General features: G+C 38.9%; 3 protein-coding genes, 1 long non-coding RNA gene and 1 other non-coding gene across 10 annotated transcripts; 4 read left to right on the top strand and 1 right to left on the bottom strand.

Annotated features, from left to right (window-relative positions):
• Nucleotides 1-14256: 14256 nt before the first annotated feature.
• On the bottom strand, nt 14257-26191 carry LOC122346031. The gene is made up of 3 exons (XR_006251080.1): nt 26054-26191; nt 22080-22109; nt 14257-14335 (listed from the first exon to the last, which is right to left on the bottom strand). It is a non-coding gene; the product is annotated as an uncharacterized LOC122346031 (long non-coding RNA).
• Nucleotides 26192-27531: 1340 nt separating this feature from the next.
• Nucleotides 27532-46311, top strand: LOC122345133 (protein FAM214B). 5 transcript variants are annotated; one of them, XM_043238962.1, is made up of 11 exons: nt 27532-27883; nt 33631-33785; nt 37810-37988; nt 38868-39045; nt 39784-41073; nt 42745-42803; nt 42881-42980; nt 43759-43917; nt 44090-44158; nt 44314-44513; nt 45103-46311. In XM_043238962.1, exons 5-11 carry the CDS (start codon nt 39991-39993, stop codon nt 45254-45256), a joined length of 1824 nt encoding a protein of 607 aa, XP_043094897.1. In that variant the 5' UTR covers nt 27532-27883; nt 33631-33785; nt 37810-37988; nt 38868-39045; nt 39784-39990; the 3' UTR covers nt 45257-46311. The 5 variants fall into 5 exon arrangements, with proteins under 5 accessions (XP_043094897.1, XP_043094894.1, XP_043094899.1 ...); XM_043238959.1 differs by having other exon boundaries at nt 27532-27887; XM_043238960.1 differs by lacking the exon at nt 27532-27883 and adding an exon at nt 33092-33227.
• Nucleotides 46312-47156: 845 nt separating this feature from the next.
• ranbp1 (RAN binding protein 1) lies at nt 47157-51722 on the top strand. Its single transcript, XM_043238965.1, has 6 exons — nt 47157-47313; nt 48480-48616; nt 49915-50072; nt 50149-50277; nt 50800-50862; nt 51095-51722. The coding sequence occupies exons 1-6, from the start codon at nt 47299-47301 to the stop codon at nt 51238-51240; spliced, it is 648 nt and encodes a 215-aa protein (XP_043094900.1). The 5' UTR covers nt 47157-47298; the 3' UTR covers nt 51241-51722.
• Nucleotides 50894-51024, top strand: LOC122346225. The gene has a single exon (XR_006251120.1). It is a non-coding gene; the product is annotated as a small nucleolar RNA SNORA77 (small nucleolar RNA).
• Nucleotides 51723-52819: 1097 nt separating the features above from the next.
• Nucleotides 52820-69619, top strand: golga3 (golgin A3). 2 transcript variants are annotated; one of them, XM_043239633.1, is made up of 24 exons: nt 52820-52882; nt 53949-54238; nt 55246-55389; nt 56540-56652; nt 57575-58281; nt 58371-58482; nt 59516-59822; nt 60006-60208; nt 60789-60926; nt 61167-61328; nt 62835-63203; nt 63305-63382; nt 63484-63747; nt 64091-64185; nt 64456-64672; nt 64853-64996; nt 65729-65926; nt 66029-66145; nt 66255-66394; nt 66564-66696; nt 67312-67434; nt 68054-68218; nt 68320-68474; nt 69152-69619. In XM_043239633.1, exons 2-24 carry the CDS (start codon nt 54097-54099, stop codon nt 69309-69311), a joined length of 4386 nt encoding a protein of 1461 aa, XP_043095568.1. In that variant the 5' UTR covers nt 52820-52882; nt 53949-54096; the 3' UTR covers nt 69312-69619. The 2 variants fall into 2 exon arrangements, with proteins under 2 accessions (XP_043095568.1, XP_043095567.1); XM_043239632.1 differs by having other exon boundaries at nt 55246-55512.
• The last annotated feature ends 2074 nt before the right edge of the window (nt 69620-71693 follow it).

Genomic DNA, 71693 nt, shown 5'->3' with positions numbered 1-71693 from the left:
ACTGAGGGGACCTCAGCTGGCTTATCGTCAGAAGTATTGTTTGATATGAGCGAGTTCAATGACTTCTTAAAGGGGCTAAAAAATCCAGTGTCTTCTGTGGATGTTTGACCGGCAGACTTTTCTTCAGTTTTATTCTCTACTAGCTTGGGAGTAGCCCCTCTGGGCATGGAATCGGGTAATTCGCCAGATGATTCTGTTTCAGGTAAGAGCTCTACAGAGCCACTTCCTGATCCTCCACATGAGAACTGGTGCTCAGTTTGACTCCCAGACCCCTCTAAAGACAAACTTTTGGATTTCTCCATTGTTGGTTCTTTAGACTCTGTGTTTCCCTGAGTTGTATTTGGTTGTGAAGCAGTTTCAGCAGTAGATTTGTCTCCAAAAAGCCTGAAAGGGCTCAATCTTCCTAGCACCGAATCAACGACTGTTTGTGTCTGACTTGGAGTGGAGTCCTGAGTTTGAGAGCCACTTGAATCAGCAATGTTTGTAACATCGGTCTCTGATGTGGCACTAGCTGGTCGACTGACCTCTGGGGACTGAAATGGCAACAGAGACTGCAAAGAGAACTTCTTGTCTGCAATAGTTTCCTGATTAGCAGGTGGTACAACAGCGACAGGAGTTGGACTACTAGATGATTTAGGTATAAAAGAGAACAGTTTTGAAATACCAGACTCTGACTGGGGAGGAACTGGAGATGGAGTTTTTGTTGCCGTTTCTGTTGATTCTGTATTTTCAGCTGCTGGTTTAGCATTTGTGATCGAGTTAAACAAAGAGCTCATGGCATTTTTAACTCCTACAATACCTTGTTCCACAGCATTTTCCTCTTTCATCTCAGCTGGTTTATCCTCAGTTTTCTTTTCTTCACTCTCTGTTTCTGTTTTAGTAACAGATTTTTGCATCGATTCATATTTACTAATTTCCTCCTCTCGTCCAGCCAGGTATTCTGACACAGAGTCAACTAAGTTCTGAAGTTCGTCCATTGTATCATGATACTCTTTATCTGGCTTTTGCAATATTTCAACTGGGTCCCTTGTGCAATCATTCCCCATGTCATTCTGTTGTTCATAATATCCTTGTGACCATTTATTATAAGAGGAAATATTTCTTGTATTACTGTAGTAACTGTCATATTCATATTGCGTATCCTCTTCTACAAATGCCATATCATCTAGCTCTTCTTCTGACCCAAGAGAGAACTGCATTTCATCAGATCCTGCAGACCCATATTCACTTCTTGCTCTCATCCTGGCTTCCTCTTCCTCACAATAAATTGTGTAGTTCTCAAGGGTGTCTTCAAATGAGTTCTTGGCCCACATCCTGGTTTTGTACAACAGCCCCTCTGTATACAATGCTTGGTTTGTCCTGGGAAGTTCCCTAATTGAAGGAATGATGGAAATCTCAGGAGGGGAAATTTCATCCTCGAAGTTGCTAGCTTCTTTATAGACCAAACGGACCTCACTGCTGCTCATGGCTGCTCTCGTGGTGGGATTTTCTAACGTGTCATACTCCTCAGCCTCCTCTGGGGACATTGCATCACACTCTACTGTCTGGTAAAACAGACTCCCTTTGGAGTCAACCGGGCTACTTGCGATTCTATAAATTTCACTCTTAGTGTCATCATCATCTTCCCATGTTTTCTGCTCTGGTTCCAGGTAATCATCCAGTATGTTGTCATTAATTTTATATTTGGTCTCCCAGTCTTCAACTCCCATACCTGAGTCCACTGGAATCATTCTGACATCATCTGTACCACTTGAAAATCTGGTGTGCACAACATAACAGTGCCAAAAGCGTGGATGAGCAAAAGAATGGAAAGGAAGACAAATGAACAAAATCTTAAAATCAAAACATATACATGGATAAAAACTAAGAAAGACAGAAAAATGAGAATGTATGAAAGAACTAAAACATTGAACATTTTTGGAGCTCAACTGACTGCAAAAATATTGTAGATATAATATTTATAGCTCATATCTTGAATATATACATTTCGTCTTATTGCACTGCAAGATTTTTGCACACTGCCCTTATTTTTATTGTAAACTTTAAACAAGAACACAAGTTTGTGCAGAAGTGCAGAAAGACAAAGACACAAAGACAAGTAATTGTATCTTATTTAGGGTTGCCTCAAGTAAATGTAATATTTTAAATAATCTTTAAGAATTAATTATTTAAATAATAAGAGGGCAATGCTATTTTCAAAATTATGTATGCCAAGCTGTACACATATCAAATGTTTAAACATACCTCTGTTCCTTTGCTTCTTTATAATCCAATTCATAGCTCTGGATAGAGTCTGTCCTAGACTCCTTTGACAACACCTGATTCTCTAATCTTCGGCCGATAGGGTACTGATGTACTGAGGAATTGGGTTGAGCTGTGGTGTGGTATCGCGGAGGCCTGCTGTTCGTCTCACTGCGGTAATCGCTGTCCCTGTCATCCACAGCACTGTCATGGTCATCAAAAGCTACAGTACGATGAAATCCAGAAGTGAGTAAAGTGTGGACAGGGAGGACTTAAAACTACCTAAATCTAAAATAAATGCTACCAAAGACAACCATGCTAAGGCAGTGATTGGTATATGCCATACTCCAGCATAAATTATTTGAAACAAAATGTATAATTTAAGAAAACAAAGGTTCTATTACAACACAACATTAAAGCTAAAAGTAATAAATAAAGTTTATTAAAAAAAAATATTCAATTATTTAAAAAAAAAAAAAAAGTAACAGCATCTTTGTAAGATTTAACCTACTAACATTTGGTGTCAAAAATGTTAATGGAGATGTTAATCACCACATTTTTTTAAATTCAAAGCACATGCACAACAAATAAATTCATGAAGCACTAATACATGCATAAAGAAAGGACTGATGAATAACCAAAATGGCAAAGGAGGGAGAAGAGTGGAAAATTTCAGTTTGCATATGCTCTAAACTTCATATTGTTTTATGTACACTATAAGTCATGGTCTTAATTAAGCAGACATTAATGCCTTATTCTACATTCATAGTCCTAACCAATACCTAAACTTAACAAATACCTTACTACCAATTAATAAGTAGCAAATTAAGAATAGTTAATATTTAACAAGTGTTACCTTTTCCTGCAATACTGCAGTTTAACATTCCTGTCCCTTTAATTCAGCTACAAGGTCAAGCCTTGACGTTTCGATCTGCTGTTAGTCATAACTTCTTCGCATTTGCTCTCACGTCTGCATGTGTATGAATGGAGATGAATGAAGTGTAGTATGATTCAGTCGAACATGTCAAATATGTCCAAACACATGAGAATGGTAGCGCATATTAGACAACTTGGTGTCTTACATTCTGACGTATTGCTAATAAATCCTAATTATTTTGCTTAATCTGTTTTCAAATTTGTGCGAATAAAATGTTTCATTATAAGCAGAGCCTTATTTACTCTCTGTGTAAATTAATAAATGGTAATAGAAAGAAAAAAGAAATTAAGTGAAATGATGATTAGTTACACATGAAGTACATACTCTGCTGATCATTCCATCCAAAGTATGTCCAATTGCCTAGTGGTGTGGAGAAAATTAAACAGCAGAAGATAGATATAATGATAACTCTTTACAATAAGGTTCCATTTGATAACATTAAATACCTATATTTGTGAACTAATAATGAAATTTTGATTCTGTTTAGGCCCCACGGACTATCCCAGTTAGCATATTACTGCCCCGTCAGTCATTTACTCTGCACTCTGCATACTTTATCACTGACGAGCAGCACATCTGTTGGTTAATGCATTGACATTAACTAATACAATCTAACTAATACAAGTGTTACTGATGCAGTATATCGTTGCATAACCCACAGAGAGTTTGCATGCATGCAAATCTGCTTTCTTATTTATTTGATACCATAAACCTTTTTCTGTATTTTCTGCTGCGCAACGATATCAATATTTCAGTAAATTACTACACGGTTGGGTAGGTCACCCAAAATTAATATTTATCAATTATTGATTCGCATTCATGTTGTCATAAATCTGCATGAATGCATGGGCCTAGACAGTAAATCTTAGAGGTGTCAGTATTCACATCACCTTCATGAAATGAAAGCAAATATTGATATTATAAATTCTGCATTTTATGTTCCAAACAAAAAAAGAAAGTAGTAAAGGTTTAAGTTAACGTGACGGTAAATGATGACCGAACCTTCATTTGTTGAGTGTACTGTCCTTTTAAGCAAAAGTACATCTTGACACTTGCAGTATTAATACAAGAAACAGAACATAATATTTGAATACCATAATCATCAGGGCTTACAACATCTATAAACTACTGCCATCTACTGGCTAACAGGGCAATCATCACATTATTGAATTTTTTCCCTGAAACAGAATACTTACAGCACTGGGAGGGCACTGGGGGCATCTGTCTTCTCTGTGCTTCATCTTGCAGTGAATACTATAAAAATAAATTAATAAATGCAATATAGAAGGCAAATTAACAAAAGAGTCAAAAGCAGTTTTTTTAATCAAAAGGCTAAAATAAAGATGTATTAAACACGTTTATTTACTTTGCATATTTATTACCCAGGCGAAAATAATAATACACTATTGTCAGCTAGGAATTATGCATAACTAATCAGAAGTAATGTTCATGTGCATCTTCTTTTCTAGCACATCTTGGGTCTGTTGGCAGTATAACTGTAAGGCCCATGCAATAACCCCGTGCTCACAGCAGGAGGCATTAGAAGATCTTTTTTTTTTAACTAAACCACAGAATTCCTTTCTTTGGAGTACCAATGTAATATTGATGAGAGAAAAATACCAAATACTTGTTCCAAATGTACATACATAAATATACATATACACACACAGACACATGTTCCATGAGAAAAAGGTTCAGATATATTATTTTTTTCAGCCAATTGCTGACGATACAGGCTTCTATTTGTTAGTTGTAAAAAAACACAAAAACAAAAAAATATCATAAATTCATATTTCAGATGGGAAACTCACCATAATCCATCTTAAAAATATATATACATTATATATATGTATATTATATATATATATATATATATATATATATATATATATATATATATATATATATATATATATATATAAATATTACTTCTACTGTGCACACATCTCTACTCCATCTAAACACACATAGTCTGTACCTCATCATGTATCCTCATACAGTTGATGCGCTCCAGCTTTTTAGTCCAGTACTGGGCCTCGTCGTCTGGGATATCTGCACAAGCAACCAAATAATACAGAAATAAAAGGGAAGTCTATAGAAATCTTTAGATAAAACTCCAGCTTCTGCTGTGCCAATGCATCTCTCGCTCCTCCCTTCCAGTTTTTCTGGCCACACAGCACTCAATTCTGTATTCACAGTGTTTAATATGGCATGAGACACAGAGGTTACTGCAGCAACATCACAAATACATCAGCACCCTTTCTACATCGTTCACCCTTTCTTCAGTTGTTTTCCATTTACGTTTCCTTGATATCATACAGTGGCCCTTAAAATACTTAAGTCACTTAAAAATGTATGAATTTAGTTTTGTGGCCACTGTAAATGTGGCAGTTAACGGAACTGCTCAGAATCTGTTCTAAGATTGTCTGAATAAAAGTATATCTGTTATAGGTGTATTACCAAAAGGGAGCTCAAAGCGTGTGTCCAGCAGCACTTGATGAGGAGTGGGGTTTTTAGTGCCATATATCTCATCTTCCTTCATCAGAACCTCAGAATCCAGTGAGGTCCATTCTCCAGGCCCCTCCTAAAGAAAGAGAGACAGAGAGACCTTTAAGACGTCATCCCAACTCTGACTCGGAAATACAGTGTAGAGAGAGAGAGCATGAAGGGATTGCAGCAAATACAACACACAAATGTGACCCTGGAGCACAAAACCAATTTTTTGAAACTAAGGTTTACGCTTCATCTGAAAGCAGAATAGATAAGCTTTCCAGTGATGTATGTTTTAAGTACAGGATAGCATTTGGCTGAGATACAACTATTTGAACGTCTGGATTCTGGATTCTGAGTGCACGAAATTGCCTTTAAAGTTGTTCAAATGAAGTTCTTTTATCAGCAGTTTGAACTCCTTCTAGCGGTACCCATTTTCTACAGAGGATCCACTGGCCAAGGACGTAATGCTACATTTCTCCAAATCTGCTGCCATGAAGAAACAAACTCATCTAGATCTTGGACGGCCTATCGGATAAGTAAGCTTTCAGGCCATTTTAATTTGGGGGTGAGCTGTTCCTTTAATTGACCGCCTTTGACAGACACCATGGGGTTCTTCCAGAAGTGTCCAGTTGGAAGCAAATAATTTTCGTCATTCTCACCATTTGCACTGCATTCCCCACCCACCTCAGCTCCAGGCATGACTCAGATGGTCTTAAAGTCTTGTGTGAAACAAGGTGGGAGTGGCACTTTCATGCCTCACCGGATCGACAGCTGAGATGTGTGACTGTCGAGGGCATATTTCTCTTTATTCTTATTGGCTGGTGGAACTCACTTACCTCATCTGATTGGCGGATGGTGTTAAGTGGGACCCATGCTGTTCCTATCAAGGTGTCCCAGATGAGTCCTTTATTCCACACCTCCACAACCAGACCCAGGTCCAGGCGATTAATCTCACTTGGACCACAAATAGATATACAGAAATAGAGATCAGACCATCAATAACTATGATGAAGAAACACAGCAATTCTGAAATCTTCCAATTCACCCACACCTCTGTGTGACTTTCGAGACACTTCATCATTGTGCTTTAGGGGAGACTCTAAAAATAACATCACCAATGGTGGGTGAATTGAGGAAATGGGCATAAATTGTATTTTAAATTACTAATGGGCTTTTTTGGAATGGAATTATGTCGTTTATGTCAGGTATTATTGTATAATGGTGGCTAGTTCAATGTGTGCGTCAAGTTAGAGCCAGCTGATGTTTATTAGATCATCCCTATGCACATACATGATTTCATCTCTCTGTAAATTTGCACATAATTTTGTTTTTTTGATGTCAGATTTAAAAACATAGTGCAACCAAAAATGAAAATGCGTGCATTATTTGCACCTCTGTATGCCATTCCAACCCTGTATAATTTTAAAAAGTTGCATGATTACATTTTAAAAGTAATATTCAGAACATTTGTAAAGTGAGTGATGGGGCACAAAAGTGCCATGAAACTTGTGTCTTAAAGGAACACTCCACTATTCTTAAAAATAGTTGAGTTTTACCATTTTCAAATCCATTCAGCTGATCTCTGGGTCTGGCAGTAGCACTTTTAGCATAGCTTAGCATAGATCATTGAATCCGATTAGACCAGGGGTGTCAAACTCAATTCCTGGAGGGCCGGAGCCCTGCAGAGTTTAGATTCAACCCTGCTAAATCACATATACTATGCATGTCTGAAGTACTTGATTAGCTGGATCAGATGTGTTTAATTAGGGTTGCATCTAAACTCTGCAGGGATCCGGCCCTCCAGGAATTGAGTTTGACACCCCTGGATTAGACCATTAGCATCACAATCAAAATTACCAAATAGTTTTGATATTTTACATATTTAAAACTTGACTTTTCTGTAGTTACATCATGTACTAATGCTGACCGAAAATGAAAAGTTACGATTTTCTAGGCCAGTACGGCTAGGAACTATACTCTCACTCTGGTATAATAAAGTAACTTTGCTTTATAATTTTACTTTTACTTTATAATTATAAAGTTAGAAAATGGTAAACTCAATTGTTTAACTCTAGGGGATTGAATGAGCCTATTTTAATGAGCCTAGTAGTGGAGTGTTACTTTAAGACACAAATACATATTTATACATATACATCTTTATCTTTATCTGCCTTCTTTGCTCGCTTTACAATTTTTTGGAATATTTCTTCAAAATGTAATAATTTAAAAAAGGAATATGGGTTTCTTTTGAGCATAACAATTAAAATAATTCAACTAACTCTCCATTTTTGAACCCTGCTTTATTGTTAACAGTTTCTATGCCTCAAATTTTGCCAGAACATCTCCTAATATAATAAATGTCAAGCTCATGCAATCTAAACTACCCAAGCAGAATTTTTCCTTGCACAAACCAGGCTAATTCTTCACAATCATATTCAATATAAAGACACAGTAATTATATTAAGAGGCGGGAGAAGAGAAGGGGGAATTAATTATAGGTCTCTCCGAACACTACGATCAGAACACTGAGGCTGTCAAGAGTCCTGCTACCTCTAAATATTTTAATTTCTCTGAAAAAAATCATAATTGTCTCTCACTCTCTGCCTTAGTGATTCTTAGGGGTTTCTAAAGAGCGCAACCATTCCATTAAATTCTTGATTTTAAGAAAACACTTTATAACCCAAAGAAACCTACAGCTGTTAAAGCTACAGCTTGCAAGTAGGTCAGAGTACTAGTCATGAATCTACCCTTTTAAGACATAAACCAGAAGGGTTATGGTTTGGCTAGTTAAAGTAGCCATAACCATGAAGGCAAAAAGTGATCCTATAATGGGTTATGAAAGGTACATATTTTGTTTTTGGTCCCAAACAACAGGTTCACATGCACGCAAGGTCAAAAATCACTTTAATTTTCTTATATTTCTTTTATTTTTTTACCTTATTTTTTCAATGATTCGCAAACAATTTGCTCAGCGATTCACTTTTTCAAACCCCTCCATCGATTGGTCAGTTTCATTAAAAACTTCATTAAGTTTGTGAGTTTTTACACCCCAAAAGCGCCTCTTAGTGGCACGGAATGAATTGCATTTTCATTCAGACCAATACAAAAAGACCAAAAAGTGGGCCGTCAACATGAAATGGCTTGTGTGAAATCTTGTTTCAATAAATCAGAGTCGACTCTTTCTTTTTAAAAGAATAACTTTATACACAACTTTATAGTTCACCCAAAAATGAAAATGACCCCATACATTACTCCCCCCGAGGATATTACTTTCTTTTTTCAGACCACACAGTTATGGTTTTTAAAAACATTATCCTTGGCTCTTCCAAACTTAGATATGCTAGTGGATAGCAGCCATTGTACTGTGAAATAAAACTAACCTATATGTCTTTGGGGGATTATCACGTGTCCTCAAGCAAAAAAAAAATATTTCTGGTTTTAAAATTCTAACGTAATATAACTGACTCATGCTATTTCCCGTGAGAACACAGAATTCTGACTCTGAACACTCAGTTTCTTTAGAGTTTCTTTAGGTTCAGATTAGCATAGAATGATTCCTGAAGCATCATGTGACACAAAAGACTGGAGTAATGATGCTGAAAATGTCTGAAAATGTGTATCTCTGTACAAGATTAAGTGCTAGTAATTTGAGAGAACACCTCGACCAATCTCTCTCTCGCAATGTCTATTGCTATCAGTTAGTGTCTAGTTTTTTTCGTTAGTCTGATCCCTGCCATGTGAGGTCAGCACGTGACACAGTTTAACCCCACAAAGAGCAGATAACTGCTCAACACTCATCCTCTTTATCCCCAACACTTTCACACACACACACACACCTGACAATCTACACTTACTCCACTAACACACAAGCATGGGAAAACAAACACACTCGTATATAGCTTTCTACCGATTCCAGGTCTTGACCGCATCACTATTTCAATCTGTCAGTTTTACAGCAAAATGAAACACGAGAAAAACGCTGGTCAACCATAACAGCAAACATAATACTTCAACCCTCTCTCTTTCATTTAGGCTGTGCATTGCTGTTCAATACTGTGAATTAAAATTTTGTCTTTTTAAAGACGATGCAAATGATATTATATCGTTGTCCATCATTATCTACAATAATCCAGCTGTTAGTAATCCTAATCTTCACGTTACATAATCAGTGGTATTGTACTGCACCACAAAACCGGAATTTGCTCTGAAAGCGACGCAAGCACTTCCCATTCACTTAATGTTCATGTTTCTGTTTTTGACGACTGTAATGATTTGTATTTTAAACCAAAGCCAAAATTTTACTGTTCAATCGTCTTTTGACCTTAGCATACCTGTTGCTAGTAAATGTTTGTAATATTTTAGTTAAAAAGCTGTGATGCTGTTTCAGCTGTGATGTGTATAGAATAGCTGTCACACCAAAGCCTCTATTTTGGGCACCTAAGCCTCTTAAGAGAGGGCAGATTTTAGTCCATATCGACTGATTTATTATTATACTGTTATGACCCCAGGTCTAGCAACACCTCAAATCAAAAGCAAACTTGAAAACATTTTCTTGTCTGTACAGCAACCCGATTAAAAAGTGACACAGCTCTTAGTTACATAATTAACAAAAAGATAAATATATTTTGTTATACGTCCTTTAAGCGAGACATTTAGTTGGCGACGTTTGATTTTAATATTACGGTTTAATACCCGATTCATGGTATATGGTACGTGTGATATTAACATAGACTAAAAGTATGTTTCAAAACGAAACCAAAACACAGTTATTAAAAAATGATAATTAAATGAATACAATTCAATACACATGTATTATTGCAGACTCGAACTCCTTTAACTATGCATTTGTTTGCGAGTATTCAACCTGGATAAACACTTGTAACCTAATCTATTATTGGAGGCGCCCCTCTCCCTGGACAGATGATAAATTAATTTTGCCTGTCGCATCTGGGAAGCATATTTAAACTGGCCATCTACTCGCGGCTGAACAGCACAGTCTAGCCACAAACACGGAAATGACAGCTGGGAATATTGCGTCCGCTCTAAATAAGATAGTGTGACAGTTTTCTGCATAATGTGTCACACTAACGTGAACTCCTCCTAGCTTCTCTATCAATACCTCTCTCTTTCTTGAATACATTCACTTCATCCTTCTATCCTCTACGCACAATGCTGTTTCAATCCCTCGGGGGAAAGTGTGTTATGTGTGTGCGGACTTTAACCTGCCGATCATTCGTGAGCGCTGAGCAGCAGGACAATAATCCAGGCGCAGAGGATCTCCGTCTGAATAAAACACGCACACAAAGCTGAGCCACTGGCCTAGAATCCTAACACACTTTCCCTATAATTATACAACACTTTCTCAAAGCGGTAAAAGGCACACTGCCTTTGATTTCAGGCTTTATGACTGATGTAACCAGACAGAGCGGCCGATATTGTTTAGACAGTCTCTAGATGTCAAAGGTTAGTGGAACATGTAAAACAATAAAGTAAAACAGTGACATTTTAAAATATCCATTTAAAATAGCTAATATATTTTACAGTTTATTTCTGAGATGGCCTTTCCAGGAGCCAAAACTACAGTGTCTGGTCACATGATCCTTCAAAAATCATTTAATATGCTGATTTGTTGCTTTCTTATTATCAGTCTTGAACATAGTTGTGCTGCTAAATATTGTCGTGAAAACTAAAGATTGTTTAATGAATAGAATGTTAAAAAATGCATAACGTAATAAAACTACTGACAATTATACATGTTACCTCTTCAAGTTGTCTTTGAAACATATAAAATGACTTTATATGAAATATTAACCTTCTGAAACACAAACATTATTGTGTTTGATGTTACGACTGTATTAACTGTATTACTTTTGATCAATTTACTGCATCTGTGATGAATACAAGTATAAAAAACTTCATACTGACCCTATAAAAACACACATATATATATATGTATATATATATATATATATATATATATTGTGACGAGTCGGCTGCCCCTCCTCTTTATTATTGTCACCATCACCCCGTCCCCTTTATTCGCGCCGCCCTTCACCAGGCTCCCGACGGGAGTGGGTGTGTTCGAGAGGAGGGCCGTGGTATCGGCCAGGTCTGGCGGCGTGTGACGAGGCACACCTGAAGGGGATTTAGCCTTGTCACCGCCGCCGTTAAATGCCCTGCGCGCCTCTCCTCGGGAGACCGGTCTCTTCCCCCGTGCATGCACGCTGGTGTCCTCGTGGGTCCAGGAAGGGTGCGTGAAGGAGCTCGTCCCGCCGCTAGACAAGCGAGCCGTTAAATCCCCTAAATCTCTGACGACCGGAGGAAAGAAGCGACGGAGATGCCGCGGAAGAAGCCGCCGCCCCTCGCGCCCCCGAACAGGAGGGGAGGCGCGTGCGACCGCCGGACTCCGCCCTTACCTGGACCCTGCCCCCCTGGAACACTACCTGACCTTCCACAATCCCAGAAGCACAACGAGGGCACCAGTTTCCCCTTTTATTTGGACACTTTTCCCCTTGGACACTTTATTTTGTACTATTTTTGTTAATAAAAAGCCTCTCCGAGGCCTGACGCCACGCCCACTGTGTCTGTCGTTGGCTCCTCCCGTCACAGTGGTGGAGAATGCGGGCAAGGCGGAGCTTAGACGGCACAGTTGGGCGACATCTGATGACGTCATCCCCTCTCGCTGGTACCCATGCCGGGACGGAGGAACAACGGAGACTCGCTCCCAGCCACCAGGAAGGGTAAGTGACGCTTGCGTTTACTGTCATTTACCCGGTGGCTGGTTGAGCATGTCGACTAATTCCCGGTTTCTCTGTCCCGGTGCGAGAGGGGAGTTGCCCGGAGAGGAATCCCTGCCCCGCCCACTCCGACCGCTGGAGCCTGGTTGAGGAAGGTAGCACTCCTGCGTGGGCGGCGACCGCCTGACGGGGTTGACGGCAGGGGGGAATGTGACGAGTCGGCTGCCCCTCCTCTTTATTGTCACCATCACCCCGTCCTTTATTCGCCGCCCTTCACCAGGCTCCCGACGGGAGTGGGTGTGTTCGAGAGGAGGGGCGTGGTATCGGCCAGGTCTGGCGGCGTGTGACGAGGCACACCTGAAGGGGATTTAGCCTTGTCACCGCCGCCGTTAAATGCCCTGCGCGCCTCTCCTCGGGAGACCGGTCTCTTCCCCCGTGCATGCACGCTGGTGTCCTCGTGGGTCCAGGAAGGGTGCGTGAAGGAGCTCGTCCGCCGCTAGACAAGCGCGTCGTGGGACCCCGTACAGTCCAGGCGACGACTGCACCCGGATACGGCTGACGGGCCAGGATGCCGAGCCGTTAAATCCCTAAATCTCTGACGACCGGAGGAAAGAAGCGACGGAGATGCCGCGGAAGAAGCCGCCGCCCCTCGCGCCCCCGAACAGGAGAGGGGAGCGCGTGCGACCGCCGGACTCCGCCCCTTACCTGGACCCTGCCCCCCTGGAACACTACCTGACCTTCCACAATCCCAGAAGCACAACGAGGGCACCAGTTTCCCCTTTTATTTGGACACTTTTCCCCTTGGACAATTTATTTTGTACTATTTTTGTTAATAAAAGCCTCTCCGAGGCCTGACGCCACGCCCACTGTGTCTGTCGTTGGCTCCTCCCGTCACAATATGTATATATATATATATATATATATATATATATATATACATATATATATATATATATATATATATAAATACACACAACATTAATTTATTTTTATATATTATTTCTTCAAGTTGTCTTTAAAACATATGGCATCTCTTTCTTTCTTTACTATTTTCAATCCAATTACAATAAATGAGGATCAAGTCTTTTAATCTTCAAAAAAGTACACATGTGCTTGAGGCTCCAAGAGCTTTGTATGAGAACCAGACTGAAATGAACCCTTCTCTCATGAAAAGTATTCTCTAATAATGTTTAAAACATTATTTACTTTCAACTGCTTTCAGATTTGATTACTGACAATATTGGGAAAGTAACCTTTCCATATCTCTGGTGATGAATGAACAAATGTTATTTTTGAAGAACAGAAAAAGCAAGAAAAAACTTGCGATGTCAGTCGCTGTGTTCTGCGCTCGCTCTCTCTCTCTCTCTGGTAATCACTGTAACTGCGGCTGATTCTCAGAATTCTTCCTGAAGAATTGCCAAAAATTCTGTCTAGAACAATCTGGAAATCGGGGGCAATTTCTGGGACACACAAAACCTCTTGAGAACTCATCGAAAACCTATTTAACATTTGTCATTGCAACACAAGAGGGTCAAAGGTAAGAGAAGGTAGGACAAACTTAAGTGGTTTTTATGATGAAGCAGGAACCACAAAAAAAAAAATAATGTGAAGATGTAAAGAACTCGAACTCTTTACACTGTCCTAAAACAAATACCTAAAATTGCTTTCTATTTCCAAGAACATGTCCGCGCTTCTAGTTTTATGCTATTTTCCACAGCAAAGTAATTTGAGTGTTTTTAAAGTCCTTCAGTGAATCGGGGACCTTTCATTAGGCACAAAATTTGAGCGTAACACTGGTACAGACACGAAAATAACAGAAATACTCACAACATAAAGTCCTGTTCCCAGCAGGGCTGGTCTCCTCGCACCGTGATGGTTGTGCTTTTAACATTCTGGACCTTCAACGTGACATACACATTAAACTTGTCTGCAAAAAAGAGGGAAAAAAACACTTTAGAACAATAAAGTCTTTTAGTTTCATCCATAAACGTGCCTCATCCTCACGTAACTCTAAACCTATATGGCGTCCTCCCATGAAAAACAAAAGCAGACATGTCTCTTTTTTAATGTACGCTACTCCTAAGGAATACTTAGTTGATAAATCCATCTTTTTCAATATTAAATAAACCAACTGGTGTGATGTCATAGCAAACTGACAAGTATTGTAATGGAAAATTGAGATGTGACATCCACCTCTAAGTGTGCGTTAAATATTCATGGTTTTATGTAAATGCAATAGTTATTATGTGCAGCGACACAGACAGGTTGAAATAGGCTGTCAGAGGTCAAAACAAGCAGGCATAATTAAACCTAGATATAAAGTGCCGCAAGAGCTCCACGAGAGCCAATATGAAGGCAAATGCGAGTGCTTCTATCATCTCTCCAAAGTTGATTTTATACAAGCAGTTCCCTATACAATCTTATTATTAAATGGTTAGAGGACAACGAGCTCACAGCAAACGCCACTTGATCTTCCGAGATGTAAAAATTAAAGGTTAATGCAGCTTTCAGAACTCAAAAAAGTTGATCATCAGTCTAAAAAGTCATATATTTTTAATTGGGCTTTTTGGGTAACTAGGTTTGTTTAATTTTGCTTAAAACTGGAACTCCGGTTTCTCCAAATTCAAGCTTCTGTGGCTATTTTAATGGCAAGAAATGTATCTTGTACTTATAACTTGCTTTCGGCGACAATTTCGCAGTCTCTAAGATGCTACGGTACTGAAAAGTAGAATTAATTATTTGAATATTTTTGTAACACATTAAATCTTTACTGTCCCTTTTGATGAATGTAATGCAGTTTAACTTTCAAATAGGAACTTAACGTTTACAATATATCTCTGACAACATTTACAACTGGTTTAATCCCAAAAAAAACATCTTTTGAATTAAAACGTACGTTCCAGTCTACAATACGCATTTGAAACCATCCGGGTTTGTTAACGCCGTTAACACTATTTATACATAAGAGTTAATCAATCTTGACCCAGAACTCTGTGTACTGAATTACATGTTCTTATGAAGACCGAACTAACAAAGATTGCAAGACTCATTTCACAGGGGTGATTTTTAAAATGAAAATGGCACAAGCAGAGAAAAAGAATTAGAGGGAGAGAGGCAGCATTATCAAATTGGACAAAAAAGGGATTATGCTGAACAATATTCAATTGAGATAGAAAATTACTATTTCCAGAAAATACTACTTGTTTCCAGAGAATATTATTTCTATAAAACAATGTGTTCATGACCCTGTGATTACTCTAAATTTAGCTCATAAATATCAGCATGAGCTGAACTTTTCATCTGCGGATATTAATCAGCAGACGATTGCTCAATGACATTTCTATTTACAGTGGCATTATTCATCCAATCAAGCCGTTTGGCCTGAGAAGCCCTCTCACAAATCAAGCCTGCATTTTGTACAGCCTTGCAAGCGAGAGTTTTCTCAAAACAACTCAAAATATATCCTCAATAAAAATCACCCGAATACTGACCACCTCTTGAAAGGCTTTCTGTCCGTCGCTCTTGATTTATTTCAGCAGTCCGGTGTCTAATGAATCCTGTAGGAAGCTTCAGTGAAGAGGGCGTCTCAATTTCTCCAGCCAAGATTATCTGGCACGGCTAACGAATGGTAAAGTCATGATCTTTACTCTCCAATTCTACTTCACCTAAATCTTTATTTCCGCCCACGCTCTGCCTTTCACTTACCCAGGTACAATTGAAATCAACTGTCAGTCTTGAGACATACAAAAGAGATCTCATTCAATCTCAATTGTAAACTCAGCTGTGAGACTGCATGGAGAAGAAAAGGAGAACTTTGCTTAAAGCAATACATCACCATGCATTTTTAGTATGTTTCAAACATTTATGTTTTATCAATCTATGTATCAATATCAACACTTATTTTAGATTATACACTGTAAAAGAAAAAAAGGTTGATTCAATTTGAAGTAACTTGCTACCTCGCTGCCTAAAAATGTTTTGTTTAGTCAAATAAAATATTCCAGCTGTCACTTAAATTAATATTAAGCAACTTAAAATTTCAAGTTGACTCAACTTAAAAATGTTTAGGCAGCGAAGTTGAAACTATTTTTTTTTTTTACAGTGTACATACCACATAATTTGAAATGAAGCCATTAAAAAAATATCGATTCTGTTTTGTAATTGTTAAAAAGACATAATTACTTGCCCTTTAGTATTAGAGATTCATAAGAAATCTGAAATCGTGACCCTGGACCACAAAACCAGTTCTAAGTCTCTGGGGTATATTTGTAGCAATAGCCAAAAATACATATGAGTCAAAAAATTATAGATTTTTCATTTCACAAATCATTACTATTATTATTAAGCAAAGATCATGTTAGGATCTTTAAGATATTTTGTAAATTTCCTTCCATAAATATATTCAAACTTACATTTTTAATCAATGATATGTATTGCAAACAACTTTATTTGGACAACTTTAAAGGTGATTTTCTCATTTTTCTCAGTATCGATTTTTTGCACAGTTGTATAGTTGTATCTCAGCCAAATATTGTCCTATCCTAACAAACCATATTGGAAAACTTATTCAATCTATGTATCAATGTCAAATATCATTAACATTTATCCAGCGAACCAATGGAAAGCTTATTTATTCAGCTTTTAGATGAATGAAAAAATAATACTAATGACTAGTTTTGTGGTTCAGGGTCACAAACTTGTTAAAATGTACGAACTATTTGCCAAAAAAGGTAACACTTCTTAACTATTAACTATGACTTTTCTCTCAATACATTCTTCATTTGATGCTTATTAATAGTTAATAATGTAGTTGTTAAGTTTAGATATTGGGTAGCATTGGGGATAAAAAATAAGGCAATAATATGTGCTTAATTAGCACCAACAAATGGCTAATATTCTAGTGATATGCATGCTAATAAAAATAAAGTGTTACCAAAAACAATCAATAAGAATTTAAACATTTTAAACCATTTTTCCGAGACCAAACTATCTGGGCTATGCAATCCACACTGATTTCACTGCCACTTTTGCTTTTATATTTTCCATCTAAGGAGAACATCTGAGACAACTGATAGTAAAAATGAACCTCAACTATGAACTCTCAAGCCTCCTGAGCTCTGAAAGAGCAACACTTGAGCAATAAAACTGTCCTCTGAGTGTGCATGCATACATTAGTGCTAATGTAATCCTGGAGGGTCAAGTGTCGCGTGTTTTCTAGGTGAGAACTCGACAGCTTTTCTCAAGTGGTAATGCTAGCTTAATGAGAATTCCTCCAATTTCTCTCTGCAGACAGGCTGCAAGACCCCGGGTGTAATCTCTGTCCCCATGGATTCCTCGCTTATCCCAGAGCCTGCAGAGAGGGACACAGCTTCTGCGGCCCTCTCTTGATATGACCGCTGTAATGAAGAGCAGAATTGGGGCTGAATGAGAGCGAGATGGAAGGATAGAGCTGGAGAAGATAGAAAAAGTCGGTGAAGGGCAATTGATTCTTTGTAAGAGCCTGGCTGGTTCTGTATGTGTGTGTGTGGGGAGGGGGGGGTCTGTCGTTGTTAAAGGGTTAGAAGGGATTCAGCTGAAATGGTAGAGCAAATATTACTAGATCCACTAACTTCTCATAGCAATACATCTCTTGCCCTTGCCAATTAAATACTAAACCGCTTCAATCAAAAGTTAACAGCTACACGAAGAACAGAAAGCAAAAGATGTGTGGTTAATGGCTGGGTTAAGTCACTGTAGGTTAACGCAGCATTTTATGAACTGTTTTGCCCACTTAATATTTTTAACTTCCTTCTTAAACATCCCCAAGCAAAAAAACTGTGTACCCATCCCAATTGAAAAGAACAGTTAGTTAGTTGTCTTAAACAGCCGTCCTTAAAGGCTTTTCTCAATACACTTAACACTGGGTTGGCATCTTTTCTCAACCTCAGATGAAGGCCACTTTTAAACTCGGCTTCAGCAACATTCCACACTTTTTATTCTGCCCAGAGATTAACTGATTACTAACCCAGTGTATAAACTAAAAACAATGTTGAAGAGAGAAAAACAGCCCAGAATAGACATGCAGGTTATGGTGGTCAACCAGCTTGAGATCTTCTACCCTGTCGGCTCATTCTTCATTTATCAAAACTCGGACATATTTGGAATACGGTTTAAGTGTTTGACGTTTTTAGCATCCATTAACAAACTATGAAGTCTATATTTTTAATCTCAGTGTTTCTTAAATCCTAAAACGGTCGTCCTCTTTTCTCTGGTTGGGAAGCTGGACTTTCTTACTCTTCAACGTTTTCTTTTTAATAATTTTTTTTCTCTAATGCAATAAGCTTGTGAGACTTTCCCTGTGTTTGTAAAACACATTAACTTATTTAATTAACGAGAGTATATAAGTAACGGTCTAAAGTGACCCACTTTATCACTTAATCAACAGGGTCATGTACTGTAGCAACACCAAAAACTACTTTAGAATCAGACAAAATAGAGCACTTTTAATTAAAGACCATTGTTATAAAACAAAGTGGCACGCAATGCTGCAGTCAGGATTCAGAAGAGCTGAAATATATTTGAAAGAAAAAGGTATCGGCAATAAATGGAAATACAGAAACGAGGTGTGATTTTTGTGATGAATGGCCTTATCTGGGCCTAGGGTGAAGCAGGAAAATGATCAAATATTTATACCATTCTGAATCTCTAATTACTGTAATGTACGTCAGACTCTTTAGTGGGTACATCTTTACATCTGTACCTGCTTCCTTTCATAAGATTGCTTTTTACGCTCTCATTCTATCTAACTGTCCCAGAGTGCAAAGGGGCTCCCAGGGATGCCTAACCTGATGAATATTTAATTTTTGATGACTTACGAAAATAAATAAGTCATATTCTCACATGCCTGGGCCCGTACAGCTGACATTTATGAGCTATTTGGAGAAATACTCCCACCTGATGCTAAATATATAAACACAGACACCCAAGTACAAGCAATAAATCCAGCCCATATTTTAGAGAAAATGAACAAGGATACGTTAAACTAAACAAAAGACAGTAAAGCTATTTATAATGTTTATAATTTAGAATAAATGTTTCCCTTTCTGTTTAACAATGAACACAAAAGTAGCAAGGTTTCCACAAAAAATAAGCTCAGCTGTCTTCAGCAATGATAGAAACTGTTACTTAAGCAAGAAATATTAAAAAGATTTCTGAAGGATCATGCAACGTGAGTAATGGTTACATAATAACATTTAAAAACGTTTAAATAGAAAACATTACATTCGAAAAGCATAATATTTCACTGTATATTTGGTCAAATAAATGCAAGCATAAACATTAAAAAAATAATAATCTAACATCTAGTCTGCACATCATGATATGGCCTACATTGTGCAAGTCATCGACGTAAAAGGAAAATAAAGTATCTTCAGATGAAAAAAGAATGCATGTTTAAAAGAGTTAGAAGCTGAGGAACAGGGATTTAGACAGCCGTCTCAATAATAGGCTTCCTCATTTGATGCAATTAAGCATCACCATCTGTTAAACTAAAGTGAGACACTTTCACTTTTCAATAAGAATCCCTCTGCGGCAAAGATAATAGAATCTTATTAGGAGTCAAACTGCATTCGATTCTAGCACAGTATTGAATTCTGTGCTGTGGGTGGGACACTCGGAGAAGAGGCTGAAAAGGCTTTTTCTGTTATTAGCAATAGATTAGATTTCTATGGACTTCTCTGTCACTCTGACAGACCTCTGTTCGTTTGGGAGTCAGACACAGACTGATGCTCTGCTGCCGCCGGCGCTCTCTCTCTCTCAGTGATCTTAGTCTCATTTATGGAATAGTCGCTCTACGTGAGGTCGATCAAGAGTACATGAATTATGCAGTTATGATGTTCTCATCCGGTAATTAAAACATACCATACATGCATACATAAAGTATATGTATTCGGATGAATGAAGCCATTTCCGCGCTACTAGCGGCACCTTACAGAAATACTGGAAAACCAAGTCAAATAAGCCAGTGCCTGGAAAGGTAGATCTGCCCTAAACTCATACCACTGGTTGAGCACATGTTATTATTATATTGAGTCTATGTTTATGTTTAGTGTAACACGGTCTTAAACTACATTTGGTACAACAAGTGTTGAATACACCCTTTAGAAATCCGGACACTTTGGGCGTATACATTTGGTGTGCTGTTACTGTTACAAATACAATATGATAAGGTAAGGTAGGCATATTTGAAGAAATTTAGCTGGATGGATGAATAATGCAGGATGATGCAGAAGCAGACATCCACGGTGTGGGTGACACAGGAAGAACGAGAAGACCCAGACGCAGTCAATAAAAACACCGAACGCCAGACAGAGACAAAACACCAGCTCATTAGCTTCTCAAATAGATACATCATTTAGACTGAAAGATGCTCATGCACCCATATAGATTTATTTACCATAAATGTGTCCCAGCAATCTATACCTATCCCATAGCCTTTTAACATCGCCACTTTTTTATCAGAAATTCTTATCCAAAGTGACTTACAACTAAAAAAAAAACCCAAATAGTCAGAATTACACATTGGTACCTCTTAAGCACAAACTTTCCCTGGCAGACTGATATAAACCTCAGAGTCAGACTGAAGCTGGAGATTGCAGCCAGCGCTTGCCATTTCTGCATGCAACCCGCATCAGATTATAATTTGTAATCCCAAAACTAATTCAGAAATGACTAAAAGCTTGCGTGCGTTTTTGTATTGTATGCACCAATACGTGATTTATTTCTACTGCCATATCAGCACCCAAGGCTGAAACTGCAAGCGAAATAAAAACAACCACGGTTAAAATTATTCACTTAGATATGATTTTAAAAAAGCTAACATTTGTTAAAAAAGTCCCCGAGTGAGGGGTTTTCAATTAAAAAAAGATTTCTGCATGCACTAAAACCGGGACAGTGCAATTGAATAGGTTTTTCTGGCTGATAATGAGAAAATTAAGAGAACTTTATATGGCAGATAATGGATAAATTGCCTAAATGTCTAAAATTCTGTATCACTTTGTCTGAATTAATAAAAAAGAGGCTCCTAAAAATAAAATCAATCATTTTCAGTACTCCTAAACTATAATGTATATTAGAGAAAACAATATATATTCTTGAATTTGGATGAAGATATGTATTGTTAAGAGAATATAAACAAAAATAGGAAAAAGATAATGCACAAATATTTTATTAAATATTTATTAAATATAAATATTATATTAAATATCTAACATCAGCGGATACTATTGAGCTAAAAATAGTAATCCCTATTTTTTTTTTTATATATGTAAATTTCACTTTATTGCTCTTCCGAAAAGCTTATTTTAATTCTACGGTTCAGTCATGAAAAGACACACACTTACATGCATGCGTGTTTGTCTCTCTCCTGGGTAGAGAGTGTAATGTGTGTTCTAGTGAACTGAAAATCCCCTGACGGTCTAGTGTTTGCCTGCTGGCTAACAAGAAAACCAGTTCACCGCGTCTCTCCAGTCCAAGACGAACTGGGCCGCAGCGAGAGTCTGATTCAAGCACCTCATTTTAGCAGCGAACACTCATGTGAATGACAACTGACTGAACGGTGTGTTATTTTTTTCCTCTTTGAGGGTAATTGCGGAGCCACAACTGTTTCATGCATGACGCGAACAGTCCCTTACCTGGAGGTCCTTGCAGCTTGGCTTTTTTCACTGAAAAGAAAAGAAAAACAGACAATGTAAGTGAAAACGCAAATTGCAAAGCGAATGGCTTTTTGTAGCAACGGGATACCTGATGAAAGGGAAAAAATAGAGTTAAAACATCGCTCAACAGAGTGTTTAACCACATATGTCACGCGAGGTTAAACAAAGGACAGGGTTCAATGAATCCCAACAACCAATCCAATGCAACTTTTTATCCCTCTACCAAACGTTTTCCATTAGGTATATCAGAAATCATAAGACTAACCGCTTTTATTTTATTCTGATGACATCTAATTTAAAAAAAGGAAGAAATACCCCCTTTCTCTTATAGACTCTAGTGTATGGAATTGAGTTAAGGACCTTTCCTTCCTCGAATCAACTCCAAGGGGGACGGATGGATGAGTTGTTAAATATGGACCCTTTTCTGAGAGGTTTTCTATCTGAGGTTATTCAAAGAACAGCCTCCCCGTGTCTTGACCTTATAAGGAGGCAATGGGACGAGGAACAGGAAGTAGAATTTGTGGTCCCCCTGGAAAGTGTTTTAAGCATTTCATAATAGATCCTATCTGACCATGATATCTTGTTTTTGTTTGTTTTAATTAAAGGTGTGTGTATTAGTTTGTTGTTTTGTAGTTTTGTGTTTTGGTGTGTAATTAATAAAAATGTTGTATATGATTGTGCAGCTGAGTTTGTTGTATAATATATATATATATATATATATATATATACATATATATATATACACATATATATACACATATATATATACATATATATATATATATATATATATATAAATTTGAATAATAATAATAAAACAGTAAGAAATAAAACACATACAATTCATTTACATACATTATTATTATAGATTTATACACTATGAGTGAAACATTTTTGAACAGTACAATTTTTTTTTTCTATTGTTTTATTGTTTTTGTTGTTATTGACTTATTTTCTGCTTACAAAGCAATATTTTTACTATTTAAGATCGTAATGTGAATGTTAGAAAATCTTTGATGATAATAATAATAATAATAATAATAATAATAATAATAATAATATTTTATAGCAAAATCAGCATATTAGAATGATTTCTGAAGAATCCTGTGACACTGAAGACACAGTGTAAAGATGATACAATATTACTGTACTTTACTGTACTTTAGATCAAATAAATCCAGGCTTGGTTATCAGCAGATAATTATTTTTAAAAATCATAAAAAAAATCTTACTGTCCAAAAATGTTTACCTGCTGTTAGCGGTTTTAAAAAAAGCTGTCGATAAAGGGTGTTATTTTCTAATAATTTGATTTGGCAAATTTAGCACACAAACAATGAATTAAAAATCATTATTAATTGAAATAAAGCTAAAACAAAACTCATTTTAAGCAGCATTTGGAAAATTAAAACCTAAGTGAAAATGAGAAATGTTAGATCAACGACTAACTGAAATAACTGAAAATTAAAATGACTGCAACTAAAACAAAAGCGACAAAACACACAAAAGCAGAAACTTCAGCTAAAATTCAAACAAAACCTAAAAATATGTAAATAAAGGCTAAACATGCATAATAACGAATAATAGTAAAATAACACTGTTTAAAAAAAAAGCGACGGTACAAAAGTCAGCATTTCTACAGTTTCTTTATATAATATAAAGGTGATATAAGTAGTTTGAAACTACCCTGGTAAAGACGGCATGCCGTAACCTAAACTTCAAACGCAAAAATTAGACATGAAGTAAAAGGCAATGCACAGGTCTTAGAAAACCGAAGAAGATAGGTACAGGGTGTTAGATGCGTTCTTTTGGTCAGGCTGGATGACAGAAGCTGTAGAGAGCTTACAGCCGACGTGCACACATGTGATGCTGCGGCCGAACACACGCAGACCCACACAGCACCAGATGGCTGGAGGATTACACCGAAGCCCTGTCCCTCCCCCCGACACCAGCATCGTGCCACATACATCCGTCTAACTCTCTACAAACTTCCGAGCACTGCACGAAATGCTGCGAATCCGACCTTTCCATACGCTTTCTTCACACTCCACTGTAAAAGGCGTCAGCCTGCAGCCTCGCAGAAAACATAATAGTCCACTGTTACATTCACGACGAAGCCACATAATATTTATTTTGTTCCGTTATCCCAGAATACCGCTCTATTCATCCCCGAGATGTCAGTCTCTTTTGATTTTCCGTGCACGCTTCCTCTCTCATGGCTGCTGACGGCGTGACATGTCTCTGTGACACAAAAGACCTCACAGAACAGCAATCTACTCTAGTCCAGACAAACCCAAATCAATTGTATTAGATTTATAAAGAGCGGAAACTCCTATAGACGGTTTCGAACTGCCATCGCGCTCGTATATGCAATAGAACATTTAGCCGCTGCAATTGACTTCAACAGTCAACAGCTAAACAGAATTGATAAAACGAAAACCAATGCATTTTCGTCTCAAATGCGCGTCGACTTAGTTACCGGGTTGCTACAGCAGGCTCAAGCCAAAAAGGCCCATTCAAACCTCTATTATATTCACGGATGGAGGATTTATTTTTTATTTTTATAGAGCAAAACAATGCTCTCCTCCTTCGCAAGCTTAAAAAGTTGAAGGTATCAATTAGCACAATGCATAGGAAAAATGCGATAAAATTTCATGCTTACATATATATGAATAATATCAATACTTCATATACTATCACATATAGCACTCTTAATACTTCCGTCACAGAAAGTAGTAGTAGTATACATGTATTTAATGTCACCATTTTGGGGGGTTTTCACGGCAAAAGTATAACAAATACAATAAAAAGCAGCAAGCAAAAGTTATTTTTTTAATTTTTTTCTGGCAAAGTTTTACTAAATAACTCTTTAAGTGAATTCACTTTATAAGAGTTTTCTTCTGTCGTAGTGATATTATACTAGCATGCTGTTCCTTACGGCAAACGGTTGCGGTTAAAGTGTATTTAACACACTATATCATCAATACGGAAGGATTTTTGGCGTGCTTTTGATTTGACATGTGACCCTAGGGCACAAAAGGTATATCTGTAGCAAAATTATGGATTTTTCTTTTATGCCAAAAATCATTAGGACATTAAGTAAAGTAAGCTTTCATGAAGATATTAAATTTCCTACCGTAAATATATCAAAAAAGTAATATGAGCTTATTGATATTCTGCTAAGAACTTCGTTTAGACAACTTTAAAGGCGTTTAATAATCAATATTTAGTTGGTGTTGTTTTTTAAATAGCCGTATCTCAGCCAAAACTCTCCTATCCTGACAAACCATACATCAGTGGGAAGCTGTTTTATTCATATTCCAGATAATGACCATATGACTGATTTTGGTCATAGTAGCCTACATACACGAGCATATTAATAAGAGTCAGGGCGAACTGACGTCGATTAAAGCCACGCACATCTAATGCATGCTCGATTTGCGAAGCTGATATAAAAACACAGTTAAATAGAGTGAAATAGAGTGTCTTCACAAAGTAACAACAGGTGCACAGCGCGGTCGACCTGGATTTCTCTTATAGAGCGCAAAGTCGCAAAACACCCCCACAGTAAAGCCAGGCGGGTGTAATGCAATAATCCCGAGAAAAATGTGCATGCGTGCTTGTTATCGCGCATAATACAGTCAGACAGGTGATCGCGGCATATGCAATGACATCTCAGCACCGGGAAAGCCCGTTAAGCGCATTAACGGGAAGATGAGTCTCCGATCCACACTAACACAGATTCGAGTCTGTGTTGCACTGACGTGTTTACCGAAAGTTGCACCTTTTATTAAATTGTAACTTATCATCATAACCTGTTGCTCTCTTCACACGCACTTCAAGTTCAGCAACTGCACGCTATTTCAAAACAGAAGGATGCATACGTACATATACATACGCAGGTGCACAGTGATGGGAATACAATGCAATAAAAAGAAAAGGTCCTAAACACATACCTCGCACGCAGAGTAGCGACATTGCTGAGATTTTAGTCCAACACGGCGCAATTATGAGTTGATGACCTCCTGTGGCATTTGCCACTTTGTTTCCCTCACTTTCGAGAAGACGTTTGAAGTTGCGAGAAACAATCGCGGTTGTTTAAATTCATCATCATGATAAGAGTGAAGTACCGACTGTGTTCGCAACGCGCCGGGAGAACCGTCCCCATGGCGTGAGTGACGCGTGCGGGGACCAATCGTCGTCGAGGAACGCGAAACGTGGGCGGGTCTGAAAGATGATGCTCTGAATAACGTTTTGCGGGCGTACAGGTGTGTAAGTCGCTCTTTAACTCGTCTCGCACTATTTACAACATTTATATCAATCTTATAAAAAAAAACACCTGTGTTTTTAATAATTAACTGTAGGTTTGGGGTTTGTATTTAATTGTAAAATAATAAATGTTGCGGGTTTTAGACCGGAAACAAATCGCAGCTTCTTAAAATTATTATTTTTATTTATTTATCGAACTGTAACAAACTCAAGCGTTAATCTGTGGTGCGGTCTGTAGGACTTGATTTATGCCTGATGCTTATGTGGTACAATCGCGCCATCTAGTGGTGAGCATATGCTGCTTCATTTAAAAAAAAAAACTCTTTAAATATCAATTCACACAATTCACAATTTTGTCTCAAAGTAACCACGAGCATTCCCGATTTAAATAAAAGCTTCACGTGATGCCACACAATCAACAGCTTATAAAGATGCAAAAAAAAATATCTATAAAATCCAACTAAGCGTTGTTTTGTTTTTATAATATAACGTTTAAACTTAAACATGTTGTTGTTAAGTTGCATTGGTTATTTAATTGATAAAAAAGCGTTCTCCGGTTCTTATGGATTTAAGGCTTCCTACGTTTTTAAAGTAAACTAGAAATATGATTTTGTAGGGTTAAAACATATAAAGACGTTTCTGACTTACCACTCATAAATGAATTGTTTTTAAACGTATTTTATAGGGCACAAACTCTAGCCTTATTTGAACTCTAACGGTATTATAGTTTATTAGAGGTTTTAAGTAAATGTATTTATTTTTTTTATTCATATATTTAAGTTGTTTACATTATTTGGCGGATAAATAATGTAAACAACTTTAATATATGAATCGAAAATAAATTTTTATTTGTGCGCCGTTACGTAGACCCTATTTTTGTCCAGTCGTTATTTATACGTTTCCCCACCAAAGCGGAGTAAAAGGAACAACTTGCACGTGTACGGAGGCGTGGCTTGACAAGACGTTGCCCGCCACGCAACCAATGGAAACCTTTCACTTTGAAATACATTACGATTATTCAAATATATTCAAATAGCGCATTAATACGCAGCCGCTATTGGTTCGTGAACCAGAAAGCGACCAATCGCTTAAATGACAGCCCTTCAGCTGTTCGAGCGTCCCTCCCCCTAGTTGTTTCTCAGCGAATCCCGGAAGTATTGTTTTTAAAGGGACAGAATAATTTCATGGGCGAGGGCTTTGGACCGAGAGCCAAGCAGAAAATAGCAAAGGCCCGTTGGCAGAGGTGCCTGTAGGACGCGGAAAGGAGAAGAAAGGCAATCCGAACAGCTCTGTCGACATTCACAAAGCAGGACTCGGTGTCCTCGTCGGTCAGATATATCTTATATCGTCGCGCTGTGGGATTTCAACGCGGATAGTTTGACGTCGATTAACAGTGGAGATCTGGAGATCCCGTCTGCTGTCTGAAATAGGATCAAACTCTTCCTCCAGCTATGATGGGAATGTTAGTTTGCTGACTGCTGCAGCTCTTGTCATTGTCATCGTTATACGTGTTTGCTGTGGGTGAGTTCTCTTTGTGTTGCCATCCACCTTTAGATCACTCTCATTTCACCATTTATACATAGATCAGTGTCTGGGCTCAGAGATTGCGATCACGAAAGATGGGAAATCTTGAGTTACAGCATACCTTAATGGTCTCACTAATCATTCACGCGTATGCCTTAATGCTCTAATCTCTCTCTTTAAATCTAAGATTAAAGAATGAAATTGCACACAGCAGCGTGATGTATAGGAAGATTCCCCGGGTCTCTTCCACCTTTTGTGATTGAAACGAGCTCGCGCGTGTTTGATAATGGCAGATTAATCATAGCCCGCACACACAATGCATACAGGAGCTTCTGCATGTTCATGCGCAGGGGGGCGTTTCTGCTTTGTCTGATTCATGCCATTTCATCCACTGAAGGCAACTTTCATCAGGGCACAAGGCAGAGGCATTTCTCATCCAAGTGCCTCCTTTTCTTCATCTTTTAGCTTTTATTTTATTGTTCCTATTGCATGCTCTGTGATCGAAATGCGCACAATTCTGTTACTGTTGCACCTCCAAGCCACGGGCCCCCCGTGAAGCTTTTAGCACCCAGGTTTATTTTTAAAAGGCTGCCTTCACGATAGGCTGCTGTTGGTATCTTGTTCTTGTGGGCAAATCATTTTCTATTCAATAGTACTAATATTTCACAGGAAGACTGAGCGAGTTTTTTCAGTAGGTGGGTGGGTGTGCGCGCACAGGTTGCAGAATATGTAAGAGGCATCCATCCTGCTCATTACCGATGCCAGACAAGACGTCAATGGAAAGGCACAATGGAGAGCCGCAGAGAGATTTCCATTGTCCAGAAAGCGAGCAGAGCATCGGCAGTGACCCAAAGTGAGCTCTCTCTCTCATTCTCGCTCTCTCTGCGAAGGGCTCAGATGTCCCAAAAGAGCTGCAGGTAGAATGTGACCTTTTTCGTCAGTTTGAAGCCTGAATATTAAGAGCTTCGGATCGGCTCCTTAATGCCCTTGCTGCGTGACCTCTTTCTGTGTGGCCGTCAGCAGAAGTATGTATTACATCACTGGGTTAGGGACATGCATGGTAGGGATAGCTGCAGCAAATCTGAAGATAAGCGCGTCAAGCGTGTTTAATGCTCGCTGGATGCGGCGTTAAGGCCTGTCGTGAATCCCTTCCAGCAAAGCGATACCTGTAAATGTTGAATGAGGGGTTTCGGTTAAACATCTCCCCTAAATGCAATGTATTCGGTTTCTCTCATCTTGATGAGAACGAGGGCGGCGCCAGTTTATTAACACCGTTCTTCCGGCGTTGCTTGGAGTGTAGCCTTTACAGACCCGATTCTACTGGGTCTGGGCCGTTTGAATCGCATCCTTGTTCTTGTTTGGGGTGAAATAAAGCAAATACTTAAACTTACAAAAAATCATGAATGGATGTGAAAAATGTTGGCAGCTAAACATATTTATTGTTGAAATAAAACAACACTAAAAGTAAAAATTAAATGAAGCTCTATATGCATATAAAAGACACCCAAAATAACTCAAATTTAAAATACTAGGAAGTATGCTCAAACCCCCTTTAGGGCATTTGTGTAATTGCATAACAACTGTTTAAAACACTTTATGTGCGCGTGTTGAACGGGTCTCTGTTTGTTTAACAAGTTAAACGAAGTGCTCGTGCATACATTGGATTCTCTCTCACCTCTAGAAAAACGCTCCTTGACTTCTTTAAATAGCCACAGAGATGCCACGAATGGTTAACCTCGATAGCCAAACCCATTCTTGCTCGTCACCTGTCCGGGGGCATTTTTATCTGATTTTAGATCCGCCTCGCGTTTTAACCGTCTCACGATCTGAGCTCAGCTTCGGGATTTCTCCCGTAGTGGCTTAGATTAGGATTTCAATAATAGAAGCTCGTCCCATATCGGTATCGCGGGGATAAATGTGTGCATGCGCGGGCATGTGCTTTTACACAGCTAAGTGTGCGCGCACGTGTGATAACAGAAAAAACCCCCAAAAAACAAGGTCCTAACCTGGCAAGCTGTTTATCATTTTCTTTAAATTCGACTAGCCGCTTAAACCAGCAGCGGTTCGATGACTGCCATAGGCTGTAGCTATAAAATTAATTATTGCAATAAATGATATTCTCACCCCAAACTGCATTTAACTCGGCTAGAATACCTGGTTTGCTGTATCGTCCCAGAACAGCTATTTTTAGCAATGCCTAAAGACGTATACTCTGAATATTATATAGTGCTTTGCTTTTTGCTAGGCTGCTACATTGTGAGCGAGTCTGTGCGCGCGCGTACACACATTAACGTATCTTTTCATCATCTCCCTGCCTCCTGCAGCTCCCTTTCCCCCCCGCAGTTATCTTTCATTTCACCTTTGCCCTCATATCCACCTTCCGCCGTCTAGTGGCTTTCTCTCATTACGCCCTTACTCCGTTACAGAGAAGTAAATTTGTCACCAGCCACCCCCACCTCTGAGAGCTGTTACCAAGGGCATGTTAGTTACCGTCCTCATTCATCAGTGTCAGGTGCTAATCTCTACAGAGGGACCAACCTTAATATCCAGCGTCAGCGAAGTTTTTGCTATTGTAACGACTCCCACAGCCGATTCCTCATTAAAGGCTTCGTAGTGTTTCGGTTGCCTTTTGGTGATCAGAATCATTTTATCGATAAGCGCACACTTATGGCGTATGGTTTGTTTTTTTAGAGACTTTCAGCTGTGAGAAAGTATAAAAGTGAGTGAACTGAAGGTGTGACCAGCACAAATCACATCCTGTGTGTTTACATCACCAGTGCAGAGAGAGGAGGATTGCACCTTTTTGGCTCATTGAAGTGGAAAACAGGAAGTTGAGCAGTTGACTATAATAGCCTCTGTCTGGTGGGACTTCGGTTCTGGTTTAAAAGCCTGAACGCTTTTGCATGTAGGCTTTTGGTTTAAAATATATTGCTGGCGTGTTTGTTGTTAAGATTCTTTAAGTACGTTTTAAATACTGCAGGAATAGTGTATTGTGTTATATTAGTGATCGTAATATAGAACAGCGATATAATGAAGAGCTCAAAAGTGCATGAGCATTTTTAGGCTCCTATGTTTAGGTTCAGTACATTTATTTTAAAGGCAGTGTCCTTTTCTATTAAAATAAAGTGAAATAACTAAACCTAAATATAGGAGCCTGACAGAAATGCCCATTTTAGAAATGCATTACCGATGGCAATTAGAGGATATTGCATCTGAAACTCTTTAAATGTTGTTACACTTTAAAATAAGTGTTCGCTTTCTATTTAATGAGTTCATAGCATACCTTCTTAATCCTCAGTGTCCAGTGAACCTGTGCTGATTAATCTGCTGCTTCAGAGACATTTTGAGCAATTCTGAAAGCAGTTGTTCGGCTTAATAGTTTTGTGGAAAGTGTGCTTTTGATTGTTCGATTAAAATAAAGTGCAAAAGAACAGCATTTATAAATGTCTCCGCTGTCCCTTTCGATTGATTTAAGCAGGCAGGCACCAGATTTTATGCAGAAAAAAAAGTGTACGAGTCAAGCGGTTTGCGTAAACTTTGACGGTTCGAGTGTGTTTGAGTGGAAAGGGATACGACAAGCGTGGAGGAAGGGTTAGAATGTAGCTGTGAGCTTTAACAGTCCCTCATAGACCAGTTGATCCCAGCTACAGCTCAGAATAGCTGCCGGGAAAGTGTTTTGAAAGAGAATGAAACTTGTTTTGGAGTAGTTGCTCAGAGCGGTGTCGCTCGCTTCATTGTTTTGCCAGCATCATAAACCAAATCTACGCTGGAGCACAACTCCGTGCGCGTATATGGACATGTTTGTGTATCTTTTTTGCACTTTTGTTTTTGTATGTACTGTTTTGCTTCACTCTATCACTGAGTTCTCACAGACTAGTTGAGGGGCTGCCTCATACTTCAAGCCACGCCCCCAGGCATTCCTTATATGGGTACAGAGTGTGAGCTCTTAAAGGAGAAGTAGCTTTGTGCGTCTCCATAAGGCATGTTTTCAATTTAAGCCTGTCTAAACTCCACAACCAACGCAAGGCATCAGAACTGCACCGTGTGCTCGACGTATCACCTTCAAACATTTTTTTTTTTTTCCCGTTTACACCCACATGCACAAGAAAACCTATATACATTCTCAGCTCTCCACATCTCCCCCTCTACCTTGCTCACTGCATCTAAAGTAGTGAAATTAATCCGTGTCTACATGTGTTAATGCTTTCGTTTAAGTGCATGCGGAATTACGTCTCCTTATTTGGAAAATGCTGCATGCGTTTGAAAGAGGTCTGTGGCACATTGCCTGCGGACACACTTACACAAACACACACACACACACACACACACACACACACACACACACACACACACACACACCCATGCCTTCACACCCATCAGAATCTCTGTTTCTGTGGAAGGGCAGATAACATACTTTCATGCAGAAACGTATCCGCTCAGCTGTGCGCACCTCCCTTTTTTTTTTTTTTTTTTTTTTTTTTTTTTTTTTGATGTATTTGAGTAAATGATATTAGTATCTAAAGAGCATGCTCATATGCATTTGTACGAATGCTGAAATATGCTTTTATTTGTCTCTTATGCTCATCAAGCATGCATATATTTTAAAAAAAGTAAAATATATGAAATATTTTAAAATAGTAAAATAGATTAAATAATATTACAATTCAAAAATTTATATATATATATATATATATATATATATATATATATATATATATATATATATATATATATATATATATATATATATTTAATTTATTGAACAGGAAGTTCAAAAGACTGCCATTTATTTATAATAGAAATCCTTTGTACCACTATAAGTGTCTTTACTGTCACTTTTGATCAATTCAGCACATCCTTTCTGTGTCAAATGGTTAATTTCTCAAAAAAAAAAAATCATGCCTTTAAACTTTTAAAAGTTATCATTAAAACTAATGTAAATCTCTTCGGTGGGATATTTGCCTCCAAAGTAACATGCTCGGGTTGCTCTGGAATGCCTCTATTAGTTATAGTTATAGTCATATATGTATATACACAAGCAAGCTGGCACTAATGCACACAATAACTCACCGAAGCTCAGTGAAGGAATACACTTTGCAAAACAAGCAGAACAGGTGGGCGGGGCTTTTGAGGTTTCCCTTTACCTTCACACCTATCAGGACGGTCGCTGTGGCATCCGATCCCCCTCCCACCGGCCAATCGGATGACAGCACAGCCGGCCCCACTCTTACATGAGTTGTGTGCTGACTGAGCAAGCAAGCACGCCTTCAGTAACCAGCTGAGAGGAAGTAGGCTGAATAGCAACAGAAGAGAGAGAGAGAGCGAGCGAGACAAGTGGTGAGAAATTTAGCAAGAAAAAGAGAGCACAAGAAGGGAGGGGGGGGGACTAAAGGCGGTATACCAAAGCTGCTTTCATTGTGCTGAAGTTATTTGTGGGGGTAAAAGATGTGTGTGAGATGGTGGTAGTGGTGGGGGGAGTTAGAAGGGAGAAGTAGGGGGGTTACAGAGTTTATATGCATGTGCCAAAGGGAGCCTGAGAGAGGTTTTGTGTGTGAGTTATTGAAAGAGGGAGAGAGGGGGAGTTCGGGAGGGTGGAAAGAGAGATTCACAGTTGGGCATACCAGAATAGCAGTGCACAGAGAGCAAAAACAGCGAGATGTGTTTTTACAGACCGCTCGAACAAGAAACCTTGATTGGACTCACGTTTTGTATGTTTCTCTGTCTTTCTCACTCCTCTCAGGGGAGGAACTTAAAGAACGGCCTGCACTCCCTCATTCCATGCAAGTAACCTTTCAACTCCTCGCGGTCTTGAAGCAACAACAAGCGCGACTCTAGAGCTCCGACGGAGAGGACGGAGGAACAGAGGAGGAGGAAAGGGCAGGAGTTCTTAGAGAGGTGAGTCAGGAGGCTAACGTGAATTCTGTGGTGTTTATGGATGGTTGATGTGAAACGTCCAGCAGTGACAGCAGGGTGACACGGCTTGCTTCAACTAAACGTATTGCAAACAAGTTGTGTAAGCAGTTTTTATGACCTTGTTTTAAATGACAGGCTACACTTTGAGTGCTTGTGCTTTTAATGGTTCGTTTGTCACCCCACAGGCCATTTAAATAAATTGCAAACTAGCCACTGTCTGCTTTAAATGGTGAAAAAAAACACTTATCCCAATTGTAAGCTTAGACCTGAAATGTTAACCTACAGTTTTGATTAAAGTTTGACTTTTTACCAAACTTTGACGCTTCAGTGTCAGCCCCTTATGTATTCATGAAGATTTTGTTTATGGATGGTGTTGCATGTTATATTTCTAAAACTTTTTGACAACATATTATGTAGTATTGTTTCTCATAACCGTATCGAGTTTTGAATCGATTCAATTGGGTTGACTACAAAGAACTCATTTGTCAACCACCGGTTTATGAACATTGGTGGTTGGAAGTGGAAAAGGAAGTAGCTTCAAAGTGAACTCTTTTCTCTCTCTCTCTCTCTCTCTCTCTCTCTCTCTCTCTCTCTCTCTCTCTCTCTCTCTCTCTCTCTCTCGTCATATCTATCAATGCACAAATGAATCAATGACATCATGACCCTTGCCGCATGTAGAGATAATGTTACAGCCCTTGGTTTTACAAACTGGCAGGCTCTTAGCTGCGGAGAGATAAGCTTAGTCAGAGCTGAGCTTATGAGAGGTTTGGTCTTTGTTTCTGCTGTAGATTGTAATGACATTTTGTGAGTTCCTCAGATGTGAAAGCCAGGTGTTCTGCAAAAACCTCAAGGGCTGCACACATCACTGTAGAGGTCAGCGCCCGTGAGATGTTCTTTCTTATTGACTCGCTCCCTCACGTTCATGGTGAAATGGATAAACTGGCTTTATTGTTTTAGTAACAACACCTGTTGTGTTTATGTGTGCCCTATCCAGTATGTTTAGCTAGATTTTAGTTTGCTTCAACTGCTTTTTGTTTGAGAATATTTTCATGAAACCAAAGGACGTTCAAATCTTCTCTTGCCAGGTAGAAGCTGCATGCCACTTTTTGTCCTCCCAGATAATGTCCATAATAAAAATCTACAAACTGAAAAGCCATTGGTTCATATCTATTATAAACGAGCTCCGAAGTGGCTATACTTGTTAATAAAGCTTGGGTTTAACTAGTTTTACCAGAATGTTTGGGCTCAGTGGTCAGCGAAAACAATGCTAACCTGAAGCTCTAATGTATTTTTTTTTACATAGTTTGGCGTCCTTCGATCTTTTATCCATGTTATTGTTATCTTCAACTGAGGAACTGTAATGTGTGGAATCAATTATTTTGGCTTTGATCCACTTCCTTTATTTTAAAATGATTATAAACAGATGCACAGCTATGCATTCAAGAATTCTAGTAACTAAAGACGAGCACAAATGTCTTCCATTTGCTGTGTGATTAGAAAGAAAGAAAATAAATTAGTTTTTCAAATCCCTTTAATTTTCTACTAATTCTTCTTAGGGAGTTTTCCATGGCTCAGTTGCTCATTGGGATATTAAGACATTATGTAAAGCTGCTTGAAAATTAGCTGTATTATTCACTATACAACTGAAACTGGCTTGACTAATTCTTGACTGACTTCTTCATCCTGAATAACATCTAGTAACCATAAAAACACCGTACAGCTGACAGCTGTTCATGCTAGCCTTGGATGTTTGGTTTCCCCATCTATTTTCTTCTGCTCCTTATTGAATTCTCCGGGGGTTGGGGATGAACATTCTTGCTTTTTTTCTACAGACAGAGCGGATAAACTGAACTCTCAGTGTGTCCTCGGTTTGATAATATAAGCTAGACAACAGTTCATTGCAATTCAACGTTAATCAATATGAAGAGATTTTCAGCAATAGAACCAAGCTGAAAATTAAACGGTGTAGTCTCTGACAGCAATAAATATTAATGACTGGTAAAATTAGTATGTTTTGGAAAAAAAGTAAAAAGTGCCATACAGTTTTGAGAGTGTGTAGCCATATAACAGGCGTTGTGTGCTTGGAATAAACACACATTACATTTCCCATTCTACACTCTGGGCAACATGTCGGTGTGTAAAGCCAGTATGTTAGTTTGTTACTGTGTGTGTTTGTGTGTGTGTGTGTGTGTGTGTCTTGTCAGCTGTATTTGACCTGGGGTTCAGGGTTCTATTCATGCTGAGTCTGAAAGATTCACAGCAATGCTCTGAGGGTGTGTAACAGACCCACACATGCTCGGAAAACTAATATAAAAATCCAAAAGAAAGAACCTTTCAGACTTCTCAAAACTTCACAGAAAACCTGCACTTCTACACATCAAAGTTTAAAAGAATAGGATTAATTTTAGATTGGTTTATTTTGTAATAATGTAAAAGTCTTTAAGGTCTAATGCATCTTTGATAAATAAACGTATTTATTTATTTAGGGGGAAAAAAGAAAGAATTGCTGAATTTCTGGTGTCTAGAAATGGATGAAAATCGAATTGATGTTTTGTATCAATGCTGTTAGGTTACAGATGGTCCTCTAAGTACATCTGGACCCTTTTGACTGAGATCTTCGCCGTTTGCTGTTTGTCATAGCAATACTCTTACCCTCAAGCATATACAACGGTCTCATTCAGTGTCAGTTTTTGTCCCTGTATCTCTTTCCATCTGACGGTCCATACTGAAATATGCCAATAGGTCCTAGTCATTTTCTGCCAGGACAGGAGCATCACATTTACAAACTTTAAAACACAACGCTACACGATGCAATGCATAATTCAAAATATAGGGTAAAACACCTTTGGAAAATCAATAAAGAAAATTCCTTCATTACAGAAAAGTCCTTCATATTACCAATACATTGTGCCCTATTTTTACAGACTTTTCTTAGAGTTTAAGCTCCTCCCTTGAGTGGCCACCGAATGCTTTATTCAAGCAGTGTGATGCAAATGCATCGCTTTAGAAAGACTAGAGGTACTCAACATTCTGTCTTTTCGTATTTTGTGCATTTATAGCCATCAGACTGGCGTACCTGACCTTTATTTGATTGCTCGCACTGCATTGCAAGATGGGGCTCAAAACCTTGAGGTCAGTAAGATATTGTAAAGAAGTGCTAATACACAGCAAGCATTATTTAAATGGATCAAAAGTGACCGTAGACTATTTGCACGGCATGTTGCAGAAAGTTTATAGTTTTCAAATAAATACTGTTATTAATCATAGAATCCTATGAAAATATAGAAAATATAAAGTGACCGATTCAAATTGTCGTATTAATCGTATTAAGTCTTCGTAAGCATAAGCAAAGGATTTGTTGATATCTGCTCCCCGTGGATGAGACGCACGCATCCTTAAGATTTTTTTAGCATAATTCTTTTGAATATTACAAAAGCTGCTTTTAGACTATATGCTACTTGCATGTGTTCAGCTAAGCTAGAGCAGATAATGTTTACTTGCTTCATGGTTTTCCATTACTTGAGTCTACACAAGTGCGCTAGTGCTTGTATGTTCCTGTTTTTGTCCTTTAATGAGCAGGACTGCTCGTTCTGATGCAAGACAGTACAAAGGTTCTGTTGTGCTTCTCCTTGTTTTGTCTGCCAGTCTTGATCCCAAGCAGGCCTGAGCTCTAGAGACAGCGAGCCAGTCAGAGCTATGCAGTACACAGTCTGTTCAAGCATGTGTCCTAATCAGATGGCATGAAATGAGTGTAGTGAGTCATACGATTGCTCTTTGTGTCATTTTCTTGCTTGGTTATTTATTGACCGGTAGAACGACGTCTCGATCAAAACGCTATTCAATGAGTTTGATCTCTCCTCTTCAGTTCTAGTGTTGACACAGCAGTTTACCGGAAAACCTGATTGTTTAAATCTGTTTACAACCACTGATTCGGATCATGTGCAGGTTGACCTGTTTGGCATGGTCACTGATTTGATCAAGTCGATTTGTGGTTGCTCTTCAATAGGTTGTGTCTCTGGAATGCCTGGCTCAGGATGCAGCCGCTGAGCAGTCCACTCCTTTCAGGAGCCAAGGGGAGGCGTGATTGGCCGCCGGCCTTATCTGGGTGGAGCTGTAGGAGGGATATTACTTATTCATTGGCACATTCTGCAAGGCCCCTCCCACCTCACTGACGCTCTGCCCTTGGTAAGCAAACTAAAAGCATGCACTGTGATACTGGTAACTTAGTGATTGTTTAGCAGGCAAGAACTTGTCAAAGTTTTTTAGTACGAATGTTAAAGTCTATTAAGTGCAACACAGGTGAGTGCAATTTTTGTTTAATGCAACTATTTGCAACAACTTATTGGTGTAATATAGGTAGAAATAATATGGAAATGTTCTTGGTGCCCTAAAGAAATGTCTCTTGGGCCCTTCTGACCCTGGACCACAAAACCAGTCATAAGTGTAAGCATTTTTGATTTTGAGATTATACCTCATTTGAAAACTAAAAAAAAATAAATCATCTTTCCATTGATTTGTTAGGATAGGACAATATTTGGCTGAAGTACAACTATTTAAAAAATCTGGAATCTGAAAAAAATTAAATATTGCAAAAATTGTGAAGTTGTTGTCCAAATTAAATTCTTATCAATGCATATTACTAATCACAAATTAAGTTTTGATATTTACGGTACGAAATTTGCAAAATATCCTAGTGGAGCATTATCTAATTAATATCCTAATGATTTTTGGCATAAAAGAAAAGTCCATAATTTTGACCCATTCGATGTATTTTTGCCCATTGCTACAAATATTCTTGTGCTTCTTACTTATGACTGGTTTTGTGCTCCAGAATCACATAGTAAAACAATTGAGATCATGCAAGTAATGTAACTTTGTCTTCAGAGGAATTAATTACATTAAAAAAAGTTAATTAAAAACAGTTATTGAAATTTTAATATTTCACAATATAACTGTTTTTACAGTTTTTTTTCTGTAAAGAAATGCAACCTTTAAACATTTAAAAATCTGGTTGATTTATCGCTCTGACATTTTCTTCCTCTCTCTCTCTCTTTTTTTCATCAGGCCCCTGTAAGCTGCCTGTGTATCTGGGAATGCTGTTGTTGCATCAGAGGGGCAGTGTTGGAGATGGCCGAACTCAGGGGCTAAGGTCAGGGTCAGGATTCAAGGGTCAACACATCTCAGAAGCTGCAGGGGTAGATGTGGAAGGACCTGAAGCCAAACTGCAGGCACCACCAGGCATGTAGGTTACGAAAATTGCCATGCACACACTTATTCTGTATTTATTCTGACACTTTCCTGCTTCAGTTTACAGAAGTGATGCTCCCTCGGTGCAGAATCTTCTGTGCCGCAGCATTGTAAATCAGTTCCCGAATTGTGAATGCGAGTGTGCTATTCGAAAAAGAATGTGATCGAGATAAAATGTCAGTGTGTCTGACATACTGATGTCTTAAGTTGTTTTTGCAGGCTTCTAGCAAAAACAAGGCTTTCAGTGCCATCTTGTTTACAAATGGCTCGTATAAGCCAGTTCTTTGTTTAGTCAGATCAATAATGTAAAGCACAACCAGTGTAGTCTGATTCCCAACTCAATGACTCCTATAAACCAGTTCTTTTTACTAAATCAAAATTATTGTCTATATGTTAGTGAACCAAAAACATGCCATTCAAATAGTATAGTCTGATTCGCGAATTAATTAACAGTTTTTCTTAAATGAACTGACAAGTTCCTGATTTGAATGATTAGATTCGATCGAGATTTGTCTTTCATACTGAAACAAGTGGTCATGTTTGCATGATGTTTATTGTATTTCATCATATGATGTGAATGAGCTTTATTAAAATAAAGCAAATTTTCTGTAAAATGTATTGTTAAAGATACACGTTTGAAATTGTGTTCATTGTTACTATTCTGCTGTGTAATCTTTATTTTGCATTCCATGCCCGATTGCTCATACTTGTATCATTATCTGTTTTACTTCAGAAGCTGTATGCACCGTGGAAACCAGCTTGTCCTAACGCCACCCCTGGAAACTAAAGCCTTTCATCTATGAGACGGGAAGCTTACTTTCACTTCCACAGCCTTGTTGCACTTGTTCAGACATTCTAGAACTCTCTGGAGCTAGTGTCTTTATTATTCAACACTGCACAACTTCCCCTGAAACAATCACCCAGCACAAACAAAGTCACTATGCGTCACATCCACGTGGAACTGGCTCGTAAAGAGCCGGCCGTTGAGCTTCCAGCCCAGGACGGGGATCTACCTCTGCCTAGCACTCGGAGCGAGAGCCCTGAATCTGAAGTACGGCGAGTCGTTCCCAGACCTTTCGGAGAAGAAGAGATCAGGCTACAGAAGGTCTACCAGCTATCCATCCTCTCCCAAAGAGGTGGTTTCGGGGAAAGTCAAGAGACTCTTCGGCCTGTCCGAGTAGGTATGAAACGTAGCCTGGAGGGGACGCCGGTCCCTGTCGCCCATAAGCGTCTTTTCCAACAGGACGGGGATGACGACGACGATGAGTCCGATGGGGAGGTGTTGTGTGGCTCTGGGGTGGAACCACTTTTTTCCAGCTCGCTCCTTGAGCACAGAGACTCAGAAATCCCTAAGTCGCCTCCCCTTTCCCCTTCACATCCACCGATTCCTGGTCGACGGCCAGCCCAGCACAACCACGACAGGCCCATCCCGGATGCCTTCGCCCCCCTGTCCCCAAAATCTCCTCCTATGGTGGACCCACAGGGCCCTCACTCCACCTGGGGCCACTGCGAGGGAAGCCCTCCCACTCTGACTCCCAGAACCGAGGCCTCCACAGCAAGAAACATCTCAGCTGGCTGCAACGATGAGACAAGGGATGAAGGCCATAACTCTGTCGACGTCAAGGGCATGTTGTGCGCCACAGAGAGCAGTTGGGCACCTGTCCCGTTTTCAACACCAGCTGAAGCTGTCGAATGGGGGGCGACTTTCGAATCTTCTCCTCCACCAGCAGAGATGAAGACCTCCTCCTCCTCCTCTAATGGACTGAGCTCTCTTGAGAAAACACCAGTGGAAGCGAATGGCCTGGTATCAGGAGCATCCAATTCCTGTCCAGCGAAGAAAAGACTTCTCTCCTCCAGCGATACAGGAGAGTCCTGCTCGGAGGATGAGGGTCCATCTACATCAAAGCGTAGTCGGCTGGCGCTGTTGGCACCGGGGCTCGGATTAGCATCCTGCCGCAGCACTGATGCCAAGGGTGCGCCCTTCTGGAACCATCTACTGCCCTCAGCAAGGGAGCTTACCAAGGTGAAATGCAAAGAAAGTAGAAATGAAACCGAAGGCCCTTTCACATGACCTAACAATGCATAAATGAAAATTGAAAATGAGCTAGAGATACTGTACAAACTTTTACTGTACAAAAATTTAACAGCCAACCTTTATCGTGTGCACCAGTCATATAAATACCCTTACAATAAGCAAATTAGGAATGTGTAACGCTGGCAACATTAATATTTAATTTGTGGTGCCATAAACAAATCTTATTTTGCAATAATTCTTTTTATTGCTGACTTTATTTTTACACTTTATTTCAAAAGTTTTGGGTACAGTAAGGATATTCATCATGTGACAGGCATGTTGAAGGTCATTCTGCAAAGCACTCTAATTTACTTTTCATTCATCATACTGTGGCCTCTCCTCTGAACAAAATAGCCTCTGGTCTCTCATTTGGGAGCCTGCCACATAACGCATTTTTGAGCTAACCTTGAAGACTCCCCTTGGGGGAGGGGATCCGGTAATGCAAGACTTCAACTCAACTCAAGATGGAAAACACAATGTTATTAAATGGTGAAATCATACTATTCACATTTTTATTATTTCAATGTGCATTGGGTATTCCCTTTTGCAATGCTATTCACATAAAGTCCATTTGAGAGATGCATTGAATGCGAGTCATGTGACAGGGCTTTAATTCAAGGGTAAAAACATGCTAGATTAGTCCACATTGCAAGTAAAAATGGGAAGGTGCTGGTTGGTCTAAGGAGAAGCCTCTATTTTATAGTCTCCCATTACTGACAGAGTCATCACGAAAGGACAGATGAATATTCGGAAAGAAAAAAGACACATTAGTAGTGAGAGATTTTTAGAATATGCATGTTTAATTTTCCATTGCAGCACAATAAGCACTGGGACTCTAGAACAAAGCCCATTGACAGAGCCTTTGTTTAAGAGGTGAGACCTGCCTCACCTGACCTAACAAATACGCACATACAGGTTCTGGCCAAATTCAGTTCCAGAATGAGTGAATTTGGGGGTGAGAGGGGTTACGCGGGCTTCAGAGGCTCATATGCCGTCGGTTTCATCACACCAGAGTCAGCGCTCAAAGGCTAAGCTCGGGACTGAAGAAAGCCCAAGAAGGGAAGAATAAAAGAGAAAGTGAAGGACAGAGAAATGATCATAGAAACGGTCCAAGGAAGAGACAACCACAAAGAGGAAAGAGAAAATAAAGGTTTAGAATAGAGAAACAAAGAGATGAATAGACTAAAATAAAAGTTCAAACTAGCCGAAAATGCACAAGCTTGAAACCCGTTCTATAGTTAAGTCTAGCTGATATTTCATAACTTTTATCAGTATGATACTATGGACTACTGTGATATGTGTGATATTGCAGCCACATCTTCATCTGTAAGTAGCTCTTAATCTCAATTGAAGTTTAAAATAAATTAAATAGACTTCAAATTGTTTAGCATTCTAACTGTGTCATAATGGGGCTTGTTTTCATTTTTTTATGATTTTTTCCCAATTACTCCATTAAGTAGATTACTAGTACTACTACTTTTAACATTTATCAGCAGCCTGGTTTCACATGGTAATGAAATGAGCCTTAATTATTTAGTCTTGGTCTTTTTTTTCCTAATAATACCATTGGAATAAAACAGTATTAGTTGTAACCTCTTTTTTTATTTGTTTTTTTTTTAGACTGCTACAGACTGTTCACGATCAGGGAGAAGGCTCAAAGTGGGGAGTCGACTCAAATCGTAAGTCTTTTTTATTTTTTTAATTATGTTCTATTAATGTACAAGAATGTGTGTTTATTACATTTTTGTTTTAATAGTCGACAGTTACGCAGTGGACGCCGAACAGACACCAGTCGCTCCTGTAGTTCAATCTCCTCTTTATCCTCCATTAGCAGACCTCTTCTTGGCAACTTTGAGGTACGCTAGGTTAATTAAGCTATGATTTAATTAAATACCAAATGCTTGTTTGTCAGTGAAGCTAATAAAACCATGGTACACAAATTAAGAATAGATTTCACAACTTTTTGTTTTTTGTCGATTTTGAGCAGTTGATTTGTGCCAGTGAAAACTTCACTGTCAGGATTTACAAAACAAATGCAGTGAAACTTTAGCGATGACCCGGCGGTTGTATTTCTTTAACACTCTCTAGTGTTTTAAAATGTGTATATATATTTTAAAGGAACACTCCACTTTTTTTGGAAATGGGCTCATTCTCCAATTTCCCTGGAGTTAAGAAGTTGAGATTTACCGTTTTTGAATCCATTCAGGCTAAGCACAGCTTAGCATAGATCATTGAATCCAATAAGACCAGTAGCATCGTAGCAACCAAAGAGTTTCAATATTTTTCCTATTTAAAACTCGATTCTTCTGTAGTTATATTATTTATTAAGATCGGCAGAAAAAAAAGTTGTGATTTAGGCAGATATGATTAGGAACTATACTCTTAAAATAAAAATATTGAAACTCTTTGGTCATTTTTGAAGGCGATGCTACTGGTCTAATTGGATTCAATGATCTATGCTAAGCTGTGCTAAAAGTGCTATCGCCAGACCCCCGTTTTTCCAAAATGGTAAAAAATGGAGTGTTCCTTTTAAGTGTATGATTTGTGTGATTTATTTGAGGCTTAATCAACCGTGTCTAATGTTGTGATGAATTTCTGACCGCATTTGATGCATTGCTGTGCATCTGTCTGCAGGAGTCGATTCTGAAGGGTCGTTTTACTCCATCTGGGCGGATAGAGGGCTTCACAGCAGAGATCGGGGCTAGCGGCTCCTATTGCCCGCAGCATGCCACCTTACCTGTGCAAGTGACTTATTATGACACCTCAGAGCACAGCGCCCCTTCTCCCTTCCTGGTATATAATATCCAATATATTTTCTTTCTCATTATTTATATATATATATATATAAATATTTATATAAATATTTATATATATATATATTTATTTATTTATTTTTTGTCTTTTTTTTGATAAGTAAATTATCTGTTGTGAAATGCATATAAACATATTTCTTTGCAATGTTTAGGGGGTGATCTTGCTAGAACCACTTGGAAAAAAAGGATACAGCGTACCCAAAGCAGGGACCATTCAAGTGGTGGGCTCTCTTTCTATTTCTTTTTCTTCTTTTTTTTCAATTCATATATTTTGAGTACCTTGCACTATACGTTTTCTAAATGTTATAACTTTTTTTGTTATATCCTTTTGTTGTTGTTTTATTTTTTTTAATTCATTTTGATTATGTTTTTGCAGACCTTATTTAACCCCAATAAGACTGTGGTTAAAATGTTTTTGGTGACATATAATTTTGGGGACATGCCTGTCAATCACATGACCTTCTTGCGCCATCGTATCTTCCTGGTCCCTGTGGATGAGGCGGAGGGGTCAGGGGAGGGGCAGGAGGGCTCAACGTCTGACAGGAAGAAGATTCTCTGTTACTTGATACACCTCAGGTAAACTTTTACAAACTGTACACTGCTGTTCTACACAATGTGGGGCTCCATAAGAGTCCCATAGGTCCATAAGAACTCTCAGCAAAGCACTTCAAAGATTTCTATTTTTTTTTTTTAATTTTTTTTATTCCTCTAATAGCAAAAATTAATTTTCAGCAGCCATTACATCAGTTTTGAGACAGTCATTTTTCAGAAAGTTCACAAGAACAGCATTAATTTGAATTTGATATTGTGTGTGTGTGTGTGTGTGTAACAATGTCAGTCTTCAGTGCCATGTTTGACCATTTTATTGAAATACCTTTATTTATTATAACTGTTTTTAGAAGAAATTAATTTGATTTACAACATTTGAACACCAGTATGACCATGAATATTTATATACTGTATAATCGATGACACTTTTAACTTCATCTCAATTATTCTTTGAATTCTAGAGCTCCAGGTGTGCGTTTTTAGGTTTGCAACCAACCTAAAAGACTAGATAACTGTTTAATATACAAGCGTTCGAGTACTTCTCCTCTAAATGGTACATTCAAAAGGGAAGAAATGAAGCCTAACCTAACCTTTTTTTTTTTTATGCATGCGTCAGATTCCAGAGTTCCAAATCTGGGAAAATCTACTTGCACAATGATATCCGGCTGCTATTCTCCCGCAAGTCCATCGAGGTGGACACTGGGATTCCTTACGAGCTGAAATCTTTCACCGAGGTGCCAAGAAACCCCAAATACTCCCCCAGAGTGTGAGATCGGGACGCCCTGCAGCAGTGGGGCAGAAGGACTGCGTTAATAAAGACCCCATACACTTGAACACAGACACACTTGCACTCATACATGCATACGCAGACAGATGTATGTACATACACACCGATATCACACCCTCTCGAGGGCCAGCTCTAGAACTGAGTGTGTAACATGCATGCCTTGTGACTTCATTGAGTTTTCCTCTAGTGCCGTTAAACAGTTTTGCCCTTCACTCTGCCTGCACCTGACCATTGTGGACCAGTTGTAACCGTGCCCACCAACCCGCTCTATTCTAAAAAGTTGGTGACCATCAGTACATACGGACTCCCTCGATCAAAGAGGACTGAGTGGATGTGCAAAGAGGTGGTGAATGAGACCGACGGGAATGTATGGAGGCAAAGCAAATGGGGAAAAAAGAGACTTCTGAGCACCAGATTGGAGTTTCGACAATGGACACCACCTGTAACTCGCCTATTGAAGGGAATGAGAAAGTTCTAGAAATAAGAGACTGAAAAAGTACATCCATTCAGTGTCGGCATTGCGTTAAAGAGCAAAGCGTGGGTCGTAAAGAGGAGAGTAGCTCATTATTTTGGACATTTTCTCTTTTTGGACGGGCAGTTTGGAGGACATTGCTGTTCCAACTTCTTCTAAACAGTACAACATCGGAGCAGAAAACAAACTGTAGTATTTATGTTCGCAAATGTCTTAAAAAAAAAAAAGAAAAAAAAAGCAATATGCTGCACAACTAGAGTGATTTAATTTTTATTTTATTTTTTTTGTGGAGGTAGTAGGTGCCCTCTCTGTTAGGATGGAGGGAAAAGATTGCCAAGTGAGTGATGGAGGGAGGGGAAAAAGGAGGGAACGGGAGGGAATCCGGGGTATTTAAAATCAGAAAATGTTGTTTATGTATATTTTAAAAATCGATTAAACTCTGCGACTTGCGGGTGAAACGAGCGTTTGATCGTAATTTGCCAAGGGATACTTGAGAAGCAATGCCAAGGTTTGCTCCTGTATGTTTTGTGTATGATCAATAAAATATGTTCACTTACGACATCGAAGACGCAAGCTTGTGTAGATTAAATAAAAATGCTTCTATAGGGTTTCATGCCAAGAGGGCTCAACCGCGGCCATCTAAGAAATTTTCAGGCTCAACCTAGCTTTGGCATGAAGAAAATCTGCTCTTGAAAATAGAGTATACCTTAAAATGTCACTGGCATGAGATGGTAAAATACTTTGAGGTTAATGCACGAGTTCTTCTTCAGTTCTCTTAAAGCACTCGCTGCTTGGATGCTTTCGAAGGTATTGCTTTTGCACACAACCTCGGGGGAAATAATCACGCTGGATTCGGCCTTCGTTTTCTTAAGATCTTTCACAATGCTTCGCATAACCCAGAGTATGCAGAATGCAATAGTTTATTCTTGTTTTATGGTGCATCACATAATATATCAGGCAACTTTAAAAACAAACATAGAGATAAAATACGTGCCATGCAACCTGATTGATTTTTGTCGTAATAAGTGCCAAACAAAAGGCATGTGTATTTTTTTTTATCTATTATCATGCAAATTCAAACAATTACAGCATTGCTTTTTAATTATGCACACATAATTGTCACAATCTAGGACTTTTACAAAAAAAATGTATAAATAAAAACATGCATTAGGTAGTTATACAATATAGTATACCTTTAAACACAGTAAATATGTATTTGTTGGCTATGGTGGAGAAAAGTTCATTTTGGTTGCTGAAACTGTTCTGAGATGACTATCAAACTTTAATAGAGGTCAGGGCTCTAAAGAGGGTCTGGACCATAACACCTGAACAAGAAAAATATACATAAAAAGCATAATTTGTTTCCTACAGCTGGAGCTTTAATAACCCCGCAGAATTTGTGCGTGGCCGAAGTGCGCGCTGACGTCGTGCTGACGTCACCGCCTCTCTTCTCCGGTTAGGCGCGCGCGAAAACAGCGGAGTGAAATCTCACGAGCTGACGCTGATCAAACCGTACAGAAACTCTCCCTAATCTCCAAACATCTGCAAAAGCCATGGCTGACCCAAAGGTAGGAACGCCGCCGTGTCCGTCTTCCGTCCCTTTCGGACCGCGACAGGCGGTTATTTTGGGTGTTTCGCTGGCGATAAATGTTTTATGAGGGTCTTATTTAACAGAGAGTGAAAGAGCAGGTGTTTTTTTTCCTATTCCTGCCTGGCGCGCTGTATTATTATTACACGTCGTGCATGCGCTTTTCTACCTACTGTTCTAAACGCTTTAATGCTTGTGTTGTTATTAAACCTTGTCAAATGCGTTCGCGAATAAAATCACGCTGCATTGTCGGTAGCAGCTGTAACGTCTTGAAATTCATAATTGTATGCGTATTTGTGTTCGTCACTTCCTTAAGCCTAAAGCGCAGTCGACTATCCGTGCTTTTATTGAAGTAATAAAAATACCCAGCGATGTTCCAAGTAAATACAGCTTATGATTTGAATGGAAACGCATCATGCTAAGATCACGTTAGCCTGTGTGCGTTAGCATCGTTAAACCCGCAGCACACGCGAAGTTCAAAGCCGGTTTATTAACACCCTTCCGGGTTCGTCTGCGCGTTTTAACCGTATTTGCTCGGTGTGGTCAAAACTGCGGGGGCGAGACGGAGATTTAAACACTTAAACGCATTTAGGCCTCTCGTTAGCCCGCATGCTAACCGACTGTCCACTTTTGAGAAAACTGGTGCAACTCGCACTTTGCCGTAACCGTCCGATATCCGTTCAGGCGCAAAACGAGCCGCTTCGCAATTTTAACCGAGCGAAACTTCACTGAAAGCGGCCGAACCAGTCCAGAGCTTCACGTGTGCAAGAGGTCTGCCGAGAGAGTTGGAGGGGAAAAGCCTCTGAATAATGCAAGCTGCGAGGCCTTCGTGAACGTTAGACCCCGCGGTTCATGTTCACGGCTCAGAGCCGGCGGGCGCAAGTTTGGTTGCAGCAGCACATTCAGAGACAATAGGCCAAACTCCAGAGAATGATCCCTCCAAATCCCACAGCCTTTCACTCCACTGATCTGATGAGCAATGTGGAAGCAGGAGCCCCGCACAGCCGGGATCAGGACATTGTGAAGCTCAGCAGAACAAATTCTGTAACAAATTCGTCCATCCCGCCTGCACCAGACCCCGGTTTGCCCCGTTTTATTGTTTCTAAGTTGAATTTACAAAACTGCTGTTATAACTTCCCCCTCCAGGAGGCACAAGATGATCACGAGGCGTCCACAGAAAATGTTGAGGACTCCAACCACGACCCTCATTTTGAACCCATCGTCTCGCTGCCTGAGCAGGATGTCAAGACCCTAGAGGAAGACGAGGAAGAGCTTTTCAAGATGTAAGTCGCTAAATCCGAACGGGGCGCGTTGCTATTTCGGGTGATATGGCAAAAAATAACTTCGTGTTCCACAGTCTTATCGTGTTAAATTTAAAAGTTTGAGTAGAAAGGCACCTGAAGCTAAGCGAACGGTCAAAACGAAGAAGTTTGATTTGTGTTATTTCGTTGCATTTATTTTATTGATAACTCTTAAGTGTTCAGGTGAGAAATAATATCGTAATTGAATAATCAGATGTATAATGTCTCTGTATAAATGAAATGTTTTTCTTGTGTTGTCTTATTTATGTTAATGACAGAGACCTGAAGGCTGCTGCCACTGTAATCTAATGGATGCATCTAATATACTGACACCCATCCTATTTTCTCAAGCGTTAATGTTCCCTTAAGACATGACCGATTGTGTTTGTTATTAGGCATGCACTCAAAACCTGAAATACGCTTTGTCATTAGGTTTAGATTAGGTTCTCTTTTCTGGCTTTCTGTCATTTTGAATATATCTTTGAATATAAAGCGTGTCACGCTCTTTTTCTAACTGGAAGCTGTGCAGATATTTACATGCGGATATAATTAGGAAACGTTTACGGGACAGAAATGATCACTAGCCCTACAATTTGTAGTAGATTGTGGGCACCTTCAAGAGCGATCACGATACAAAAAAACCTTCAGATTCCAGTGGTTTAGATTTCTGATTCAGCAAAACCTACTAGCCTAGCTAATAGAAACCTCAAAGATTATTATAGAAAAGTAGACAAAGACACAAAACAATATCAGAAATAAACAAAGCGCTTAAGTTTTTCAAGAAGGTCTAATATTTTAATAAGCAATAATAACACTGCATAATCTTCACTGTGTAAGTTGCATGCAGATTAGTCGGTTAAATCTAAAAAAAAAAGTGTTTGTCAAGAGCAGTAAAGGATTTCTCTCTTGTTTTGATGAACATTAAGGGCCCAGACTGCTGCAGGTACATTAAGAGAAAGTATAGGTTTGATATCCTACTAAATCTGATTATCTCCTTACCGTTGAGGTTTGCATAACCCACAGCATTCACGAGCACACTCAAGAATACGGCCATATTGAAAGTTATTGAAACACAATGAATAAAACTGAGCTATTTTTCATTGTTTTCACATCTTGCGCTCGAGTAGTTTTAAAAAATTGCGTCAAATGATAAACCTTAAGGTCCTTCATCCCTTTTAAAGTACCAGTATGCTCATTCGTCATGGTTTCCGTTCTTTAATATGATCTGGAAAATATATTTGACCGCTGACGAGTTCGACTTCAATGTGATTTCCACGTAGGAGGGCAAAGCTGTACCGTTTCGCCAGCGAGAACGATCCCCCGGAGTGGAAGGAGCGCGGGACGGGTGACGTCAAACTCCTGCGACACAAAGAGAAGGGTTCCATCCGCCTTCTCATGAGGAGAGACCGTACCCTCAAAATCTGTGCCAACCATCACAGTGAGTGCAGCAGTTCGTCTGCTCGGCTTCTGTTTTCCGACCGCTTTGACTGATTTCTGGAAATCCCTTGCTCTAGTTATGCCGTTGATGGAGCTGAAGCCCAATGCAGGCAGTGACCGGGCCTGGGTGTGGAATACACATGCTGACTTTGCAGATGAGAAACCCAAACCAGAGCTGCTGGCCATTCGATTCCTCAATGCAGAGAGTGAGTACAAACGAACATTTCCAGAATAAATAATTTGGTTGAATCAGTGTGTTGTAATGTTTTGGAGATATCGGCTGGATTTTTTTTCCATTCGGAAGATTCGTAAAACTGCTATAGTGTAAAACTGATATTAAAAGTAAAGGCTAAACTTTTATTTGAAGGAGAATGGGAAAGTTCGTCAATGGAACGTAAGAAGCGCCAGATGATCTAAGTGAGGGCAGAGAGTGTAAAGAGGATTTGGTTTCTGCTGATAAGTTGGAGAACATGCAAACTTGATTGTAAGAAAGGGGAGGAGTTAAAGTGGAAAAAATGACCTGAGGTTTCCAGCATATGCCACCTTTGGATGATGATAAATTGCACGAGCGATCCATTCAAGATCAGCGATACGCATTTAATAGATGAGTTTTAATTTCATGCAAACTGTGGCAATAGTTGCACTATATAGCCTAATTATGCTGCGTCGTGACTCTAAACTGCATTTTAGAGTTCAAAACCATTATATATTTACTCTTTTTCTTGCAGATGCACAGAAGTTCAAGATGAAGTTCGATGAATGCAAAGAAGAGGTCAGAAAGTCCCTAGAAGGTACGACGATTGAGTTTTCTACTGTTAACACGCAGACTCACTCTGTGTAAGTCTGACACATCCAGGCTTAGACTTTTTCTGTCTGCGACAGCAACTGGAAGAACGTTATAACCTTGCCTTGCTATTCGCTCGGGAGGTGACCGTGTCTTCTCAAACATTTATTTCGTTTTAATTAAGCTTACAACGGAGTACTCCAAATGCCTTTTTTTTTTTTTTTAATTTTCTTCCACAGGTAGCATGAACAGTGCTAACAAAGTGGCGGAGAAGCTGGAGGAGCTGTCTGTGAATGAGGACAAGACAAAGAGTTCAGGAGACAAGAAAGAAGAGGCGAAGGAAGAGAAGAAAGAGGAGAAGGCTGCTGAGGAGGAGAAGAAATGAGCCCAGGAACGTAGCTTCATACGGATCCTCCACTTGCCATTTTCCCCTTTTCTACAACAGACTCTGAAAATGAAAAATTGGACACTTGTTTTCTTTTTGGCCTCGACTTCACAAGACCTTGGTGCCACTCTTAATGCGTCCATTTCTCAATCATTAAGATGTTGTGAGCTTTTGTCCCATTCACAAACTCTCATATCGCCCTTCATTTTTTTCCCCCCCCATACATTGTGGACCAGTCATCAGTCATCATGTATTTGTGTATTTACATGACATGCTATGATACAAGGCTTGTGCTATTGATTGATTCCCACATTGGGTAACCTCTTTTGTTGTTTTTCTTTTTGTACTTTAAAGAGTTATATTGCGAGTGTCTAGATGAGCACTGTCTGATAAGAGAGCGGGCTGTATGAGTTGATAGGGAGAATGAGTATCTGAGATCTTCGACTTTTTCCTTACAATAAAGTCACACGAGGAACATTTGACTTCTCTGTGGCTTGAATTTACTATCGAATGACGAAAATGATTTTTTTTTGTGGAGGGCTGCATCTGGCGAATAATAAAAAATGTCAGCTCTGTCGTTAATAACTGAAGGAAGTTTTCGACCTGTTATGAGTGTGACCCTCTTAACTGGTAATCAAGGGGGGAAAAACGGTTTGCTGTCGATTGGTTGCGGCAACAAGGGTTTAAAAATTGAGGGGCCTGTGTTGTTGTGATGCACAATAAATGCTTTTGTAAAAATATAGGAAGACAAGTGAAATAAGTAGGTACTGTATAACTAAACATGCTTTTCATTCCACAAGGGTTAACTTAAATATCGAGAAACGGCACTGATCAAGATTTACAGGGCATATGAGGTTTATCATAAGGAATCTTACAATGATGGCATGCACAATAATTTGGGCTCTTAGACATTTTGTTTTATTTATTTTTTTTATTTTGAATGTACGTTTTAGGAACTGAGGTTTTGATAACGCGTTTGATGAGGAGCAAATTTTCAGCATTCCTGGTTTTTGATAAAAGCAGCAGGGTCCCTTAAATTACGTTTGATGATTGACTTGAGATCTCACGTTTTCTAGTGCTGACAAATTCTAAATCATGTAAAAGGATTGTGATCGAACCAAATTAAATACTGATGCTTTGTCATACATCAGTGTCTGTCTGGCTTCTATTTACAAGCCTAATAGGACCCAAAAAAAAGGTTTTCTGATTGATTAGCGTAGCATATCACACAAGACTTTCATTTAATAGAATTTAAGCACTTTAAAATGTTGTAAAAATTGTATATAATCGAAAATGCTGCTAATTGCAGCATAAGGTATATGTATATATATATATATATATATATATATATATATATATATATATATATATATATATATATATATATATATATTAGATAAATTCGCATTAAGTTAATTTAGATATATAGAGATATGTTTTATTTATATATTTATGTGTGTGTGTGTGTTAAGTTACTGTGAATTGGTGTTATAAAATCAGGGGATTTTAAAATATATGGATGTTTTCGCTTTATTACGCAGCAATGCGGAACCTTTATTGTTGAGAGGAAACGTACCGAGTCGGATCTGTTTAAAGGACGGAACCTAAACAGCCACGTAGTATAGGCAGGAGCACGTCTGAGGTTGGTGCTTAATTATTTTTTTTACTATTACTTCTTATCACTACACCGATTACTCACCGTTTCACGCGATAATAGCTTTGCAGAAGCGAGGTCGCGTTTCAGTGTCACTCATCGGTTGCCAAAGGTTTTCGGATGTCGCTCGATGTGGCTAAGTGGCTAAAGGCTGATGCTAATCAGATCAGAGATTTTATAATAACGAAGTCGAATTGACACAGCATCCCCCGTTATTTTTTGCCGTTCCCGTGCTGCTGATTTATTATTTATTATGGTTAGTCCGTTTGTGGCAGCGCTTTCGTTTCCAGTTTCCTTAAAGTCAGGGATATTTTGTCTATGCTGAAAGTGACAGTTAATCAAACGCGCTGTTGACAGCCTGGTCTGTCCGTGTGTCGTTTTTAAAACGAGTGTATCTGTGTTGACTTTACAGTTACTTCAGCTTTGGTTGCACGTCAGATGTATCTTAAATCGCACTATTCTATAGTTAGTCTCCTGTTGATGGTCAGTCTAATCATCCAACCTCGAGTGACACGTAAATCTTATTACTTCAACACACTGATGGCTTGCAGTTAGAAGGGGGGGAAAAAAAACGTTTTACTAGTCTGCCGTGGCACTAAGCTGACTTATTTCTGAATACTATAACAAAATAAACATAAGAACAATTACCCAATGCATTGGAAACCCAATAAAAGACACGAACCTTGTTAGAGTTGAAGGCATTGAAGTTTTATGGGAAAATTGAGTTCTATCATTCTTTAGTACTTTTTAGTACTTTTCTTCATTAGACACATTCATATACCTATTTTTAACATGTACATTTAATCTACATGAGGTAATGAGTTATGGTTGAAGGAGAGGTGCTTTTAAGATGATTGGATAATAATAATAATAATAATAATAATAATAATAATAATGAGAAAATCAAAACAATCAAGTGATGGTAACTGCTTCGTTTCCGAATTGTTGTTTTGTTTGAATTAGCAGTAAAATGCTAGTTTTTCTTTACTTGAGCGATGAATCTTGAACCCCTCTCACGGTAAGGATGGGTTAAACTGATGTTTCCGTTCTCCAGGATCACCGAGGACTCGAGCTGTCTGCACCCTCCGGGCCAGCCTGCAGTCTTAACCAAAGATTACAGAGCATGAAGTAAAGGTGAATTGCACTAGTGGGAGCCAGCTCATGTTCATGGATGCTAGAGCAGCATCTGTGGTTCAAGAAATATGGAAAATGGAAATAATGAAACCACCTCAGTGGAGGCCAACCCTGAGCAGCCGGACGCACAACATGGCAAAGACCCAGGAAGCAATACTGTAGAGTCTCTGAAGCCGGAGATATCCCTCGTAATGGAGAAAATCCCTAACGGTAAGTGTCCTTTTAAGATGAAACTTGATGGATGCTCAGGCTGTTGATTTAATCAGAATTGAGGCTGGTCGTTGGTACTTTCTGTTTTATAGTCGATATATATTTTTAAACTCGTGCTATGCACAAATTATGTGCAGGATGCGCTGCTTGAAAGTTGTTTGTTGTGCTCATTGAAAACCTGGCAAGATTTCAAAGTGAACATTTGCTGTTTACTGCGTCACTTGGCATTGAGATGTTTTTTTCTTCCCACTTCTTCCAGTGCTGTTTGTTACCTTATAAATAATTTTTATATATACATGTATCCACAAACTTCCCCCCGCTTTCAGTATCTGTTTCCTAAACTGTCATGGTAGCTCGATTAGGCTGTTTGACTTGTTCTGCAAGAGTTGCGCAAAATATGCTTTTCAGGTTGCTAATCACGTTTAAAAGTAAATTGACCAAAAAGCGCTAGTCATAACCTCTTAACCTAGATATCAGCTGGCTGTTAGTGTAAAGTCTCACCAAACTGCGTTTGTATTAAGTGTTTTTTTTTTTTTTTAGAAAACAAGGTATCAAAGCGCTCTTTGGTAACAATTGCTTTAAATAGAAACATTTTAGTGCTGTCAAAGATTAATTGCGATTTAATCGAATCCGAAGTAAAAGTTTTTATTTGCATTATGTGTGTGTATAAATGCATACAGAGTATATATTTAAAAAAAAAATTTGCATGTATTTTTATGTATCTATTTCTATTCATATAATCTCAAATAAATATATATATATATATATATATATATATATATATATATATATATATATATATATATATATATATATATATATATATATATATAAATAACATTTTTATTTTATTTTTTTACAGCACTAATTACAGATTTTACTCACATTAAATATTTCATTTTCTAGGCCTACAATTGTAAAAATGACTAGTCAGTAGTTTTACTTGGTCCAACACAATATAATAATAAACTGACTCCGTAGGTCTTGTCTCTTGTCTTTTGTTTTAGGCCATGTCAAAGCAGAGCTGTTGCCAAACGGAGAGGCCGTGGTGGAGTGTCAGGAAAGTCCCGGAGGCAGCACCCCACCTCTGGCAGCTCCATCCCCGGGCAGCCGCCTTCCCGATTCCCCTCTGAGCGCAGAGCCGGATCCAGGTGTGGCCTCTTTCCCTGACAGCCTAGAGAAGTCTGAGGCAGCTCTTGCAGAGGGCTCTATTCACAAGGGTGACGCATTGCAATCGCTCAGACTAAGTATTCCTATGCAGGAGACTGAATTGTGTAAGCACACGATACCGGATAAACCCCCGAATCACCCCCTTCCCTTCCTGTCCTGTCGTGTCGTAATTCCCCCAAGTTTGGCTTTTGAGGCTGATTTAGGCTAACCCTCGCCGTTTGGTGTACCTTGTTTTTGCCTGCTCCTTCGTTTTGGCTTGCCGGAGATTTTAGCCGGACTTTCTTTATCGCGCCTAATGAATTTAATAAAAGGCTATTTAGTATCTCCTGTGATTGTAAGCGCTTTACGAAGGCAATCCCGGGGTCGTTGTGCTGGTTGGCGACTCGGGAAAGGTTAAGCTTTTCTGGGAACAGCATAAATACTGGCAAGACATTGTGTATCTTGTTAAATCAATTTGGCTTGGATGTGAAATATGGCTGAACTAATAAGGACTAACTGACACGGACACTCAAGTTTGCTTTTTTTTCTTTTTCTGACTAAAGCGGCTGGAATGGCTCATTATGGGTTGCAGAGCTGTATCGGGACCAGCATGAAGCTTCACTCTTTAAAGACTAGGGACGGGAATCATAAGACATTTAATGATTCTGGTTCCATTTCCGCTACTACAGTCAATTATTTTTCTAGTAATTCTGCTCTGAAAGACCCTTAGCAGCCTTATTATTAATTTCAGATTTTTCAGAGCAAAAAAATACACCACTAAATTAAAAAAAGTACTTTTATCTGTCTATTGCCAGCAAAAGGTGCATTTATAGACTTGTTAAGTGCAATTAATTGCATTGAATTTATGTATAATTGGATTAAATGCATTGAACGGGTCCATATTCTATATTTTTTATTATTATTATTATTATTATTATTATTTTTTTAAATGGAACCAGTTGTCAGTTCCTATCCCTAGACAAGACATTGTCAACCAAGCATTTTCTCAGCATAGATGAGCTGTTATTGTCTTTTATAATCAATATTTGCATTCAATCCAGTACTGCTTGGTTGACAATGTCTCAACTTTTCAACCGCCTATTTTTACGTAGCAAGAGTTTTGTGTTTTTATTGACCACGTCTTTCTTGTAGCATCAAAAGAGCCATCGGTGGAGATGGAAAATGAAGAAAAAATCCGCCAGGAAGCTCGTCGGCGTCTGGAGGAACAGCTCAAACAATACAGAGTACAGCGGCACACCGAGAGAGTGAGTCAGACGAATAAGAACTGTCAGTTTCTGATTGAATTCAGTGAATAGTTGGCAAAAAATTGAAAATTGGCATCATTTACTCGCCCTCATTCAACTTCTTTACAGTGAAATTGAATGGACATGGTCAACCTCCAAAAATGACAAAAAAAAAGTAGTTGCCATAGCTTTTGTGCTATATTTCATGTCTTCTAAAGGCGTGTTCTAGCTTTTGAAATAAACGGACCAAATGTTAAATCTGCCACAGCTCTCAACTATATTTAAAATGTCAGATGAAATTGCATCACACTAAGTTTGACTTCAAGATTATGAACCATTTTATTATTGCTTTTGGTCTGTTATTCACCTTTTAGTTTTTATTTTTATTTTATTACTTTTTTTTTGTACTTTCCTCTACTTAAAAATGAAAATGAAACTGGATTGGAACAGCATGAGGGTGAGCAAATCATTTTTGGGTAATTTTTTTTTGTTGTTGTTGTTGGACTTGATGGATTTAATGGTAAACATTAGTGGCTTAAGGAGGAACCTTTTCATAGCTCTTAGAACTATTGGCACCACAGGAACTAGGAGTAATGTAAGTACAAGATGATTAGCCAAATTCATATGAAATGCCTGACATTTTTTAAAAAGCCATGTTTACTTCATGAATATGGAAAACAGATGATGCTGCAAACTTTTGTCTGCAAACTTTTGTCTCTTAGCCGAGCTTTTTGCTCTTTCAGTCGCACAAACTGTGCTTTACATTCCAACCACGTTATGACGAGACCTACGACATCCTCCATTCCCTTTTTAATGTTTGTAAATGTTTTGAATAACGTTTCTGCTTTAGAGATCCAGAACTATGCGGTGCGAAAGCCCCTATTGATGAACCGTTCTGTTTTTGTCCGGTGTCTTATTGCATATTAATTTCTTTCTCATTCAGACCCGGCGTTCCACTCCTAAGAGCCGCCCATTCAGCACTTTGGACCCGGAGCTCATGCTCCACCCCGAGGGTCTCCCACGGGCCAGTACTGTCGCCATGACTAAAGAATACTCTTTCCTGCGCACCAGCGTTCCTCGCGGTCCCAAACTGGGAAGCCTGGGGATCCCTTCAAGCAAGGAGAAGAAATCCAAATCATCTCGCTCCAACAAGATCCACTCTCTGGCCGACTACAGAACTCCTGAATCTGACGCTAAAAGCACAGATGCGCCGGGCGGGCTAGTTTCGGCGTCGGCCGACTCGTCGTTTAGCTCTCTCCACTCCACCATCAGCTCGGTCTCCACAGTTTCGGAAATCAGCGTCAATTCCGAGACCAACGCTCACGAATCATCTCAGCTAATCAGAGACAACGTCTCTGAGGTGGATGGAAGCGAATCGGGTTTCAGAGCTGATGGTAATGACAGCGATAGCTCGTCTTATAGTAGCGTGTCTACTACAGGGACATATAATATGTTAGCTGCAATAGTGAACCGGCCAAAGGCTCCATATACTGTCGAAGGGAGGGAGATTGCTCCGGAAGCCATGGGCCACTTTCCATCACTGCAGCAAGTCCTGCAGGCAGCCTCTGAAGAGAGGCACATGGAAGAGCTGGAGCAGGAAAGAGAGGGCAGCGTGGAGCCTCGCAGTCGCAGGGACAGCTTCTCCAGCAGGTATGAGTAAATATTTTTTACACGTCTTTGCTCGTCTCGAAACCAGCCTGTTTCACCCTCATGATGACTGCTGGGTTATGCCTTTGCAGTGTGTCGTATGGGAGCTCTGTGATGGGGACTCATGATGAGATGCTGCAAGTGCTGAAAGAGAAAATGAGGTTAGAAGGACAACTGGAGTCTCTTTCCTCCGAGGCCAATCAGGTGAGATAATACTACAGTCCCAAGTATATGTCCATTATTTGCTACTTGCTACCAACAGAATCTATATAGGTAATTGAAATATCAGTGTGTCCTATGATGTGACAGAAAAAATAAAAACTTTTGAAGATAATCTTTTCTCATGCTGTTTGTAACTCTATGAATGAAGATTACAATTCTTGTTGTTATTATTATTATTATTATTTTTTTTTCTTCAACATTCTTGCAATGTAACACCATAGAACAATTTTTATTTGTTAGTTATTATGTATCTATTAGTGGTTGACTGACTTGATTTTTTTTATAATGGCTGAAAGAGAGCAGAGTGGTTAAAATCTTTATAGTTAGTTATTTTAGATATGTATAAAACGTACATAGCAAACAAATAATGTACAGCATTACTGCAGTATAATTAATATTTATTTAAAATATTTATTATAAATTATTTTAATGATTCAAATTACAGTATTTTGTTCTCAGGAAAAAATTAAAAATGCAATCAGGAATCGCTGTAAAAGTCACAGTTTCTATTTTATTATTATTTATTAAATGCATCCTTGCTAAATAAAATAAATTTAAATGAAAAATCCTAATCCCAACTTTTTAAACAGTTGTTTGTTTTTTTTTTTTTTTTTTTTTTTAAATCAACATCATCAACAATAAACATTAGCCTAATCATTTTATATTCCATAAATTTTTTCTTTTTATTTATTATACAATTAACAAAAGCAAAAAATGCTAGCTTGCTATGTTTTTCTATTCTATTCTATTTTTTTTTTATAATTAATTGTAATTAATTAATTATAATAATTTTTTTATATAATTACACAAATAAAAAGTTAACTGAGACTTGTCATAGCATGTGTATATGCTCTTTCGTTGATTTTAATTGTTTCCATTGTCTTTACTTAGATAAAAGCGTCTACTAAATGAGTGAATGTAATATTTATTTGTTGTTCTATACTTCTGAAGAACACGCTTCTTTAAAATGTGGTTGCAACCACATGGATCATTTAAAACCTTTCTCTGTTACCAGGCTCTGAAGGAAAAGACAGAGCTCCAGGCCCAGCTGGCTACAGTAAGCGCCCAGTTGCAGGCCCAGGTGAAGCAGACCCAGGCCAGTCAGGAGAAGCAGAGCACCCTCACCTCCGAAGTCACCACACTACGCTCCAGCTGCTCTGCTCTGGAGAAGGCCATGGTGGATCTCCAGGCCAATCTGGAGGGGAAGAATGCCAGTCTGTCCTCATTGGGCAATGACCTGCAGCTGGCTGAAGAGCAGTACCAGAGGCTCATGGTCAAAGTTGAGGAGATGCAGCAGAGCCTGAATACCAAGGACAACACAGGTGAAGACGAAGTATTAGATAATGTTACGATTGAGTCTGGGATATTAGTCTCAGCATATAATTACTTATGCACTTATGCGTTTAAGTTAGAATTTGGCCTTCTGAATACATGCTAACAAAATTAAGTAAAATGTTGAGTAGATGTTTACATAGCTTTCTCCTATTCATCGCTTCTCCGCTTAGTCTCTGAGCTGCGGCAGCAGATGGGAGGCCTACAAGCACAGCTTCAGCGGGTCCAGAGCGAGAGGAACGCTCTGCAGAGCAGACTGAAGACCTCACAGGCAGAGGTGGACTCTCTACAGCAGCTCCGCCTCTGGTACCAGCAGCAACTGACTGTGGCACAGGAGGCACGAGTGCGACTGCAGGGAGAGATGGCAAACATGCAGGTATAACGGCCCGCTAATGTCACGTTGTGAGCTCAGGAAGGCAGTGTCGTTTACAGAAGGATGAAGAGATTGTAAATATCGCAAGGGTGCCGTAGGTGAAATGCAGCTGACCGTTTACATTTCGGGGTTGGTAAGATCGTTCGTTTTTGAAAAATGTTAGTTCTCTAGGGCTGCAGATATTTATATTATTAATATTAATTGTTTTACATTGTATGATGTCCTGTGACGCAAAGCTGAAATTTCAGCATCATTGCTCCAGCCTTCAGTGTCACATGATTTCTCAAAAATCATGGCGATTTGCTGCTCAAGAACCATTTCTTTATATTATCAATCCTAAAAGTGGTTATGCCGTTTTCAGTGTTGCATTAACATGAAAAAAAGACAATATATGAATAATAATTAATAATTGAATGCATCCATCTGAACAAAAGCAGCAATTTCTTAAAAAAAAAAAATAAAATCTTACTGACCCTAAACCTTTAAGCGACAGTGTCTGTATTCAAAAGCCTATGTTTATCAGAAAGATAAAAATGCAAAATGCCCATCTGTGGTGTGTATTTGTTTGCGTATTTACTTTCAGGCGGGTCAGATGACTCAGATCGGCGTGTTGGAAAATCTAAAGATGGAGAACGTTACTCTGTCTCATAAACTCACGGAGACGAAACATCAATCAATCAAAGAGAAGGAACGGATTGCTGTGCAGCTACAGAGTATAGAGGTCTGGCACACTAACAATACTTTTTCCTTTTTTTTCTTTCTGTCAATCTGACATCACCTGCTAATTTTCAAAATTAACTCCGTTTGGGGATTAAATTCGGTTTTCAGTTAAGTGTGTTTTTTACGAAATGCTTTATTTATTTTGACTTTAATCAATAAGGAAAAAGTTGAAATGAAGATCATGTCTAAAGAGCATAATAATAATAATAATAATAATAATAATTTACTGATTGGAATCCAGGTAGACATGTTGACTCAAGAAGCAGCCATCCATCAAATTCAGGAGGCAAAGTCAATGGTAGAGGAAGATCTTCAGCGCAAGCTAGAAGAGTTTGAAGAGGAGCGAGAGCATCTGCTCAAACTTGCCAACACGGCAACAACACTGGAGCGAGAGCTCGATCAGGTGACTAAATTCTCACACTCACTACCACATTTGTCTTTTGCTGTGTATTCTAGTATTTAAGATCTCACCCGGTAATTAAAGGTCTGCAGATTCAGACCAATCAACATTTTGCTCTTAAAAAAAAACGCTTAAACGCAGGTTGCTGCACAGAGACTTTTTTTGTAATGTTTTTTTTTGTAACCCTGGAGCATAACCAGAACCAAGTAGCAGAGGTATATTTGTAGCAATGGCCAATAATGCATTGTATGGGTCAAATTGATCTATTTTTAGGAGACCTATAATGCCCCTTTTCACACGATGTAAAATAAGTCTCTGATGTTCCAAGAGTGTGTATGTTAAGTTTCAACTCAAAACACCTTACAGAACTTTTAATTGCCACTTTTAGGGTATGAGCCTAACGAGCAGTTTTCTGTCTTTTCCTTTAATGCAAATAGAATTGATCCAGAAACCAGAACATCAACTTAACAAAACATCAAACTTAAAGTATAACTCAAATTAAAACTGAAATAATAAAAATTATATAAACCATATTAAAATATATTAAAAACACAGCTTAATAAAAATTATTATAACGTACAACTAAATTACAAAACTTTTATATATGCAATGATATAATATGACAATGTATAATATAATATAATAGAGAAAAATAAGACTGGCAAATTAAACTGCATTTAAATCAAATAGAAGAGGAAGAGGGCGGAGATTTAACTGCTCAAGCTCCATGCTTGCCTTTGCAAATAAACACACAACTGTCAGTGCAAGTCTGTTCTCTTTACTGAAAACGCACTCAGGTTTAAAAGTCAGGCGTCTGACAGTAGTGTGCATAAAAAATACATTTTATAATTGACACAGACAGGAGCATGGCAGGATAAAAAATAACTCATGGTGACATGGCTATTACAAAATTTGTAAGAGCTCAAATGCTTCTAGCGATCGACTTCATGTTGCTTTCATATGTATTTTTAACTTCCACGTTTCGGTTTATGATCGTTCTGGTGGCACTTGAAGGCAGCATCAGTGAAAACAGACAGACAGTGGGAACTTTAGCAACATTTCCCTTGCGTGGTGCCAAGAAGTTCTTTTAAGGAAGGCAATTTAGAAAAAGTAACGCCTGATACTTACTACTTCTGGAGGTGTAACGCTTAGCTGGATCGCTTGGCACTAATCCATTTTTCAGATGCAACTTTAGTGAAAAACCCCTGCTTTATACTGACCCTTATTCACAAAGCAGTCCGGTGTAAAGGTAACGAACAATAATGGCGGACCGCAGCTTCTCACTCTGTGTTTATGCTAATAGGGCAGAGAGCGTTACCAATGGGTGAGATTTTTTTTTTTTTTTTTTTCATCTGTGACGTCAATATAGGGAGAATCTCAAACCGCTTGTTTGGAGAGCCTGCTACTAACTTATTGGTTTTAAAAATAAACGATTTTCACCATTACAAGCTGGTTGTTTTCACACGCTGCGGCCACAAAACTGATAATGACCGATTCTTCTCTTTCAAGGTCAAACTCATTCTCTCCCAAAAAGATGCCCAGCTTGAATCGCTTCAGCGCGAGCACCTAGAGCTGATGAAGCAGCTCACCATTACTCAGGAGACCCTCCAAACCAAAGAACAGGCCCTTAATCAGCTGGAGGCACGTTACCAGGAGCTTCAGGCCCAGCTGGAGGAGCTGCAAAACGATGCCACAGCTAAAGAGGAAACCATGCAGTATCTCCAAAATGAGAAAATAGTACTGGAAGTTGCTCTGCAGGCGGCACGGGCTGATAAGAGCGAACTGGATGAAGGAGCGGAAAGGCTTGGGGAGGAAGTGCTGGTGGCGTCCGACACTCTTGACCAGCTTAGGCAGGAAGTGCAGGTTAAATCAACCCAGGTGAGAGGTTTAAAAACAAGCAGTTTTTTTTTTTTTTTTTTTTTTTAATCAAGATAATTAAAATGTTTTCAACTTGCGCATTTTCCTTTTTTCTTCACAAGATTGAAGCTCTCCAGCAAGAGAATGGCAACCTCAAAAAACAAGCACAGAAACTAAAAGAGCAGTTCATGCAGCAGAAGGTATGATCTCAGTCTATAGAGTGTAGTCCATTGGATTTATGCAGATTTGTGTCACGTGGGAATTGGTAGAAATGTCCTCGATCTGCTCTGCTTTATTGCAGGTAATGGTTGAAGCTTACAGGAGAGATGCCAGCTCCAAAGACCAGTTGATCTCGGAGTTGAAGGCTTCTAAAAAGCGACTGGTGGCGGAGGTGAAGGACCTGAAGCAGGAGCTGTTAAAAATGGAGGGAGAAAAGAAGAGCGCAGAACAGGAACAGGCTCGCCTGCAGAAGGAGGTGGAGAGAGTCCAGCAGCAAATGAACGGTCTGGAAGCCCATTTACAATCTGTACAGACAGAGAGAGACCAACTTGACTCTCAGCTGCAGGTACACACGTACTGTAAAAAAACATTTATTCAGCAAGAATGCATTAAATTAATCAGAAGCAAAGAGGGCGAAGGCAGTTATGATGTTTCAAAAACATTTGTTCATTTTAAGATTTTTTTTAAATTAATATTTATTGACAAATTTATTTTTATTATTTTATTTATTTTTTATTTTATTTATTTTACATTATAATATGTTTTATTATTATTATTATTATTATTATTATACAGTTTTTTTTTTTTTTTTTTTTCAAATGCAGCCTTGGTGGGCACCCCATTTTAGGAAAAAACTTTTAAACAATAGCGTATAGCATATTTTGACACTTTCCACATTGTTGCCTCAGTCCCTTCAGTTTGACCAGAACCAGCTGGCGGCTGTGACCGAGGAGAATGAAAATCTGAGAAAGAGGATCGAACAAATGCAGGATGAAGCCAGAAAGTGAGTCACAATCACACCGCCTCTCCTGCCATAAGGGTTTCCATAGTGACCGCTGCTCAGTCTTTGACATCATGAATATGATGTGACATATAGACAATAGTGCACGTTTGCTTGTGATTTGCTTGCATCTTCAGAATTAAATGATGAGGAATCGGGATGCGTTTTTTTTTTTAAACCAACTGTTGATTTAACAAAGTAAAATGACTTTGAGGAACATCCCCAAAAAAATCAATCTAACTTGCTGTTATGTGCTGCTCTTTCCTCTTCCAGGGCTATCTCGGAGCAGAAGGTGAAGATGAAGCGTATAGGCACAGATTTGACCAGTGCACAGAAGGAGATGAAGGCCAAGCATAAGGCCTATGAGAACGCAGTTGGCATTCTGAGCCGCAGGCTGCAGGAAGCCCTCACCGCCAAAGAGACAGCTGAAGCTGAACTTGACAAACTCAGAGCCCAGGTTTCAGAGGGTGGAAACAGCCAAGAACTTCAGGTAAACTGCTACCGATGGTCTGCAATTTAAACGTAAAAAGAGATGCATAAGTACCGAAGATGTATTGTTCTTAATCAAGTCCAGTTTACAACCGTTCGCTGCGGTGCTGCGTTCAACTACAGTTTCTCCTCTTTTTCAGTAACGTGACGAGCTGATGTGTGTTTGTTGTTATTGCTTCAGGCCAAGCTAGAGTCCCTGCAGGGAGAACTGAAGGCAGTGAGCCAGAGTAAAGCCATGCTGGAGAAAGAGCTACAGGAGGTCATCACCCTCACTAGCACGGAGCTGGAGGAATATCAGGAGAAAGTGCTGGAACTGGAAGACGAGGTGAGAGAGAACCCATTTATGGTAACTTATAAATGGCAACCCTTTTTTTTTTTTTTTTTTTTATAATTAACATGATTACATGCACATCTTTTGCAGTCAGAAAATCAGATTTAAAAAAAAAAAAAAAAAAACATTTTCAGATTCACCAACTTTATTTATTTGATGAAAAAACAGTACAGACTGTAATGTTACTAAAAATCTGTTACTCCAGTCTTCGATGTCAAATAATCCTTCATTAATTATTCTAATATGCTGATTTAGGACTCATAAAACCTTTTATTAACATTTTATAATAATAATAATAATAATAATAATAATATTATAACAATAATTATAATAAAATTATAATTAAAAATATAATAATAATGAATGCTGAGAACTGTTGCGCTGCTTAATTTAGTGCAAAATTTCTTAATACATTTCTTTGAATAGAAAGTTCAAAAGGACAGCATTTATTTTAAATTGACTTTTTTTTCTAACAATGTAAAAAATCTTGACTTTCACTTTTTGATCAATTTATTGCATCCTTGCTAAATAAAAGAATTAATTTCTTTTAAAAAATCTGAATGAACTCAAACATTTGAATGATGGTGTATTTTTACCCAGTTCATTTTTAGAAATTATGTACAATAATTTAATAAACTTGGATTACAATAACTTAAGCTGTGATTGCTGATTTGTTAATTTTATTTTATTTTCATTTCGCTGATCATTTGTTTCTTTCCCCCTCAGCTTCAGGAGTCAAGAAATTTTAAGAAGAGAATTCGTCGCCTGGAGGATGCCAATAAAAAGCTCGCACTTGAGCTAGAGCATGAGAAAGGGAAGCTCTCTGGGCTTGGGAAATCCCACAGTGCATTGCGGGAACATGCCAATATTCTTGAGGCTGCATTGGCAAAGAGAGAAGCAGATCTGGTCCAGCTCAACTTACAGGTGTGATGCTACATGTCATAACTACCTTTTTTAGATTTACAAAACTAATCTGTAGTTAATAGAAGTCTCAGATATTAACATCTCAGAAATCCTTCACTTTAGGTTCAGGCAGTGTTAAAGCGTAAAGAAGAAGAGGACCAGCAGATGAGGCAGTTGGTGCAGACGCTTCAGGCTGCTCTGGAGAAAGAGAAAATAAAAGTCAAGGATCTGACGGAGCAGGTTAATACATGGTTTAACAGCTGCCAGGCGTATCCAGTTCCCCTTGAGAACTCCCGAAGGCTTTGGTTGATTTTGTTACGTGACCTGTGTGTCTGCACGCTTTGTTCAGGTGGCGGAGGCCAAGCTGGAGGCAGCCCATAACCGCAGGCATTACAGAGCGGCCATGCTGGAACTCGGCGAGATCAAGAAAGACCTGCAGTCCAAAGAAGAGCTCATCAAAACCCTGCAGAAAGAGGCTAAAACACTTGCGTAAGTCCGTGTTTTGTCAGAATCGCAGCCGCCTCTGAAACTCACAATCAGGTGCCTAAACTGCTTTATTAACCGATTTATCATTTATTAACCTCTCTGGGTACTTTTAAAGAGCATCTTCTCGGATCGAGTTGGTGTGTGTTGTGAGAGATTTCTCTCTCTTCGACAGGGCTCAAGATGAGAAGCACTCCGAAGAGGTTTCTCATTTCCAGGAGGAATTAGCCGATGCTCACTCTCAACTCCAGATCCTTCAAAAACAGCTTGACGATGAGCTCAGCAAACAGCCTCTCACTAACCAAGAGGTACGTGCGCGGACCTAGTCAACTGTTTGAATCTTTCCTCTCTCCCAATGCCTTGAAATGCTGTCTAGGTGAGCAGTTAGCAAGGTTTACGAACCTGAGCCCATCACTAATGTGTTAAATGCAAATACTGAGAGATGTTTCAAGGTGCTGCATGTAAGTTTTTGGCTTGCTTATTTGGATATAGCTGTTTCTTTGGAAAAATAATGCTATAGCCAGTAATTCTACTCTGAAACGTGTTTTCTGGGTCGGAATGCCTTTTTGTTTTTGCAGTATCCTTTTCAACCGCTAACTGCCAAACCTGCATCTCTTAAAATGTTGGGATTTTCTATTAAGCTGCTTTTTTTGTTAAACGGCGTGTATTGTGAAAAGCGCTATGCAGGACATGTAACTTAAGGGTACAATGCTTGCACGTTTTTGAGGTTTTAGGGTTAAATAAGGTGCATGCTACCGCTTTATGCAACTTTCAGTGTCTAGAGGAGCTGAGTACAGTTTTGAAATCAACCACAAGTTAGTTTCATCTACGGCTTTGAACGCTTACTCTGTACGGAGGACTGCGACCAGCCCTCATTCACTTTCACTGTATATCACGTGTGCTGTGTTCCTCTCTCCCTGCAGGTGGAGGATCTGAAGTGGGAGGTGGAGCAGAGGCAGCGGGACATCGAGACACAGAAACAGCAGCTGGACATGGTGGAACAGTGTCACCAGAGAGAGATGGACACCCTGCAGGACACTCTACAGGTCGGATGCGCGAGTCAGATTCTGCTATCAGAACACGTATTTGTTTCGACAAACATCTGGAACTGGAGGGCCGTGATTTTAATACCTGGTTTTGTTGGGTAGCTGGGCACCGTGGGCTCAAAGACGATGTTGGAACAAGATGGGACCATATTGTTTATACCCGCTGTATAACACATGAGTTTTTAATACTAGGGCAAGATCCTCCAACTTGTTCTTTTTGCTGAATACCTATTAAGCGTGTTTTATTAGATTGTGCTGGTTTTGGCTCATTGAGGGAAATTTTATTATTCAGTTAACTCTTTTGAAGAGATTTTTAACAGAGTTAAATATATATATATATATATATATATATATATATATATATATATATATATATATATATATATATATATATATATATTATTACTGAATTTATACATGCATACATTATATGTGTGGCGTGTACATGCATACATATATACGTGTATGTATAAATTCAGTCAGAATATTTCTTGTCATGAAAGAAGCCACAGAAGCTGGAATGGCGTACATAACACAAACAAGCAACAACAACATCAGAACATGTATTATGGTTCTTTGCTCCTGAATGTTGGGCTTTTCTGTTTGATGCGGTCTGTAGAGGATAAAGGTGGAGCTGGAGATGGTTCAGGAAGAGCTCAATGGCACGCGGAAGGATAAATTCAAGCTGCAGGCTAAAGTGGGAGAGCTGAGGAACAGCATGAAGACCGTTCTTCAGCAGAACAACCAGCTCAAACAGGACCTCAAAAACGGCAAGCTCAGAAAGGTAGGGCTGGTGCTCATCTTGTTTTGACATTCAGACCACATGGACGTTTGGAAGTGTGTGTGTGTGTGTGTGTGTGTCAATATTTTCTGTCCCCACAACAGAGGATGGAAGTAAAGGGGGAGTCAACCCCAGTGACTCCGGTAAAAATCCCAGACTGCCCCGTTCCTGCTTCGCTTTTGGACGAACTGTTGAAACCCTCAGCGTCCGTCAATAAAGAACCTCTCAATAACCTCCACAACTGTCTGAAACAGCTGAAGTAAGACTTGCACACATCTTACCATACCTTTCTATGTGAAAACAAGAGGAGAGGCACATGGTAACACTATAACAACACGTTAATGATCACAATCCATATTATTAATATCTCTTATTTGCCTACGTTGATTTGGCCTATATAATGGCTTTGAGCATTCATTTTCAAGCTGCAAAATTAGTTAATTTATTAAATAAACTACTGTTCAGTAATGTTTTAGTTTTTTTGCTTTTATTCGAACAAGAATAAGAAGTGAAGAGGTATTGTTTCAGCTTTCTATTCACCATAAAATCCTGAAGTTGTATCATGGTTTTAAAAGTAACTAAATGGCACATGCATTTATAACATATATTATAACATGATTAAAACAGGAACTCATCCTTGAGCATAAAATCTGTATATTATGAGGGTTTGTGAAGCATGCGACGCCTAATATGACGCTTTAATCAGATATGAGGATTTTAAACTATCGTAAGGTTGTTACAACATGCCCTTTCTGATTAAATGTGTTCCTGAGAAGCACCACACATTTGTAGCAGGCATGTAAAACCAATGAGGACAAGTAATCATTTGAGCCGGAGTTGCTCTCCCCCGCCTCCCCTTTTCATATAAATAAAGTTACCACAACCACGTACCAGATGGCGTTCCTTTCTCGCTCATCTGATGGTCATTTCTCGCAGGCAGGAGATGGACAGCCTTCAGAAGCAGATGGAGGAACACACGGTCACCGTGACGTCGCTGGCCAGTGCAGAGGAGGAGCTCCAGAAACTGGGGCTTCATGACGGCGGTAGCAACGGATCGCCCGATAAAGAAGAGAGCGATGAGATGCAGCCCTCGTAATACACGAAGAATCCTTTAAAGACATTGTTATTATCGGAGGAGAAAGTTCAGTTTTATCTCTACGGGCACTTTTGAGTTTCTTTATTCCTTATCAACCGCCAATATTTGGCTTTATCCCTTGCTAACCAAGATTGTTCGCTTTACTTTCGGGGGTCACTTTGGTGTTCGTTTGCGTTGTACTCACTATTTATTTTAATGTTAAACGAATAGAGCTTCTCTCTCTCTCTCTCTATGTCTCTCTCTCTCTCTCTATGTCTCTCTCTCTCTCTCTCTCTCTCTCTCTCTCTCTCTCTCTCTCTCTCTCTCTCTCTCTATGTCTCTCTCTCTCTCTCTCTATGTCTCTCTCTCTATGTCTCTCTATGTCTCTCTCTCTCTCTCTCTCTCTCTCTCTCTCTCTCTCTCTCTCTCTCTCTCTCTCTCTCTCTCTCTCTCGGTTCTGTTTATCTCGCTTGGTCTGGCGTTTTTCTTTCTCATCTCATAGGAGGTGCAGAAAGAGGTTTGCGAGGGCTACCGCTAGGCTGCTCGGTCCTGCAGAAGCGAACAAACACCCACAAATGTGATCTACAGCAAACACCCAGGGCACCAGGCTCCAGTGTTGCAGTAACTAGTGACCTGTTGACCTGACGGGTCAGATGTATATTCTTGCATATCCGTCTGGTGTAGTTCTCGCTTCTTGCGCGGAGAGTTAAGCAGCTGAACTGTTCTTCCATTCCTCTGTGCCTGTGAATGAGCCGAACTCTCATTCCGTCGCCGGACAGATGCCTGATCTAGAGCCGTTCCCTGCAATATAATGCAATTATTAACTACTAAACAATCAAGGCCCCGTATCAGTCGTGCGCTTCGGAGCACAGACCGGCCCTGATTTCCCCCCGAAACCGAGCGTTCTTAGTTTTCCCAGGCCTCAAATCAAGTCTAAAGCGATGCCAACAGCTTCCTGTCTACACGCACACTGTGTAATGCTTTACCTGTAAGTCTCAGAGTTCACATTTACTGCTCTTTGTGCCGACTTTAACGCGACCTTGAGGATGCGCTTACGATGTTATGCTCCGCACCGCGGCCTCTTTCGGATCGAAACTCAGGACCTGAAGCCGCAGGAATGTACACGAGGGACTGGGAGAAAGTATTGTAGCCCTTTTGTTCGGGGTGATGTGTTATAGATCGGATCATCCAATATCGGCTAGCATCTGGGTTTTGTCTGCAGAAAAGGTCTTGATAACGGCTGTCAGCATTCGACTAGTTCTGTTTAGGGCTGCGCCTTAAAACGAATCCAATAAGGAAACTTTTAAATACTACTAAAAATGTACGGCTTGAATGATTTTTTTTTTTTTTTTTGTGTTGAGAGATCTCGGGAAATAATGTATAATAGGTTGAATGTGCTCTCGAAAGCGCTGTTGAGTGTGTTGTGCGTATATATTTATATATATATATATATATATATGAAAGGTGTTGACTTCTATTGCACAATTGATAAAAGAAAGCAAGCTTACTGACTTTCAGGTATGGACTTGATGTAAAATATTACTTTTTGATGGAAAGATTTTGCCTTTTTTTTTTTTTTTTTTTTTTTTGCCCAATACTGTTCACTTATTTAAAAACATTTTCGCTTCCTTAAATTCTCACGGATAGTCTGTCATTACAGCCTTAATTGTGTGCAAATACATTTTGAATTATGTATTTTAATTAGGTGTGATATTTCTGTCTTTCCCCTGATGTCTTTATTTCACAAAGTCTTGTGTCCGTGGAGCTGGAATTAACCGTCTAATTGGCTTGAACTGTTTTAAGTGTATTCTGAGACGATGTGTGGTGATAACCTTTTAGGCTGCTTTAAATGAATAAGACATGATGGGAAATGAAGCTTTACGCACTAACATGTACATTTGTCTTCAGCGAGAGGGAGGGAACTGTTTTTAATTAACTGAAAGTGTACTGTGTGTTAATTACTGTACTGACTAAAAGCACGAGTTTCTGTTTCAGTGTTTATAAATAAGAAAACAGTTTGACTTTTAATTCTTTGCTTGCTCAGCATTTTTATGGGATGTACCATATTGAGTGTAAAATATAAATCATTCTGTATAATGATCACACCTCGTCTTTTGTTCCTATTTAATGTTATTTAGGCGACAATATTAATAATTATAACTCACTGCATGTACTACTATATTCTTAGGATTAAGATTAGGGTTACCGGCATCCTTTATTGTTGTTATAATATGAAGAACATGTTTATTAATTTTCATTAACGTTCACACAAAATGAATGCATAATTGATACAGGATGACAACCGGAAGGCACTTAATTAACGTTAAGCAATATGGCACACTTTAAGTTTAACACTTTTATCATTACATAGTCCCAAGCATTTATTTGTGTTCGACTTTTTAA

Source organism: Puntigrus tetrazona, chromosome 5 (genome assembly GCF_018831695.1).
Source record: "Puntigrus tetrazona isolate hp1 chromosome 5, ASM1883169v1, whole genome shotgun sequence".
NCBI lineage: Eukaryota > Metazoa > Chordata > Actinopteri > Cypriniformes > Cyprinidae > Puntigrus > Puntigrus tetrazona.
Note: the sequence above shows the minus strand (reverse complement) of the source record. Positions and strands in the feature narration are given on the sequence as shown.

Bases quoted from the DNA above. Each gene is read 5' to 3' on its own strand.
- LOC122345133 (XM_043238962.1), top strand. From the start codon at position 39,991: ATGCGTCACATCCACGTGGAACTGGCTCGTAAAGAGCCGGCCGTTGAG. The intron at 41,074-42,744 runs GTGAAATGCAAA...TTTTTTTTTTAG, and splicing joins CAGCAAGGGAGCTTACCAAG to ACTGCTACAGACTGTTCACG. The intron at 44,159-44,313 runs GTGGGCTCTCTT...ATGTTTTTGCAG, and splicing joins AAGCAGGGACCATTCAAGTG to ACCTTATTTAACCCCAATAA.
- ranbp1 (XM_043238965.1), top strand. The intron at 48,617-49,914 runs GTAAGTCGCTAA...ATTTCCACGTAG, and splicing joins GAGGAAGAGCTTTTCAAGAT to GAGGGCAAAGCTGTACCGTT. The intron at 50,073-50,148 runs GTGAGTGCAGCA...CCCTTGCTCTAG, and splicing joins AATCTGTGCCAACCATCACA to TTATGCCGTTGATGGAGCTG.
- golga3 (XM_043239632.1), top strand. From the start codon at position 54,097: ATGGAAAATGGAAATAATGAAACCACCTCAGTGGAGGCCAACCCTGAG. The intron at 59,823-60,005 runs GTGAAGACGAAG...TTCTCCGCTTAG, and splicing joins GAATACCAAGGACAACACAG to TCTCTGAGCTGCGGCAGCAG. The intron at 67,435-68,053 runs GTCGGATGCGCG...TGCGGTCTGTAG, and splicing joins CCCTGCAGGACACTCTACAG to AGGATAAAGGTGGAGCTGGA.